Genomic DNA, 72,089 nt, shown 5'->3' with positions numbered 1-72,089 from the left:
GAAAATGGCCATTTCCACAACGTTGGTGAAATCAATCGTGCGGCACCTCAAACTTCATGATTTGTTGAAACATGTTGAAAATAGTCCATCTAGGTCCTTATGGCCCCTTGAGATTTGTCTGGCCACACACGAACTATTCCGGAAGGCCGCAGGGAAGTGGTCATTTCTGAAATACTGTCAAAATCGGCCGCACGACACCTTAAATTTCATGATATATCAAAACATGAAGGAAAACAGTCCTTCTAGGACCCCATGATGTCCTGGATACACCCGAAATGTTTCGGATGTCCTCACTCCCACAACTTTGGTCAAATGAATCGTACTACACCTCAAACTTCAAGATTTTCCGAAACGTGAAGGAAAATAGTACTTCCAGGCTCCCATGGTTCTTCTGAACGGTCATACCTACCATGGCTGTCAGGGAGTTGACCAAATTCGCCATTTCAACAATGTTATCAAATTCAACCGTGTGATTTCTAACTTCATAATTCGATGAAGCGATGAAGTCATTCTGGTGAACATTTGAAACTTAACCTGAAATGTTTGAGATGCCATCTTTAGAGTGCTATAGTTTTTTCGAAAAATAAAATAGAATAAAGAAGATTGAGAGTAATGGGCATTCGGGATCAATCTGGTTGCATACCATATGCTTCAAAGAATTTACAAAAATGGTGATGGTTACAATGTTGAGAGCATCAATCGTGAAATTGAGATATAAGATTTTTGAGACATGAATAGAATGTTGTATTTGAACATACATGGTCTGAACTTTGGTTATATTCAGGATGCCGGGTAAATAATATAACTTCAAAAATAACGTTAATTGTTAAACTTTTAAATTTTCATATTTCAACCGTTTGCAACATTCATTTTTGTTCGTTAGCCCAGCATTTGCAACAAAATTTTTGCATAATTCCGCTTGTTCCATGTTCCCTACAAATTGCTTTGAGACATGAGGAACATTTATTATGAATTTTCACATCTTCGGATCGGCATCAGAAAAAAAAACCTTATTTTTTTCGATCGGATATGAATCTGAAATCAGGATTTAGTTCACCACTGGACTGCGCACTCAGTCTTCATAAGTGCGAAAACATATATTAAAATGTGCGATTGCATTAAATCAATTTGATGTCTTCGGCGCACTATTTCTACGATCTATGCTGAATAAGTGCTCTGAAGACACCGAGTTGATTTGTTACAATCGTGTACTTTTATTCACATATTCAGACTAGTGCGATAGTGCAGTGGTGAAATAAATGCGCTATATAACAATTGGACAAGTTATCGTTACTCGAACGGCTAAAATATAAACGACTCATAAGAAAGTGATCATTCGTCATAAATAATTCCAAAAGTCCCAGTGAAGAAACAGGGGTGTAAGCAGTAATAAATAACAAAAGTTCCATAAACAAATAGAAAAGTGCATTAATAAATCAAAAGTTTCCATAAATAATTGATTTTTGAGCAATTAAAAACGTCAAAAATGCAATGAATAATTCAACTGTTGCAATAAAAAAAGCCAATTTTCCCACCAAAAAACTTTGAATTTTCCATAAATAAATCCGATTTTTCCATAATAAATTGGGAAATTCACAATAAAAAAATATCTAAAAAGCAATAAATAATTCAAAAAGTGCAATAACAAAAAAATAAATTATCAATAAATGTCAAAAAACGAGCAATAAACGTAAATGCATTTTGAGCCAAAAATGACATAGACCATGCGGCGAAGCCGCATAGATGATTGAGGAACTGAGGCGGCAGAAGGCCGCCGAAGTTTCCGATATCCGATGCACCGCAACTGCATCGATTCGGTTCTAGGCAAACCACAGATTCAAGAATTTGCCCGGTATAATGCAAACATAGATGTTATCCCTTTTTTTAGGTCCGACGAGCGATAGCGAGTTCGGACAGCAAGCAATTGCTTGGTAAATTGCAATCATAGTTACGCAAGCTTTTCAGTCGATTCAATCATATAAGTGCGATTCGGCATTTCACTGTCTCATACTTTTCTGCATTTGTTTTTCATGGGTAATTTCGTCATTTTTTATTGCATTTTTTGAATTTTTTATTGCTTTTTCGATATTTTTTTATTGTGAATTTTCCAATTTATTATGGAAAAATCGGATTTATTTATGGAAAATTCGAAGTTATTTGGTGGGAAAATTGGCTTTTTTTATTGCAACAATTGATTTATTCATTGCATTTTTGACGTTTTTAATTGCTCAAAAATCAATTATTTATGGAAACTTTTGATTTATTTATGCATTTTTCTATTTGTTTATGGAACTTTTGTTATTTATTACTGCTTACACCCCTGTTTCTTCACTGGGACTTTTCGAATTATTTATGGGAAATTTTGTATTTATTATGGAACGTTTAATTGTCTGCCTTACTCGAACACATAAAACAAGTCTTTGTAAACGGAAGATAGTCACCATACATTTCCTCATAATTTTTCAGATATGTGAAAATTTTATCGATTACATTGCTTGACAAACCGAAAGGTGTTTATCGTTGTTTGGCGTGTTCAAGGGCCATTTGTAAGCCAGTTCAGAAATTTACTTTATCTGGTTTTATCGTTGCGGTAGTAATTAGGTTTGGCTGCTGTGAACAGAAAATATGCATTCGATTCTGCGTTTACATGCGACACCACCTTTCAACTTATTTCAAACCAGAACCACATTCGGCTTTGGCGTCGATAGTCTAAGCGTCAAATAGTCTAAGGTCTTCAGGATGATTATTCTCGTAGCATCATACACTTTGAAATGTCGCAAGATTGATTTCGACACGATGTGGTAAGGCGCTCTCCATAAACTACGTAGACTCAATTTTGGCAATCTCAGATCCCCCATCCCCATCGTAGACTTTTGCCCATACAAAATTTTCGAAATTTGTATGGACCGTAGACTTTGGCCAGACCCCCCACGTCCACCCTCCAAGTCTACGTATTTTATGGGCAGGCCCTAATAATGTTGTCCTCGACCATTTCCTCACGGGGCATACAGGACATTTCTAACAATGAAGGGATCAAGACTCACTATGTTCTTTTATGTTTTGACAAATCGTGAAGTTCGAGGTATCACACCATTGGTTTCCACACCCTCCCGGGGGACATCTGGGACAAATCCGGTGTGGCGACCTCAATCATTAAGTTTGAGGTGTCGCACGATTGTTTTGATCAACGTTGTGGAAATGGCCATTTTGACCACTTTCCATGGGGCATTCGGAATATTTATGGTCTGGCCAAAATCACTCTAAGGGGTCATGGGAACCTAAACGGACTGTTATCCTTCATGTTTCTACAAATCATGAAGTTTGAGGTGCCACACGGCTGATTTTGACTATGTTTGAGAAATGACCACTTCCCTGAGGGTATCCGGATCATTCCGGGTATGGCCAGACCGGTCCCAAATGACCATTAGGGCCTAGAAGTGCTTTTTTTGCTTTAGGTTTCAACAAATCATGAAAATAGAGGTGTCGCACGGTTGATTTTGATAATATTGTGGAAATGGCCACTTTTGTCACATCCCAGGGGGCACCCGTAACATTCCGGATATGGCCAGGCCGTTCCCGAGGGGTCTCAGGAGCGTGGAAGGACTATTTTTCTTTATGTTTCGATAAATCATGAAGTTCGAGGTGCCGCACGATTGATTTGACCAACGTTGCGAATATGGTCAATTTGACCACTCTCCTGGGGACATCCGGAATATTTCTGGTGTGGCCAGAACCACTCTAAGGGGTCATGGGAGCCTAAAAGGACTATTATCCTTCATGTTTCGACAAATCATAAAGTTTGAGGTGTCACACGGCTGATTTTGACTATGTTTGAGATGTGACCACTTCCCTGAGGGCATCCGGAACATTCCGGGTATGGCCAGACCATTCCCGAGGGGTCTCAGAAGCGTGGAAGGACTATTTTCCTTCATGTTTCGACAAATCATGAAGTTCGAGGTGCCGCATGAATGATTCTGACAATGTTGCTAGAATGGCCACTTTGGCCACTTCCCTGGGGGCACCCGGGACATGTCCGGTTCATGAGACTGCTTGATTGTGTCATTTCAAGTCAATGGTTCCTTGCAGTTATATAGTTTCTGTATTCCTAGCGTATAATATGTGCAAATTCCCAAAATAACTATAGATTCAGAGTAAAATGCATTAATGTGTCATTTTCCGGCCGGTCATGACCCCAACGGAATCTGGAATAACTCAGGAACGGATGGGTGAACCGGTTCCGTATGGTAGTCCTTGACAGTTTGAACAAACCTGGAGCGAATGCAATTGACTTCAAAAAAATCGGTTGAGAAATGCCTTTTTCATAGCTGATTCAAGATTCGAAAATCATCCGAAATAGACGTTGGGTACGCGAAGGTTAACTATCCTCCTCAGCAGTGCTGAACTGGCATGGCACTACTGACTGGGCTGAAAGCAACAAGGCACAAAGCGCCAAATTGACGGTGAATTGCAATTTAAAAAAACAGGTTTCGCGTGACAATTTCGTCCCTCGGCTGCTGCGGCCGCCCAGAATCACGTTCTGGCTGCCGGCTTACACTTCATTCTCTGATCAGGCAGTGGTGGAGTAGGGTGGATAATTTGTTTAGGAAAACATAGTGTTTAATTAAAAACTGATAATTATAGATGAGTTTTAAGAATTTTAAAAAAATTCTTAAATTTATTTCTTAAAAAAAACGTAGGAATTGTAAACATAATATTTTTGTATTTTTTTCATCAGGGTTCCAAAAAACTTGAGATTTAGTTTGTTTAGGATTATTACATATCATTTGTTTATCAAGTATAAAAAAATAAAAAAAACAAAATATATTTTTTTTATATTAAAACAAAACGTTTCCGATCCGATAGTTTATTATAAAACTTCCAAAAACCAAAATGGTCCTATATTTTCAGAAGAAATAATTAGAGGAAAGCCTATCTGTATTGCTGAAATTCAAAATGTATTGTGTTTTTTCGATTTTTTTTTTAAATACTAGAATGTTTTTTGCACACCCTTATTCCAAATATGTTTACCTCAAAGAAACTGAGGACACCTCCTCTCCACAGTTCCTTCCGTTCGCGAATGCGAATCCGTTTAATCCGAAACTGGAATTTACCGTTTTCATTTCATGTGCTCCAGTGCCGGCCATGCATACTCTCTCATGGTGTCTTTAAGATTCTTTTGGATTGCACCGAGTCTCGTCGCGCGCAATCGATGAGCTCGAAGGCGAGCGGGTGCGGTTGCTTTCTTTTTCACAAAGAGATAAACGAAAGGGTGCTCAATATTCAAACTGCACGCTGGTTCAGGATCCAAGCCTTTTTCGGGGCATGCGGTGCGCGTAACCTTCAGCGAGCCAGGCTAAACGAGATACCGCTCCTTCCTCGGTTGGTAACGTGTGATAAGGCAACAACGAGGCGACTCGGCTTAAGCTTAAGCCGCTGCTCCGGACGACGATGCATTTTTTGCTGATTGTTTGCCATCTTTTGCAAGCATGGATTTCTTCCTGCCCCAGTCAGCAGTAGGTCGATTGGACGATTAATCTCCTGACCCACAAACCCGGAACGCTGAAACTTCGGGGGAATTGTGTGCCGAATTTGGGATGGGAATCGATTGTGAGGATGGGTGCATATTGATGAGCCCGCGTGCTCGGTTGGAAACAACTTTCACCGGGAGAGAGAATACCGGTTCGGTGGCAAGGAGTTGACCGTTCTAGGTTTTAAGAAATTTATTTTTATTTTTTTTTTTGTGTTTTTTAACTTTTTGTCCCATGAGAGTTTAACAGTTTGTGAAAGAGTCAAGCATGCTTATGATAAGTATCTTAATGAAATACTTTAATCATATATTCATATACTGTGATGATATTGTCTTGGTTTCATTAATTGCAAATTTTGGATATCCTGATTCCAAAATTTTAAAAATGTTATAAAATGTCTCATAAATCTCATATTTCAGCATAAGCCTCTCTGAGTATAAGTGTTTTGATTTTTGAGATTTTCAAACAAATCGATTTTTGAATAAACTACTTCTTGTCTTCACATAAGTTTTGCATTCTAATCCATACCTATTTTTGAATTATGACTTTCTTGTACTATCAATAAAATAAAGGTGAAACTATTTTTGATTTTTTTTTTATTCAACAACGGAGCAGTATTTTCAAAATCAAGTTATTTTCTGTTTTTAATGGAAAATATTTTTCAATTTTTCAAACACATTTTTTTTTCAAAATTTCGTTTAAAAATGGCGTTTGAAAATATGTAATATAATTTCCACGAGAAACAAATTGAGAAACAAAGATCTACGATAAACCTCTGACTTCTGGACAAAAGTGACGCAATCCCTCAGCGGTCAAGAGTGCCGGCCACCTCCTAACGATTGCTGATGGATGGGGAGGGATGGCTGGTTTTTTTTATTTTTTTTATTTTAATACTTCTAATTCAATAATGTTTCATTTAAGAAAAAATAAATCCGTTAAGAAGGATATTGCCAAACATATAATCTTTCTAGTTATTTTTATATGTCCAGATGTTTGATGTGTTCTTTCATATATTTAATTGTTTTCTGTTTCGAACTACTCAATTTTTTATGTTTCATTCCTCTATGCTGTGGTTGTCCAGTTGAGCAGCAATGTTATCTGAAATCTTCTATCAACATTGGACAGTTATGCACGAGCTCAGCTGTGCAAATCTCGGTTTCTACATTTTAACCGAGACTCAGCTAACAAGATGGTGTTGCTTAGCAACAGGGCGTGCTATACTGATGCTCGGCATTTATAAGCTGAGATATCATCAAAACATTTAGCATACTACTCGGCTGTGCAAATCTCGGCATTTGTAAACCGAGATTCGGCATTCTAAATTAAGTGTGTATGATAGTTGCTCATAGTTTCTCGATAACTGAAAGCGCCGAATGCAATGTCAGATATGCTGGGTATCAAATTTTCCTAATTTGTAAATTTTCAAAAATTTCTATTTTTTCCACTTCGGCATTTTTTATTTTTATTTATTAACAACTTGGATATGTCTGAATAATACATTCAAAATTAGTTTCCTTAGATAAATTGGTCGGCGTTAAGTTAGAGGGGACCAAGTAACAAAATTGACGAAAATTAGATTTTTAAGGCATTTGATTAAGAATGACTTAAGCTACTTGGAACATTCACCCAATTTTCTTAATGTTATAATTAACGAGAGTTATAGCACAATTTTCTTTTAATTGAACTGCAAAAATCGATAACAGTGTGCAGTCAGAGTGGACCATATGCTTGATGTCAAGAGAGTTGAAAAAATATGAATTATTTAAAATCCAATAAATAAAATAGTTTATCATCAAAATGTGATACGTTTCCAAATCGTATGATTCCCTCACGCATTTTCGGATGATTATTGATCAAGAAAGCACGTGAAATTCCATTTTATTATGGTCAATATCATATTTTACAGATTATCGTGTTGAAGCATATTATGGCATTTCGCGTGCAGACAGAGTGGACCATGTGTCTCTAAGAAAAATAGTTGAAATTATCTTATTCTTCGTAATCTTTTCCAAATCAAAACATGTTTGTTTAGTAGCTGTTAAGCATCATATTGAAATGTACCAATACCCGTTTCATGAAGAAATTGATTTTAACGATTAATTAAGAATTGTGTACTTGGTTCACTCTGTCTGAACGAATTTTTGAAAAATGCCAGTCCTCTGAATAAATTATTATGAACTGTGTTACTACAATATTTCAAAAACGTACCGAACTATGAAAATACATTCAAAAGTTGTTAGCTATTGAATGTTCAAGTAAAAAAAATCTTAAATAGCTCATTAACTGACTACCCTTTATGTGATACTGATGAGTTGTACTTGGTCCACTCTGACTGAACATAAAAATTGAAGATGGTAATCAACAGTGTAAAAACAGAAATATCAAATTTCAAACTTCCTGCTCACATTATACACCACTCCTATTAACTGTTGTCCTACTTGTGCAATATTTTTTCATCAAATATGTTAAAACATTAGTGTGAACTGTAGTTGGTTGAAGATTTTCCAAAAACCGTTCAGTCAGAGTGGACTAAGTACAATCAATCACTTAGCAATTTCTCGGTTTCAAGCTTTATTTTACGTATTTTCGCGATCAATCCAGAGCGATGCTGTGATGAATAGTTATTAAGATTTATGGCAAAAATTCAAGAGCATTTGTTGAACAACTAAAAACTTATAGAGTTGCAAACTTTAAAGTCGTTTTTCTAGAAAATAAGTAAAAGGCACATGGTCCTCTCTGACTTAACGCCGACCAATTATCAATGAAGCTTTTGTATAATTTTTATATTTTCTAAATTTGTAAGCTTTCAATAATTTCTGATTTTGCCACATCATTATTTTTTCTTTATTTATATACTTAGATATGTTTCAATAATACATTCCAAACTAATAAACATGTTTTTCTTCCAAGTTTCCATCTGATTTTTCTTAACTAGTCACCAATGAAGCTTTTGTATTATTTTATTATATTTTTGCAAATTTCATTTCTTGCTTTACTTTGTTGCTTTATAGTAAAATTCCTTCAGGAATTCCTTCTGGAATTCCTTCTGGAATTCCTTCTGGAATTCCTTCTGGAATTCCTTCTGGAATTCCTTCTGGAATTCCTTCTGGAATTCCTTCTGGAATTCCTTCTGGAATTCCTTCTGGAATTCCTTCTGGAATTCCTTCTGGAATTCCTTCTGGAATTCCTTCTGGAATTCCTCTGGAATTCCTTCTGGAATTCCTCTGGAATTCCTTTTGGAATTCCTCTGGAATTCCTTCTGGAATTCCTCTGAAATTCCTTCTGGAATTCCTCTGGAATTCCTTCTGGAATTCCTCTGGAATTCCTTCTGGAATTCCTCTGAAATTCCTTCTGGAATTCCTCTGGAATTCCTTCTGGAATTCCTCTGGAATTCCTTCTGGAATTCCTCTGGAATTCCTTCTGGAATTCCTCTGGAATTCCTTCTGGAATTCCTCTGGAATTCCTTCTGGAATTCCTCTGGAATTCCTTCTGGAATTCCTCTGGAATTCCTTCTGGAATTCCTCTGGAATTCCTTCTGGAATTCCTCTGGAATTCCTTCTGGAATTCCTCTGGAATTCCTTCTGGAATTCCTCTGGAATTCCTTCTGGAATTCCTCTGAAATTCCTTCTGGAATTCCTCTGGAATTCCTCTGGAATTCCTCTGGAATTCCTTCTGGAATTCCTCTGGAATTCCTCTGGAATTCCTTCTGGAATTCCTCTGGAATTCCTTCTGGAATTCCTCTGGAATTCCTTCTGGAATTCCTCTGGAATTCCTTCTGGTATTCCTGGAATTCTTCCTGGAATTCCTCTGGAATTCCTTCTGGAATGCCACTGGAATTCATTCTGGAATTCCACTGGAATTCCTTCTGGAATTTCACTGGAATTCCTTCTGGAATTCCTCTGGAATTCCTTCTGGAATTCCTTCTGGAATTCCTCTGGAATTCCTTCTGGAATTCCTCTGGAATTCCTTCTGGAATTCCTCTGGAATTCCTTCTGGAATTTTCTGGAATTCCTTCTGGAATTCCTCTGGAATTCCTTCTGGAATTCCTCTGGAATTCCTTCTGGAATTCCTCTGGAATTCCTTCTGGAATTCCTCTGGAATTCCTTCTGGAATTCCTCTGGAATTCCTTCTGGAATTCCTCTGGAATTCCTTCTGGAATTCCTCTGGAATTCCTTCTGGAATTCCTCTGGAATTCCTTCTGGAATTCCTCTGGAATTCCTTCTGGAATTCCTCTGGAATTCCTTCTGGAATTCCTCTGGAATTCCTTCTGGAATTCCTCTGGAATTCCTTCTGGAATTCCTCTGGAATTCCTTCTGGAATTCCTCTGGAATTCCTTCTGGAATTCCTTCTGGAATTCCTCTGGAATTCCTTCTGGAATTCCTCTGGAATTCCTTCTGGAATTCCTCTGAAATTCCTTCTGGAATTCCTCTGGAATTCTTTCTGGAATTCCTCTGGAATTCCTCTGGAATTCTTTCTGGAATTCCTCTGGAATTCCTTCAGGAATTCCTCTGGAATTCCTTCTGGAATTCCTCTGGAATTCCTTCTGGAATTCCTCTGGAATTCCTTCTGGAATTCCTCTGGAATTCCTTCTGGAATTCCTCTGGAATTCCTTCTGGAATTCCTCTGGAATTCCTTCTGGAATTCCTCTGGAATTCCTTCTGGAATTCCTCTGGAATTCCTTCTGGAATTCCTCTGGAATTCCTTCTGGAATTCCTCTGGAATTCCTTCTGGAATTCCTCTGGAATTCCTTCTGGAATTCCTCTGGAATTCCTTCTGGAATTCCTCTGGAATTGCTTCTGGAATTCCTCTGGAATTTCTCTGGAATTCCTCTGGAATTTCTCTGGAATTCCTCTGGAATTCCTATGGAATTCCTTCTGGAATTCCTCTGGAATTCCTTCTGGAATTCCTTCTGGAATTCCTCTGGAATTCCTTCTGGAATTCCTCTGGAATTCCTTCTGGAATTCCTCTGGAATTCCTTCTGGAATTCCTCTGGAATTCCTTCTGGAATTCCTCTGGAATTCCTTCTGGAATTCCTCTGGAATTCCTTCTGGAATTCCTCTGGAATTCCTTCTGGAATTCCTCTGGAATTCCTTCTGGAATTCCTCTGGAATTCCTTCTGGAATTCCTCTGGAATTCCTTCTGGAATTCCTCTGGAATTCCTTCTGGTATTCCTGGAATTCTTCCTGGAATTCCTCTGGAATTCCTTCTGGAATGCCACTGGAATTCCTTCTGGAATTCCACTGGAATTCCTTCTGGAATTTCACTGGAATGCCTTCTGGAATTCCACTGGAATTCCTTCTGGAATTCCACTGGAATTCCTTCTGGAATTCCACTGGAATTCCTTCTGGAATTCCACTGGAATTCCTTCTGGAATTCCACTGGAATTCCTTCTGGAATTCCACTGGAATTCCTTCTGGAATTCCACTGGAATTCCTTCTGGAATTCCACTGGAATTCCTTCTGGAATTCCACTGGAATTCCTTCTGGAATTCCACTGGAATTCCTTCTGGAATTCCACTGGAATTCCTTCTGGAATTCCACTGGAATTCCTTCTGGAATTCCACTGGAATTCCTTCTGGAATTCCACTGGAATTCCTTCTGGAATTCCTCTGGAATTCCTTCTGGAATTCCTCTGGAATTCCTTCTGGAATTCCTCTGGAATTCCTTCTGGAATTCCTCTGGAATTCCTTCTGGAATTCCTCTGGGATTCCTTCCGGAATTGCTCTGGATTTCCTTCCGGAATTCCTCTTTAATTCCATCCGGAATTACTCTGGAATTCCATCCGGAATTACTCTAGAATTCCATTCGGAATTCCTCTGGAATTTCTTCCGGAATTCCTCCAGGAATTCCTCCTGGAATTCCTCCAGGAATTCCTCCTGCAATTCCTCCAGGAATTCCTCCTGAAATTCCTCCAGGAAATTCTCCTGGAATTCCTCCAGGAATTCCTCCTGGAATTCCTCCAGGAATTCCTCCTGGAATTCCTCCAGGAATTCCTCCTGGAATTCCTCCAGGAATTGCTCCTGGAATTCCTCCAGGAATTCCTCCTGGAATTCTTCCAGGAATTCCTCCTGGAATTCCTCCAGGAATTCCTCCTGGAATTCCTCCAGGAATTCCTCCTGGAATTCCTCCAGGAATTCCTCCTGGAATTCCTCCAGGAATTCCTCCTGGAATTCCTCCAGGAATTCCTCCTGGAATTCCTCCAGGAATTCCTCCTGGAATTCCTCCAGGAATTCCTCCTGGAATTCCTCCAGGAATTCCTCCTGGAATTCCTCCAGGAATTCCTCCTGGAATTCCTCCAGGAATTCCTCCTGGAATTCCTCCAGGAATTCCTCCTGGAATTCCTCCAGGAATTCCTCCTGGAATTCCTCCAGGAATTCCTCCTGGAATTCCTCCAGGAATTCCTCCTGGAATTCCTCCAGGAATTCCTCCTGGAATTCCTCCAGGAATTCCTCCTGGAATTCCTCCAGGAATTCCTCCTGGAATTCCTCCAGGAATTCCTCCTGGAATTCCTCCAGGAATTCCTCCTGGAATTCCTCCAGGAATTCCTCCTGGAATTCCTCCAGGAATTCCTCCTGGAATTCCTCCAGGAATTCCTCCTGGAATTCCTCCAGGAATTCCTCCTGGAATTCCTCCAGGAATTCCTCCTGGAATTCCTCCAGGAATTCCTCCTGGAATTCCTCCAGGAATTCCTCCTGGAATTCCTCCAGGAATTCCTCCTGGAATTCCTCCAGGAATTCCTCCTGGAATTCCTCCAGGAATTCCTCCTGGAATTCCTCCAGGAATTCCTCCTGGAATTCCTCCAGGAATTCCTCCTGGAATTCCTCCAGGAATTCCTCCTGGAATTCTTCCAGGAATTCCTCCTGGAATTCTTCCAGGAATTCCTCCTGGAATTCCTCCAGGAATTCCTCCTGGAATTCCTCCAGGAATTCCTCCTGGAATTCCTCCTGGAATTCCTCCTGGAATTCCTCCTGGAATTCCTCCAGGAATTCCTCCTGGAATTCCTCCAGGAATTCCTCCTGGAATTCCTCCAGGAATTCCTCCTGGAATTCCTCCAGGAATTCCTCCTGGAATTCCTCCAGGAATCCCTCCTGGAATTCCTCCAGGAATTCCTCCTGGAATTCCTCCAGGAATTCCTCCTGGAATTCCTCCAGGAATTCCTCCTGGAATTCCTCCAGGAATTCCTCCTGGAATTCCTCCAGGAATTCCTCCTGGAATTCCTCCAGGAATTCCTCCTGGAATTCCTCCAGGAATTCCTCCTGGAATTCCTCCAGGAATTCCTCCTGGAATTCCTCCAGGAATTCCTCCTGGAATTCCTCCAGGAATTCCTCCTGGAATTCCTCCAGGAATTCCTCCAGGGATTCTCCTGGGAGGATTTCTCCTGAAGTTCCTCTTGAAAGTATTCCAGTAATTTCTCCTGGAATTCATACTGGAAATCCTCCTGCGATTTCTCCAGGAATCCCTCCACGAATTCCTCCAAGTCCTCCTGGAATTCCTCATGCAATTACTCCTGGAATTTCTCCTGGAATTCCTCCTGCAATTCCTCCTGGAATTCCTCCTGGAGTTCCTTCTAGCATTCCTCCTGAAATTCCTCCTGGAATTACTCTTGGAATTCCTCCTGGAATTCCTGCTGGAATTCCTACAGGAATTCCTCTGGAATTCCTCTGGAATTCCTCCTGGAATTCCTTCTGGAATTCCTCCTGGATTTCCTCCGGGAATTACTCCTGGAGTTAAGTTAAGAATTAACAAAAGGTCAAGGTTTTCGAGTGAAATAAAAAATGCATGAACTCACATCGTTTTAACTGCTTTTTAGTTGCAGGTTTTCCTCTAAATCGTCAGTGCTTTCTTTTTGTCCATTAGCTTACAATTTCGAATTTTAGTCATCAACAGAACCCATGTATCACATCACTGACCGCTAGGTAAATTTCCTTCACGCATCGCCAATCACAGACCAACCGAAGTGGAAAATGAAATTTCATCAACATGCAAAGTTTGCGACCGGGAATTAAAACCTCCCGATCCCGAAAAAAAAACAGTGAAAACACTCATCATCACCGATGGTTGGTTGATTCAGTGGTTGGTTGGTTGGCTGGTCAGTTAATGTTTGCCAAATTTTCCAAAAAAAAATTAAAAAAAAAATATACGAACCTTTCATCTCCAGCCAAATTTTCGGTTACGATTCGGAGGTTTGATGATGCTGGTATTTGAATTTTAAGCTTGTTGAAGCTTCTGATGATATTTATGCCTCTAGCTAGGTTTACCTGAAAGGAATTGCTGAGGCAAGCAAACATCGGGTGCATACATCGTCACGCGCACGTTGGAGTTTTAATGACATGGTGGTAATAAAATACAAACTGCTCAAAGCAAATATATTTGCGAGTCCCGATCCGGAGTCAATACTTCGATACCGAGAGAAGTTATTCTCAAGAATAAAAGGTAAAAAAAATAAAATAAAAAACATATAAAAATTAAAAAAAAAATACAAAAAATAAAATTCTTAATGGTAAGCAAGTAACAACTCTTGTTATTAGCATAACAAACAAGCAGCAAGTTTTCTACTGATTTGTTTCTGAAATTATCAGTTTGGTCATAGCTTTATTATCGATGCAAATAAGTGAAAAGTTTTTTTTTTTGTTTTGTTTATCCTTTTTATCTATTTTTGTTTATTCTACTCTTATGACAACCTCAACCATATAAACATAATTTGATATCAATGTCTTCTCTTCTTCCCATTGGGTTTGAATGCAGTTATGGCAAAACCTCTGAGAGATTCGAGAGGATCGAGAATGCAGGCCCACCAAAAAAAAAAACAAAAAATGAAAAATTGACCATCAATGTGTCAATACGGGAGAATTTGGTGGCCACCAGAATGCCGGAGGGTATATATTTGCGCTCAATTCGATTTTCCCCCGCTCCAACCCAGAATGCAGCCGCAATCGTCGACGTCGAATTTTGTTTGGTTCAACTGGACCGGACCGGTGAATTCGATGGGTGAGGGGTGTGTGTGCGTTGCGTTGGTGGCATCAAAAAACCAAAACTTTTTCTGAATGCTTCGTTAAGCTGCCGCGGCCAAGCCGCGTGTGCCGGTTGAATAATTTACGCAAAAGAGAGGTGAATATTCCACCAGGCAACAGATGAGTTTATTAATACTTTACTTTTCGATGGATGATGCAAAATGCGGCAGAACGCAGGAACAGGAGGAAAAAAAAGCTCAGTCAGAATGGTTGTTTTATCGAAACGGTTTCGCATTCCAGCCGAGCAGTTTGGGATGAAATTAAAGTTTACTGCCCAGTGCAGTGGATGGCCAACAACGCAACGCTACGGTTTGGCAGTATTTTTATGCGTTTGCGAACGAAGGATGGAGATTTATGATCAAATGGCCTGTAAACATGCATTGTCCCGTTTTGAATGTTTTGGTATGATTGATGAATAGCGTTGTTGATCAGAGCAGGAATTGCTTTTCAGGATGCACACTGAATAACAATGTGGCAATTTGCGCTCTTTGTTAGCGATAATTATATGGTGTTGTTGTACTGTTAAGTCCGTTTCGGGTGTATTTTGTTGAGCTGTTAATATTATAAGTTATAATTCGGGTAAGAATGTAAACATGTGCAGTGGGACGTTCTGGGAATCATAAAGAATCCCTTTGACTTATCCAGATACTTACTGAGGAAATCCTGGAGGAATTCATTGAACAATTCCTGTAGAAATTCCCAGAGCAATTGCTAGAGGACTTTCTACAGCAGATCGTAAGAGATTCCTAGAAAAAATCCTGGAGGAATTTCCAGCGCAATTCGTGAAGGGAATACCAGGGAATCACTGGAGATAATTAATCAAGATATTTTCAGATAAACTCCCGGAGTAATTCCTGGAGAAAATCCAGGACGAAATCCAGGAGAAATTCCAAAAGGTGTTCCAGAAGGAATTCCAGGAGGAATTCCATGAGGAATTCCATGAGGAATTCCATGAGGAATTCCATGAGGAATTCCATTAGGAATTCCATGAGGAATTCCATGAGGAATTCCATGAGGAATTCCATGAGGAATTCCAGGAGGAATTCCTAGAGGAATTGCAGAAGGAATTCCTTGGGGAATTCCTGGAGGAACTCATAGAGGAATTCCTAGAGGAATTTCTGGAGGAATTCCAGAAGGAATTTCTGGAGGAATTCCAGAAGGAATTTCTGGAGGAATTCCAGGAGGAATTCCTAGAGGTATTCCAGGAGGATTTCCTGGAGGAATTCCAGGAGGAATTCCTGGAGGAATTCCTGGAGGAATTCCAAGAGGAATTCCTGGAGGAATTCCAGGAGGAATTCCTGGAGGAATTCCAGGAAGAATTCCACGAGGAATTCTTGGAGGAATTCCAGGAGGAATTCCTGGAGGAATTCCAGGAGGAATTCCTGGAGGAATTCCAGGAGGAATTCCTGGAGGAATTACAGGAGGAATTCCTGGAGGAATTCCAGGAGGAATTCCTGGAGGAATTCCAGAAGGAATTCCTGGAGGAATTCCAGGAGGAATTCCTGGAGGAATTCCAGGAGGAATTCCTGGAGGAATTCCAGGAGGAATTCCTGGAGGAATTCCAGGAGGAATTCCTGGAGGAATTCCAGGAGGAATTCCTGGAGGAATTCCAGGAGGAATTCCTGGAGGAATTCCAGGAGGAATTCCTGGAGGAATTCCAGGAGGAATTCCTGGAGGAATTCCAGGAGGAATTCCTGGAGGAATTCCAGGAGGAATTCCTGGAGGAATTCCAGGAGGAATTCCTGGAGGAATTCCAGGAGGAATTCCTGGAGGAATTCCAGGAGGAATTCCTGGAGGAATTCCAGGAGGAATTCCTGGAGGAATTCCAGGAGGAATTCCTGGAGGAATTCCAGGAGGAATTCCTGGAGGAATTCCAGGAGGAATTCCTGGAGGAATTCCAGGAGGAATTCCTGGAGGAATTCCAGGAGGAATTCCTGGAGGAATTCCAGGAGGAATTCCTGGAGGAATTCCAGGAGGAATTCCTGCAGGAATTCCAGGAGGAATTCCTGCAGGAATTCCAGGAGGAATTCCTGCAGGAATTCCAGGAGGAATTCCTGCAGGAATTCCAGGAGGAATTCCTGGAGGAATTCCAGGAGGAATCCCTGGGGATTCCAGGAGGAATTCCTGGAGGAATTCCTGGAGGAATTCCTGGAGGATTTCCAGGAGGAATTCCTGGAGGAATTCCAGAAGGAATTCCAGGAGGAATTCCACGAGGAATTCCAGGAGGAATTCCACGAGGAATTCCTGGAGGAATTCCAGGAGGAATTCCTGGAGGAATTCCTGGAGGAATTCCAGGAGGAATTCCTGGAGGAATTCCTAGAGGAATTGCAGAAGGAATTCCTTGGGGAATTCCTGGAGAAATTCATAGAGGAATTCCTAGAGGAATTTCTGGAGGAATTCCAGAAGGAATTTCTGGAGGAATTCCAGAGGGAATTTCTGGAGGAATTCCAGGAGGAATTCCTAGAGGTATTCCAGGAGGAATTCCTGGAGGAATTCCAGGAGGAATTCCTGTAGGAATTCCAGGAGGAATTCCAGGAGGAATTCCTGGAGGAACTCCAGGAGGAATTCCTGGAGGAATTCCCGGAGGAATTCCTGGAGAAATTCCAGGAAGAATTCCTGGAGGAATTCCAGGAGGAATTCCAGGAGGAGTTCCTGGAGGAATTCCAGGAAGAATTCCTGAAGGAATTCTAGAAAAAAATCCACGAGAAATTCCAGGAGGAAATCCGGGAGGAATTCCAGAACGATTTCTAGGAGGAATTCCAGGAGGAATTCCAGGAGGAATTCCAGGAGGAATTCCAGGAGGAATTCCAGGAGGAATTCCAGGAGGAATTCCAGGAGGAATTCCAGGAGGAATTCCAGGAGGAATTCCAGGAGGAATTCCAGGAGGAATTTCAGGAGGAATTCCAGGAGGAATTCCAGGAGGAATTCCAGGAGGAATTCCAGGAGGAATTCCAGGAGGAATTCCTGGAGGAATTCCTGGAGGAATTCCAGGAGGAATTCCAGGAGAAATTTCTGGAGTAATTCCAGGAGGAATTCCAGGAGAGATTTCTGGAGGAATTCCAGGAGAAAATTCTAGAGGAATTCAAGGAGGAATTCTTGGAGGACTTCCAGAGGAATTCAAGAAGGAATTCCAAAAATAATTCCAGGACGAATTAAAAAAATAATAAGAGTTCTTAAAGAATACCTGGGGAAATTTCAGGAGTAAATCCTGGGGGAATTGAAGGAGGAATTCCTGGAAGAATTCCAGGAGGAATTCCAGGAGGAATTCCAGGAGGAATTTCAGGAGAAATTCCAGGAAGATTGCAAGGAGGAACTCCAGGAAGAATTCTAGGAGGTACTCCTGGAGGAATTCCAGGAGGAACTCCAAGAGGAATTCCTGGGGGAATTTCAGGACGAATTCGTAGGAGAATTCCAGGAGGAATTCCTGGAGGAATTCCTGGAGGGATTCCTGGAGGAATTCCTGCAGGAATTATTGGAAGAACTCCTGAAGTTATTCCTGGAGTAATTCCTGGAGTAATTCCTGGAGGAATTCCAGGAAGAATTCGTGGAGGAATTTCAGGAGGATGTCCTGGAGGAATACCAGAGGAATTCCAGGAGGAATTCCAAAAATAATTCCAAGAGGAATTTCAAAAATAATAGGAGTTCCAGAAGAATTCCTGGTAGAATTTCTGAAGATTTCCTGGGGAAATTCCTGGAGGAATTGCTGGGGGAATTCCAGGAGGAATTCCTGGGGGAATTCCAGGCGGAATTCCTGGGGGAATTCCTGGGGGAATTCCAGGAGGAATTCCTGGAGGAATTCCTGGAGGAATTCCAGGAGGAATTTCAGGAGGAATTCCAGGAGGAATTTTTAGAAAACCCTGCATGTACTTCTTCAGAACTTCTCCAGGTATTTTTTTTATTCAGAAAATCCGCGAGGGATTTCTTTAGACATTTCTTAAAATACTTATTTAGAAATTTTCCTAGTGAATCGTTTTGTAAACTTTCCAGAACTTCGTCCGGAAAATTTTCAGAAGTTCTTCCAAAAATTATTTTTGAAGTTTCTCCAGGGATTGCTCCAGAAACTCTAACAGGCATTTCTTCAAGAACTTTATTTGGAAATATTCTTCAGAAATATTCTCAGAAACTCGCCTACAGATTCTATTATAAATTCCACCAGCCATTTTTCCACACATTTTCAAAGAACTGTTTAAGGAAAACTTTAATGATTGATTACTTTGGAAATTTTTCGATGATTTTCTTCAGAAATTTCTTGAAGGATTCCCTCCCATACTAGATATATCCATATTGAATGGTTTAGAGCCTAAAACACCATTAAGCAGCTGCCATCTTGGATAATTTGGTTGCTATTATGAGACTCTGGCAATCCTTTCTATACCAAATATATCCATATTGAATGATTGGCTTAGAACACCATTGAAAAGTCTCCATCATGAGTTTTGGGACGCCATCATAGATTTTGGATCGCCATCTTGAATGTTATGGCCGCTATTATTGAACTCCGAAGCCCAGACATATTCTCCATACCATTTATACCTCTTTGCATGATTTTAGAGCATAAAACTCAATTAAACCATCTTGAATTTGGAGCCACCGTCTTGGATATTCCGGTCGCCATTTTGAACTTCGGACGTCTTCTACATATTAAAAAAACCCATATTACATGATATTAAAACCTAAATCTCCATTGAACTGCAGTTATATTGAATTTTGAGACGCCATCTTGGATATTCTGATTGTCATTTTTTTACTCCAGACAACTTCCTCATACCAAATATACCCAAATGAAATGAAATGAAATGAAATTTCTTTAGACATTTCTTAAAATACTTATTTAGAAATTTTCCTAGTGAATCGTTTTGTAAACTTTACAGAACTTCGTCCGGGAAATTTTGAGAAGTTCTTCCAAAAATTTATTTTGAAGTTTCTCCAGGGATTGCTCCAGGAACTCTAACAGGCATTTCTTCAAGAACTTTATTTGGAAGTATTCTTCAAAAATATTCTCAGAAACTCGCCTACAGATTCTCCACACATTTTTAAAGAACTGTTTAAGGAAATCTTTAATTATTGATAACTTTGGAAATTTTTCGATGATTCTCTTCAGAAATTTCTTGAAGGATTCCCTTTAAAAACCTTCCATAGATTTTTCGAAACAAAATCTCTAGGAATTGCTTTGGAAATTCTTCCGGAAATGGAAGTTTTACAGAAGGTTTATCTCAATGTATCTCAAGATTCTATAACATTTTTTCATTATTTTAAAGTATGCAATTAAAAAAACCGAATTGACCTAGCGATGATGGCGCCTTTCTCGTGCCTTCAAAAATCCATTTCAACAAATCTCAAGTGAAATTATATCATTTTTTGGTTGATGTTTGAGCCTCAAACTATCAAAGCTGCAATCTTGAAGTTTGAACCACCATTTTGGATTTTAGTCCGTCATCCTGTAAATTGTGGTCGCCATTTTTGAACTCCAGCCTTCTTCTCTATACCAGATATACCCATATAAAATGGTTTAGAGCCTAAAACACCATTAAGCAGCTGCCATCTTGGATATTTTGGTTGCTATTTTAAGACTGTGGAAATCCTTTCTATACCAAATATACCTATATTGAATGATTAGCTTAAACACCATTGAAAATCCACCATCATGAGTTTTGGGACGCCATCTTAGATTTTGGATTGCCATCTTGGATATTGTGGCCTAAAAACATTAAATAGCCGCAATCTTGAATTTGGAGCCGCCATCTTGGTATTTATACGGCCATCTTTAATTCCTGTTCACCATTTTTAAACTCCGGACATTTTCTCCACACCAAATATACCAATTTTGCATGGATTTAGAGCCTAAAAGCTCTCATAAAACCCGCCATCTGGAACTGGAAGTCGCCATCCTGGATTTTAGACCACTGTCTTGGATATTTTGGTCGCCAGTTTTGGAGCCCAGAAATCTATCCCATAAGGGCCCATATAGCCGAGGCGGTAAACGCACGGGTATTCAGCATGACCATGCTGAGGGTGACGGGTTCGATTCTCGGTCGGTCCAGGATCTTTTCGTAAAGTAAATTTCCTTGACTTCCTTGGGCATAGAGTATCGATATACACATGCAAAATGGTCATTGGCAGAGGAAGCTCTCAGTTAATAACTGTGGAAGTGCTCATAGAACACTAAGCTGAGAAGCAGGCTTTGTCTCAGTGAGGACGTTACGCCAAGAAGAGAGAGAGAAATCTATCCCATATCAAATATAACCATACTGCATGCTTTAAGAGCCTATAGGCTTCCATAAAACAGCCGTCATCTTGAATTTTTGACCGCAATCTTGTACTTTCTGGTCACCATTTTTCTACTCCGGACATCTTCCCCATACCAAATATACCCATACCGCATGTTTTAGAGCTTAAAACACCATTCAATAGCCGCCATCTTGAATCTTCTTCTTCTTCTTTATAGATCAACGTCCTCACTGGGACTTGGCCTGCCTCGTTTCAACTTAGTATTCTTTGAGCACTTCCACAGTGAATAACTGTGAATAACACTTCACATTTCTTTGCCTGCCATTGCATGAATTTGTACATTATGAGGCAAGTACAATGATACATTATGCCCAGGGAGTCGAGAAAATTTTCCCAACCGGAACGGGAATCAAACCTGCCGTCTCCGGATTGGCGATCCGCTTAACCACTTTACCAACTGGAGACCCCATCTTGGATATTTTGGTCGTATTTTTGGACTCCGGACATCTTCCCCATACCAAATATACCCATATTGCATGGTTTTAGAGCCTAAAACACCATTAAACAGTGTTGATTTCCGCACAAATTCGTCATCTGTCAGGTTTTTAAAAATAACCGCAGTTTGATGTGTCGCATGATGGGGCTAGTTTCAGTTTTATATAGGGCCAGTTCTACCGGTGCCGGTCCGGATCACTGAAATGGCCATAACTCCGGAACGCCTTGATCGATCTGGGCTATTTTTAATAGCAAACAATGTGGTAAAATTCCGGTTCGATTCGAGCTATAATCTAAAAAATCGGCCAATGAGAAGTGCCTTATAAGTGAGTGAACTTATTTTGCGCACTGACATACATACATACACACATACAGACATTATCTCAAATCGTCGAACTGAGTCGATTGGTATATGCGACTTGATCCTCCGAGCCTTTTTTTTCGAAAAATCGCTTTTTGAGTGAACATAAAGGCTTTCTTGTATACTTAGTGTATGAGAAAGGCAAGAATCTGAAGAGTTCGTAAGAGATTCTTACAGAGCATTTTTCAGGGATTCCTTCTGAAATTTCGTCAGTAAACTCTTCAAAATCTTTCATGAATTCTTTAAGAAATTCTTTCAACCGTTATTCTAGAAATTCCCCTTTAAATTCTTTTAGAAATTCTACCAGGAATTGTCTAATAAAATCTTACAAAAACTTCTTCATAAATTCTTTCAAAGTTTTCTTCAAAATTGCTCCCAAAGATTCCCTAAGAAACACCTTCAATGATTCTCTTCATAAAATCTCAAAGGAATTCCTATAGATTACTTCCGAGATTGCTACATGAATACCTCAGAAAAATCTTCTTGGGATTCCATTCAGAAATCTTTCATGGTTTATTCTATTATTGTAGCTGTAATTCTGTATGTAAATCTTGCGTGGATTGCTTCTGAAATTATTCCATAAAATCTTCGGAAATTTCTCTAAAGTTTCCTTCTGATATTTCTCAAAAACAAAGTTTCTTTATGGATTCTCTATAAAAATCCCAGCAGAGAGTTTCTCAGAAAACCTTCCACTGATTAGTTCTACAGAAAAGCTTCCATGACATCCTTCCAAAATTGCTTAATGGATAGATTTGCAAATTTCTTTAAAATATTCTTTCAGAAATTCCTGTTACGGTTCTTCAATTATCATTATTGTCTTAACCTTCCATTTTCTGTTTTTTTGAAACATGTGGACAAATTCATTCGAAAAAAATGGTAGCTGCAGTATTTTTTCCGCCCTTTGCTTTAAAAATATTTAGTGGTTTTTGAAGCAGAGTTTTGAAGAAAACCTGTAATATTCATTCTTTACGGAAGTGTGTTATGATTCTCTTCGACTTCTGCAATAAATTGACGTTCATCAAGTTTCTGAAGAATCAAAGGGTAAACAAAAAGGATAGCTCAAATTATTTCTGAATAAAACTCTCTGCAAGCTTATAGGTTTTATGAACTAGGTATAGGATTATATTTAAAAATACTTTTGTATAAATAAAAAAAATAAAAAAACAAAGAAAAAATCCAGAAGCTAAGTTTTTTATGGCTTTAATCTAAATAAAATCTCTCACAAATATGTGAGTGCACTATGGTATTTCTTTGCATTTATCCATCATATTTATGCAAAATCATGAAATAAAATTTTTAAAGGAATCAAATTGAAGTTAAAGATAAAATAATTGATCGTTCAGAAACATCAAAATAAATACATAGAAAAGCATAGACGATCGTGATTAATGAACATATTAACAAAGCACATAATCCCATTTAATGAATGCCAATGACACGAATCCAATAAATTCTTCCATTAGTCATCTAGCATGATCCCTCCTGTTTCAATTAAGTTAAGTTAGACAGAGTGAGTCACATACATTCAAGGAGGAATTCGAAACCCCCCAGGGGCAAAGCTCCTGCTCCAATCCCTTAGAATAGCAGCAGGTCCCAGCTCCCAGTCATTCATCGACCAGCACAGGTCAATGCGCTCCCTGATTAGTCATAAAGCTGGGGAAAATATTTCGAAACACAGAGCATCCCCTCACCCCCACTAGCACCGTCATCATCAGCATCGTCGTCGTCATCATCAGGTTTCATTGGCATCATTATCATCCCTCTCGTCAGCTTCTTCTCTGTTGCACAAATAATCTAGCATCCATAAGGCGCCGTAATTCAAGTCTTCGAAGTCACATTTGACCACCGCGAATCATAATGGGCTGCCACCCGCCGCCGCCGGCAAATTTGCATAAGTTCACAATCCATATGATGCGAGGAACAGAGCTTGTGAAGAAGGCTAATAAACTTAATCACGCAATCGTACGGGGAAGACCCCTGACCAAGAAGGCAGAATGATACCGTAGAACTTCTCAAGAGTGAGGTTGCGATGCAGCAGCAGCAGCAGCAGTCCTCCATGATTTGTGAACATAAGTAGATCTGTGATATAAGTTCGTGGGGTCCTCTTCCCGGCCATGCGTATGGGAGTTGAGCCAAGTTCATGACCTCCCACCGTTCAGTAAAGCATCCTACACACGCAACGGTAGTGAACAGTGGGAAGGAAGTGTCAAAGCCGGTCAAATTCCGTACTGCTTATGAAAAGGTGGAAGTCACTGGTGGAAATGATGGAAACAACGTTACTTTCAAATGCACTGAAGGCCAGACTCGCCATCTAGTCTCTAGTGGAACCAAACTGATAACTCCGAAATGAAGCATTTCCGATACGTACGTGGTATCTTTCGAAGGAAAACAAAGTTTCTAAAGAATATCTTCAGAAATTCATCAAAAACTCCACACAAAAAAAAATAAAAAAAAAAATAAAAATCAAAAAATTCTCTAGGTATTTCTTGAAAACCCCCTCCAGCGATTCCTCCAGAAAATCTTCCATAGAATTTTCAGAAAATTTCCTGCAATAACCCCAGAAATTAATTAGGGAGCTTTTTATAAAACTTTCCCTGGAAATATTGTGAAAATCTTCCAGCAATTGCTTTCATAAAGTCTACTACAGATTTTCTTTGATATTTCTTTAGAGCATCTTCCATGGATCAGTTTGGAATCTAGAAGTTAATTCTAAATTTTTGTTAGAGAGTCTCCCAGAAAATTCTTCAAATATTTCTCTAGATAGACTTCAGTGAAAAAAAATATGAAAATTCAACATATTTTTTTCAGGAATCCGTAGGAGTATTCTTTCATCCACGGATTTATTCAGAAAAATTGTCATTCTTTATGAAAATCAAAGGTTTCTCCAGAAATTTCTCCAGTAAACTTTATAAAACCTTTCACAGACTCCAGAAAATTTTAGAAAGATTCCTTCAGAGATTCTTCTAGCGATTCATTTTGAAATTTTTTATGAGATTTCCCCATAAATTTTCTCAGAGTAAACAAGTCCGAAGAAATTGAAGATTTCTTCCCAAATTCCAAATATTTCTTCATATATAACTCGTTGAATTTAGTCTTAGCATATACCAAGATTTCTTACAGAAAATCCTCTGTCGATTTTTTTTCACAAATTCTTTCAGGAACTCTTACGGAAATTTCTAAAGGGGCTGCTTGAGATATTCCCAGATAGAAATAGAATTCTATGTGTTCCTACTGAAATTCCAACAAATATAACTTTACTAATTCCCTAATAAATTCATTTAAAAATATTCTCCAATTTTTCTCCAGGGATGGATTTCTTCAAAAATTTCTGCGTAGATTCATTCAAATGTTCTGCCAGGGATTCTACTGAAGATTTTTTCAGTAATTTCTCAAGGGTTTTGTTCAGAAATTCCTGCAGAGACATCTTCAGAATTTTACAGATTGCTTCAGGCTGAAATGCCTGAAAATGTTTTTTTCGAAAGTTCTTCCATTGAGTTTTTTAGAAAATCTTCCAAAATAATCACAGAGAAATCATAGATAGAATTTCTCGAAGATTTTTTTGAGAAACCTCAGGAAAAAATTCCGACGTAAGTCGGAATAGTAAAAGATTCCCTGTAAGATTTCTTAAGAAATAGAAATCTTACAAAGATTGCGTCGGAAAGTTTTCCCAAGAATTCTCAAAAAATTCTTCGAGACATTCAATAAGTGACTTCTGCAGAAATTCCTACAAGTTTTTTTTTTATTTTCAAGAAAATGCTCCTGCAGTTACATCAAACAAATCTCCTAGGACGTCTTGGGAGAGGCCTACAGAAATTGTTCAGATATTCCTCTAGGGATTTTTAGGATGTTCTTCCAGAAATTGCACTGAAGTTACTGAAGAATTCTTCAATTAATCCCCGAAGGATTTTCTAATAAATCCCTAGAGGTTTTTTATTAAAATCCCCTGAAAACTCTTGAAGATACCTTCGGAAACTCATAGAAGAAATTCTTCGGCATTTTTTAGGGAATTGCTGGACAAAAAAATCCTGAAGCAATTTCCGAAGTAATCACTTGAGCAATTCATGGCTGAATGCCTAAGATAAAGCTTGATAGAATGCCTGAAAAAACACCTGATACCCCTTTAATTCTCAGAATAAAGATCTTAAGTGAACTATGGAGGCTGGTAATTCTGAGGGAAAAATGGAGGGATATTCGAGGAAAAATAAGTTAAGGAATTTTTAAGGAATCTATTTAAAAAAAATATAGAAATCGCAGTACTGGTGAAAATCTTGAGGAAATCCATTATATTTTTATTTTCAGAGACTTTTTTAGAATGTTATGGATGGCTTCAGGAATATTAGAAAGCGATTTTTCAAAAGCTCTTTCATAGAGTTTTTCGGGAAATCTTCCAAAAATTCCTTAACAAAACTTACATGGATTGCCTTGGAAATTTTTCTCTAGATTTCATAAATATTTTTTTCGTGAACTTCATTCAGTGATGTCTGCAGAAATTCCAACAAGTTTTTTTTTTACTTTCAAGAAATTGCTGTTTCTGTTCCGTCAGAAAATTGTCCTGGGACGTCTTGAGTGATGCCTACAGAAATTGTTCAGATATTACTCTAGAAATTTTTAAGATGTCTTTTTCCAGAAATTGAACATAAACCACTGAAGAATTCTTCAAAGAATTCCCGAAGTAATATCTAATAAATCCCTGGAGGATTTTTTTTTTATTAAAATCCTCTTAAAACTCCTAGAAAAACCTTTGGAAACTCGTAGAAGAAATTCTTAAACATTTTTTGGGGAATTACTGGTTGAAAATTCCTAAAGTAACCACTTCAACAATTCATGAATAAATGCCTTAGATAATCCCAGGGATCCTAAAAAAAACAAAATTTTCAGAATAAAAAACATGAGAGAATTGGGGGGGAACTATGAAAGCTCCAGGGAAAAAATGCTTGAGAAACTTCTGGAGGGATATTCTCTTAAAAAAAATCAGTAGATATCGCAGGCAAAGGTACTGGAGAAAGTCTTGAAGAAATCCATTTATTATTTCTGAGGGATCTCTGGAGGATTTTCTGAAAGAATCCTCGAAGGAGCTCCTGGTGACAAGGCCGTGCACTGAGGGAGCGGGTGGGGTTTAGGGGTCTTAACAATTTCAGAAGGAAATCCTGCAGAAAAAATAAACAATTCTAGAGGTATTTTTAAACAACCCCTGCAGTTTTTGAAAGGATCATCAAAATTATATCAGAGCTGGAGAACACACCCCCCCCCCCTCGGCAGGCAGTCATAGACAATCTTCTTGATAAATTCCTTGAAAATGCCACTATGGAGATGCTATGGAAAAATGATGTTCTACTGAAGATTTTTTCGGCTATATCTTCAGGATTTTGTTCATAAATTCCTGCTGGGATTGCTTCTGAAATTTCTTTAATACGATATGTTTTATTTCCAGAGACTTCTTGCAGATTTCCATAGGTATCAGCAGAAGTTTTAAGGGGATTTCATTCAGAATCCTTCAGGGATTTCTTAGAAACTCCTTCGGGGATTCCTGGAAGAATTATTCAGCAATTTTTGTGAAATTTCTGGAAGAACTTCCTAATAATCCCTACAGAAATAACTAAACAATTTCTGTAGGTACCTTCAAAAACGTCCCAGCAGATTTTTCTGGTGGAACAGCAAGAGCAATTTCTTAAAAATAAAAATCTTGTAGGAATTTCCACAGAAATCACTAAATGTATTTGTCGAACAATTTTTTGAGAAACTTAGGGAAAATTTAGGAATATTTTGGAAGATTGTCTGAAAAACTGAAAGGAAGAACCCCTAGAGGATCTTCCAGAAATAACTCTTAGAATTATAGAGGAATTTCCAAATAAACATCCAAAACAAAATTCCTCAACAAATAGAGCAATACCAGAAGAAACCTTTGAAAAAATCAAACGGCAATTTCTGATAAAGTTTTTTGGACAGGTTTCTGAACTCGTACAGGCATTTCCAGAGGAATCCGGCAATATTTCTGGAAGGATTTCTTCAGAAATGTACGAAAAAATACATGACGGACCACAAGCATGACCTTATTTAGCAATCCTTTAAGGAATCCCAAGAGGAATTTCGAAAGAAATTTCTGGGGAAACTGGTAGACCAGTTTCAAGATGATTGTTTTGAGAAACTTCTTAGGAAACTTCTGAAAGAGTGCCATGGCAAATTCCTGGAGGGATTCATTAAAGAATCTCTGGAGGAATCCTCGGAGGCATTTTCAAACCAATCCATGAACAGCAATGCATTTTGAAAGTTCACTAAGAGGAATCTCAAATACAATTCTTGCTAAAATAATTCTAAGACTTCTGCGAGGAACTTCTTTCTGTAAAAATTGCGTTAAATGTTTGATAAACCGTCTAAGAATTTCCGAAGGAATTTCTAACTGTGTCTACGGAGGTAATGCTGTAGAGGTTTCTAGAAATTTTAATAAGAATTCTTGTAAACCTGATCAAAGGAATTCCAGCAAAAATGTCACAGAAACATTTCGTTTAATAATACTGCATGGAGCGGTTCTCCCGGAATATTTTTTGTTGGATGTAATAGAGAAGTCCTTTTCTGGGGGCCGTGTTGGTAAAGGGGATGCTGTAATTTGCAATCCTTCAGCAACCAGCTCTGATTTTACCATGACAGCACTGAATGTATTCAAAAAATTTCTCCAGGAATTACTGCCCGAATTTTTCCAAGAATTCGTCCGGAAATTCTTCCAGATATTTCTCTTGGAATTCCTCAAGAATTACTTCAAAAATTTTCTCCAGGAGTTCCTCCAGGGATTCCTCCACGGATTTCTCCAGGTACTCCTCCAAAGATTCATTCAGAGATTCCTCCAGGAGTTATTCCGCAGGCTTCGCCAGATACTTCTTCAAGCATTTCTCCAAGGATTCCTTCAGGGGCTCCACTGCAGATTACTCGAGTGAATCCTCCATGGATCCATGGAGTTCCTCCAATGGTTCCTCCAGACATCTGGGATCTCTAGGGATTCTTTCATGCCTGCAAGGATTTCATCAGATATTCCTCCAGAAAGTCTTATAATGATTCTTCCAGATAATCCTCCAGAGGTTCCTCCAAGGATTTCTCCAGGGATTCCTCCAAAGATTCCTCCAGATATTCCTCTAGTGATTCCTCCAGGGATTCCTTCAAAGAATTCCCTCGGAGATTTTCCTAGGGATTTCACCAGGAGTTTCCCCAGAGATATCCTCAAACAGTTTCTCAGGGACATCCCCAGTGATTCCTCCAGGGGTTCATCGAGGGAATTCTCCTGTCTTTCCTCTCTAGAGTTTCATCCAAAAATTTCTCAACATTTGACTCCTTCGATTCTTCCTAGGGTTTCTTCTGAGATATTTCCCAGGATTTTTTTCTGAGAATTGTCCTGAGATTAATTTTAGTTTTTTTTCTTCTGAAGATTTCTTCCGAAATTGTTCTTGAGATTTTTCCTAGAATTTCTCGGTGTCTTTGGCATTTCAACCACTATGCGGTGGTCGGTGACTGGCGGCACACAAGTCGAATGCCGTCATAGCATTCATCGCGCACGGCAGGCATATCGAAGGTAGGAAAAGAGCACCCGTCGACCAATGCATGCATGCATGCGCAGTGCACATGCTTTCCGGTCGACGATGACGATATGATGATGATGATGACTGTTATTATTGCTATGATAATGGCACTTTTATTATCAGCAATAATCACATTCATTCAAACGATTGTTGGGGATGAGGACGTGGAAGCTGGCCGAGGAGACGAGGTGACTACTCCCTAGATAAGTTAGATGCTGGGTTTTAATTGAAATGGCGCTTGATGATGATCATTCGCTTTTTATGGATGAATATCAAGTTTTTCTTCGGGTTCTTAATTATGTTCAAGGGAACGTACTGTGGACGAACAGTAAAATCTAGATTCTTACCGTGGCTTAGGCCCATCAACATGCTGAATTAGCCTCTAGTCCGGTCCGCGTCAAATTCAATTGTACCGATTTTATCCCTTGGCAAGCGCAGATATACAACAACAGCAGTCCCCTGTTGACCCCTCGCAATGCAATGTTTGATGTGTTCACAGAGCGCATACATTTATGATACCGCTGCTCACTCGATTCTGATGATGCCTGTTGGTCGACTGCTCTGCTCAATGCAAATGCGATAGTACTAGGAATTTGGCTTCTAGCTGCCAACCGTCGCGTCACATCGCCGCTACATCGCCGGGGCATTAGTGCCGTGTGACGACAAATGCGCGCTCTTCGGTTATTAATTCATTATAAATCACCCGCGGGCATCAAATGGCTGAGCCTACCCCGGCGCCGCCGTCGCCGCCGATGACTGACTGATGAAAGAGGTGGATCACAGCATCATAGTAATTATCGCCTTCACTAGTTGGTGGCTGCCTGCTGACCAGAACCCATCCATAGTCATATGCACGTGCTGATGGCAAACGAGCGCGCGCGACGATGACAGTGATAATGCTGCGGAGTGTTATCTTGTTGGATGATGGAGATTTTGTAGGGGGTATGAAGCTACGAGCTTGTGACTAAATCCGATGAGGAGGGGGAGATAGAACATTCCTATAATGTGACCATCACTGAATGACTGGGAGCCTTCCGGAAGAAGCAAAGATGGTACCTTGGAATGTGAGATTTTCAATTTGTTAAGAATTCAAATAAATGGTATACATACAATACAAGAAGAGCTGGATTATTTCTCTGAGCTTTTTAATCTAGGAATCCACAATTTTAATTCTGAAAATTGGATAATAATGTCCATCTAAGTTGATATTTTTTTTTTCAATGGTGTGAGACTTCCATAGCAATATCTCAGAGTTGGGTAAACGTGCACATCATAAAAAAAAAATCTCTGAATGTGGAACAAGGACACATAATGACAAATTAGTATGAAACGAGCTCAATAATGAATGACCATGACTAATCGTATTTACTCATTTGCTATTGCATTATCAGCTATTCTTACTCAGCAATGCAGTAGAGACGCAGCAATGTCCCTATTCTTCCTCTTGGTACGACATCCAAACCGGGGCAAAGCCTGCTTCTCATTTTTCTTTTCTTTGAGCCCTTTAACTAATAGTCAATGATGTTCAGGCATGAAGATACTCCATGCCCAAGGAAGTCATAGGATTTTTTATTACAACAAGTTCCTGAACCGACTGAAAATCAAACCCGTTACCCACTGCATGATCTTATTAAATTCCCGAGCGTTTACCAGTTGTGCTAAATGGGCTCTAGAAACATTCCTTATGCAAAAGTTCAGACAACCGCTTTACATCAAAGCATTCTCGTAGTTCTCTGCAGTCTATCCGAAAGGTAAATACAATTGATATTTCATTATTTTTTTTTTTATTTATTTCAATCGGGACATCACTTTTTTACAGAAATCCATACAAGATTGTTTATTTATTTATTTGTTTATTTATTTATTTATTTATTTATTTATTTATTTATTTATATACTTTCATCGGACTATTGTCTACATGAAATAAAACTTAGACTAACACATTCCTACTCCTTATTCGCGATATAAACCGGTTAGATGATTCACCAAACTCGTGCAGTTGTCCGACGGATGAAAAAGTACGGATCGTCACAGCGATCGGTTCGTGAAAGCCAAAAGCAGTTCGGTGGAATCTGGGTTGTAGCAGATTACTATCGCGTAACATCCTAGGAGCGACCCGAATATTCAAAAGCTCCAGAAGCCTACAGCTGTCGACCTCTCCGCTCAAAAGCTTTGCTTGTTGTATTTTACGGCGGTAGTCGAGCGTATCCATTCCCAATAATCTGCAACGATCTGCGTATGGTGGCAAGTTCAGTGGGTATCGCCACGGCAGATTTCTTAGCGCCGTTCTGATGAACCTGCGTTGTACACTTTCCATCTTTAAACTCCACGTCAATTGGTGGGGTGTCCACACTAACGAGGCGCCTTCCAAAATTGGTCGTACGAGCGAACAGTAAAGGGCTTTCAGGCAATACGGGTCGGTGAATTCGCGGGAGATCTTAGAGATGAACCCCAATTGACGATTTGCTTTTGCAATGACATTTGTTCGGTGTAGGTTGAAGGTCAGCTTATGGTCCAGCAGCACGCCTAAATCGTTGAAACTGTCGGTTCTTTGTAGAACGATGCCATTGATGTCGTAGTCATTCAAGATCGGACTTTTGTTGCGAAAGTAGGACATCATCATGCATTTAGGCACACTCAAAGTCAGCTTATTTCGATGGCACCAGTCGACGCATTGGTCTAACAGCGATTGTAAATGCAAGCAATCGTCGATAGAGCATATTACAAAGTACAATATTAAGTCGTCGGCATAAGCAAGCCTACAGCCGGGTCTCAGGATAAGCATCACATCGTTGAAGAACAGAATAAATAGCATAGGGCCCAAATTGCTTCCTTGAGGAACACCTGATGAGCTCGTGAAGCACGAAGAGATACTAGAATCGAGCTTGACACGAAGCGTTCTTCCTTTCAAGTAGGAAGAAAACCAACTAGTTAACCGACTCGAAATACCAAGCCTGGAAAGTTTCGCCAGAAGAATGTCATGATCAATTGAATCAAACGCTGCCTTGAGATCAGTGTAGATGACGTCAACTTGAGCACCTTTCTCCAATTGTTCAAAACAAGTCGTGGTAAAATCAAGCAGATTCGTGGTTACAGAACGACCGGGCAAGAACCAGTGCTGGTCGGCAGAAATGCAGCATTTAACCTGGTCCAAGATAGCACCGCTGATGATCATCTCAAACAATTTGGAGGCGGCAGAAAGATTGGTTATTCCTCGATAGTTTTTGACATCACGTTTATCACCCTTTTTGTGAATGGACACCATAAACGATTGTTTCCAAATTGTAGGGAAATTGGCATCTTCGAATGATTGGTTGAAAATTTGACATAAAGGGGCTTCCAGAGCAGCAATGCAGCGACAGAAAACTGCTGTGGGGATACCGTCCGGGCCAGGCAAGAAAGAACATTTCAGTTTCTTGGCAGCATTCGAAACCATAATCGGTGTAACTCGGAATGTGTCTAAATCCAGAAGGCTACGTGGTACGTCCACGACAGCTGCATCCACTTCAGATGGAGTTACAGTATCCGTAGAAAATACCGAAGCAAAATGGGTTGCAAACAACTCACACATCTCCGCACGTTTATTTTTCCTATAAAAATACTTTTAATTTTTTTTCACAATCGTTCTAAAATGCCTCCAGTGAAATCATAATTCTCACTAGATCTTCAAAAACATGTTTCTCGAAATACTTGATTATAGTTTTTTATTTGGAAAATAACATTGAGCCTGTGCTTACGGGCACTAATTTTTTTTTTTAAGAAAACTTGAAAATTCAGCTCTTTTTATTTTTTAAGGAATGTGTCCACAGATTTTGGAATTATTAAACATGTTCCTACGACAATAAAAAAAAACGTTTCCTTAGGGGCTGTCCATTAATTACGTAAAGGTTTATGGGGGGAAGGGGGGTTTGAGAAATCTTACGTGCCATACAAACATTTTTGGGTTCTCATACAAAAAATCTTACAAGGGAGGGAGGGGGTGTCAGAAAAACGCGAAAATTCCCTTACGTAATTAATGGACAGCCCCTTATTGATTGCGTTCTTGATTTTAAGCAGATCAATGCAGGTGCAGTGCTGGAACTAGGTGAGATCTTTCTGATTACACTCTTTATATCCTATAGAAATACATAAAAATTGAAAATTCGACATTTTCAATGTCCGTTCATCTATTGGAAGCTGCTTCAGTTCTGGGCTCTTTCTAAGTTGATGATTGGACTAATGACTTATGCTTGCAAGGACTTGGCCAGGTGTGTGGAGCTGAGTGGATCTATAGCATTGTTGATAGTAGCGACAACAACAATGTCAATGGTTATATTCAGCTTTGCAACTCCACCCAAGATTTGTGCAAGTATTCATGCTATGCTATGGTCCTACGACAGTAAAATATTTTCTCTACGCACAATGAAGCTTAGGCATTGCTTTTACTTATAATTAAATTGAATTGTAGTTTTACACATGCTCTAGTATAAATTTTGCGACTTGTTTCAGCTATTGCAAAAAATGGTATTTGGAAACATCGATTTTTTTTATTTGAGTGGAAGTTTCAGCTCCAAAAAAAACTATATTTGAAACTAAAACCAATGATTGTCCGATAGATATGTGTGTTTACCGTCATGAATGTATTTTTTTTTCAATTTTTTCCTAGTGTGAGTTTTTACATAGTTTTTTCAAAAATAGTGCAATTTGTGCAAATCGTTTTTCCGGTACCTCTAAGCAATACTCTGCAACTTACAAACTAAAATCCAAGTGTAACTTTCGATGGCCGGTATTTTATGTTAATATATTAAAGCAGGATATGTGAGAAAATTAAGTTGGTTCCAAGATTGGTTCTTGCATTCATTTCTAAATGGCTGGGATGCAAAGTTGTGCTTATAAATTCTGAAACAGTCTATAATTTTTCAAGAAACTTCCTCGGATTTCTATTACAGTTATTTAGCTGATTTTTCTTGGAATGTTTTTATTTGCAATAATTTCTACATGCGTTTTCTGAATATTATTCCTATAACTGATCCGACAATTTGAGGATCTAGTCTGTATTTTTTGAATGGATTTAGGAGGCTTCAAAATGTGTTTCAAAAATGTTTCCATATTTTTCAAAAATCAAACTTGATTTGAGTGATTTCTCTTATATACTTGAATATTCAATAGAATTGATCCAAAATAACTTTTTGAATCCTCGCAGAGATTCCTTGTTTTGTTCTTCCAGGAGTGCCGTGATGAACTCGCTATAGAAACTATCTGAGAAATATTCCAGGATTTTTTGTAGCAGAATCGAGCATTTAAAAAAAATAAATACTATCCCAGAAGCTTCTGCAACAAATGATTCAAAATATGTCTCATAAAAAAAATATTGGAATTCTAAAAAAAATGCAATAGGATTCCAATTAGAATGCTTCTTTCGAAATTTTCTACAAAATTTACAAATTATAGTATTTCAGAAGAAGCTGCTTAACCTTCCTTTTGCATTACGCTGGCAACAGCTTGCTGATGAAGTGTACAGTTTGGGTCAAAAATTACCCTAGTGCCAAAGGAGGGTTAAAAGGTTCCCAGCCCCTTTTAGAAATTTTCCAGTAATTTCCTCGAATATTCAATAGACAATGTATTTCTATTTTCAAAATCATTGAACTATTGAAACATGAAATTCATTATTACCTGAAAATCTAAATCATCTCTTTTGGACATCAATACTAATTTTTTCCCATTGTTCCTTCAAAACTTTTTTACAGATTTGTTTTTTATTTTCAGATAAACAGACAGATAATTTTCACATAAATTTTCACACAAAAAAAAATTTTCACGAAGCCATCCCAGTCAGAAATTCCTCCAGATGATTTGAAAATAATCAATTAATCCTACTAGAGTTATCTTCGAAAACACACTCACGAATTACTGGTTGTGCCAGATCCTAAAGCTCATTTTTTTAATGTAATGTATTTAAATAGCTATAACTTCTTGAAAAATACATTTGAAAGTCATTGGCATGTTAGAAAAAAATCTATGGAATATTTTCTGAAGTTTTTTAGATAATTTTCAAAGATTTTCTTCAAAAAAACTTAAAGCATTATTTGAGATAATCGATCAATTCTTTCATATATGTATAGTTTTCACTTTTTTATCACTTTTAAAATTTCAGGAGCTCAATGAGAATCCTTGCAGAAAGGGTGTTATCTAGGTTGTAATGGTAATTGTTTTTTCAAACCTATAAAAAAATAATTATTAAAGTTGTGCAGAATATATCGAATTTTCTTTAAAAACATTGTTTTTCTTTCAACATTTTTCTGCAAAGCCAATCAAAATATAAAGTCGTCATTCTTTATAGATTCTTTTGTAATACATGTATGATCAATTTCATCAGCATTTTTATCGCAAATTCCTTTTGCTTATTTTTTTTCTTCGGGAAATCGGGAGTTTACCAAAAACTTTCTCAAAAAAAGAGAATCAAGAATGTTACAATCATTTATTTCTGGAATTTGTTTTTAAATATTCTTGCAAACTTTTGTAATAAATGGCCCATTAAAAAAATAATTTACTTACTTTACTATTTTGATCCTAAAAATTGGGCAGATATTTTGTTTTATTCGTGAATTTTAGCATAATTTTGGGCTGCAAAACGGTGAGTCGATAAGGAGAGCATCCAATATAGCTCTGGTCCTCACAAGTTCCTACCTCATGCTTCCACGGGTCAAGCGATGACAAAGACCGCCAGCTAAGAGTTGTGTGCTTAGCTGGTAGTGCAGCCTGGACACTGTTGTCCTTCTGACTTCAGCTAGATTGAGGAGGTACGACCCGAGCGTCTGTTCACCAAGGAGATGCGGCTCAAACAGCGTCTGTTCTGGCATCCAGCGGCTGAGTAAGAAACGCTGCACCACGCCCAGCTAGATCCAAGGTGGTAGCCCCATCAGCGTGGTCGTCCCAGTGTTGGTTGGGACGTTAAACAGAACTGGCACGATGGCCCTCCGGCGAGACAGGAGTGTTGGCGTAGGCCCAATAAGCCACCCGTAAAAATCCCCATTGCGAATAACATAGGAGAAAATACGACTCGATACAATCGGCAAAGACCCACGCGACGAAATAAGGACTACGATTGGAAACTTGGAACATGGAATTGCAAGTCACTAGGTTTCGCAGGATGTGACAGGATAATCTACGACGAACTACATCCCCGCAACTTCGACATCGTGGCGTTGTAGGAACTTTGTTGGACTGGACAGAAAATGTGGAAAAGCGGGCATCGAGCGGCTACCTTCTACCAAAGCTGTGGCACCACCAATGAACTGGGAACAGGATTTATAGTGTTGGGCAAGATGCGACAACGTGTGATCGGATGGCAGCCGATCAACGTAAGGATGTGCATGTTGAGAGTTAAGGGCCGTTTCTTCAACTACAGCATCTTCAACGTCCACTGCCCACACGAAGGGAGACCCGATGACGAGAAAGAAGCGTTCTACGCGCAGTTAGAGCAAACATACGATGCTTGCTCGCCGCGTGACGTGAAGATCGTTGTCGGCGACAAGAACGCGCAGGTAGGAAGGGAGGAAATGTACAGACCAGTAATCAGACGAAACAGCCTGCACGCCGTATCGAATGATAACGGCCAGCGATGCGTAAACTTTGCAGCCTCCCGTGGTATGGTAGTCCGAAGCACCTTCTTCCCCCGCAAAGATATCCACAAAGCCACCTGGAGATCACCCGACCAACAAACAGAAAATCAAATCGACCACGTTCTAAACGACGGTAAATTCTTCTCGGATATAACCAATGTCCGCACATACCGCAGTGCGAATATAGATTCGGATCACTACTTAGTCACTGTATGCATGCGCTCAAAACTTTCGACAGTTATCACCACGCGTCGAAGTCGAACGACGCGACTCAACATCGAGCAGCTGCGTAACGTAGAAGTGGCTCAAGACTTCGCGCAGCAGTTAGCAGTGGCCCTACCAACGGAAGAGCAGCTTGGCGCAGCTACACTTGAAGATGGCTGGAGGGACATCCGATCTGCCATAGGTAGTACCTCGGCTACAGCACTAGGCTTCGCGACTCCGAATCACAGAAACGACTGGTACGACGGCGAATGTGAACAGTTGAAAAACGAGAAGAATGCAGCATGGGCGAGAATGCTGCAACACCGTACGAGAGCGAATGAGGCACGTTACAAACAGGCGCGGAACAGGCAGAACTCAGTCTTCCGGATGAAGAAGCGCCAGCAGGAAGAACGAGATCGCGAAGCGATGGAAGAGCTGTACCGCGCTAAGGACACACGAAAGTTCTACGAGAAGCTGAACCGCTCGCGCAGAGGCTTTGTGCCACAAGCCGACATGTACCGAGATAATCACGGGAATATTCTCACGAGCGAGCGTGAGGTGGTCGAGAGGTGGCGGCAGCATTACGATGAGCACCTCAATGGCGACATTGCAAGTACCGGAGGTGGCGTGGTAACAGATCTAGGAGTATGTGCACAGGACGAAAGACTTCCGGCCCCTGACCTTCAAGAGATTGAGGAGAAGGTTGGCCGGTTGAAAAACAACAAAGCCGCTGGAGCAGATCAACTACCAAGCGAGCTTCTAAAATACGGTGGAGAACAGGGTTGTTAACGTTAATCAACGAATAACGCCGTTAACGTTAAATTTTGCCAAAATCAACGTCAACGGCGTTGCGTTGATTTTTATGGCAATTAACGTTAACGTCAACGAAATGCGTTAAATTAACGTCAACTATACCGTTAATTCTAGCGTTACTTTCTGTTACGTACTTTGGGTTCTGAAAAATATGACTCTTCTTAGCCACTTTTTCAGTTGATCATAGTAGCCAAGCACACCTATGTCAAAATTTTTCACTCATTTCAAGTTATCATTTTGGCAAAGTCCAATCAGTTTGATTTCTGAAACGTAACTTCGTGGCCGTGCGGCTAGTTTTACCAACTGCATCGAGCTGGGATTCGATTCCCGCCGCGCCGCATGTAAGTCCGGTGCCTGTAATGTCGTGCTTCTTTGAAGAGCAAACCTGGAATCAATGAACGTTTTGATGCTGCTTTACACAACTTTTCAAGTTTTCAATGTTGCTCGCATTATCTGGATATTAGAATGCAAGACAGAAAATTCCTTGCTGCTGCACTTCCAATCCCCGAACGCGAGAAATAATGTAAGTAGCAAGACTAAAGTCACCTTTAATTGAAATTATTTAAATGGTGGTTTAAATATTTTGAATCATTGCGTATAGGGCACTGCATGAAATTCTCTCCTTCTCTTTCACTCTTACAGAAATTTTGTAAACAACAAGGCCAAGAAACGTCAAAATCCCATACAAAATCAAAACAATGCAGTGCCCTATACTTCCTGAAAATTGAATTTGTTCTAGTTGTTTGTTTTGGACGTTTTTTCACTTATGTTTTATTCAAAATGACCATGGTCGCTGTAATTTCGTGAAACAACCCCATGAAAAGGCGCCCGTATTAGTGGACTAATAACTCTTCGCGCACTAGGCACAGTTCCAATATGTCGCTTAAAGAGTTGCCACATATAATATTGGGTTAGCTAATGGGTACGAAAGCGAACAATTGGTCAAAATGAATTTAAAGATTCGCATAACTACAAAACTAGTAATATACAAAAAAAAGAAAAACAATTAAATGATTCAAAATATTTTCCATTGATGATTTCTGCATTTTAAACTTATAGGAGATAAAGAATTGAGAAACTGGGAAGTAATGACCGAGAAAAAGTATTGATTTCAACATTTTTGCCACCCAAGAGGTCCATCCACAATAGAAGAAATACTAGAATTTTCCGTGTGGGATTTAATATGCATTCATACCAAAATGTAATCTGCACAATCTGAGTTATTTCACTTTCGTTCAACTGGTTGCAAATTCCCACAAATTACTTAAGTTGTTCAAGTCCTTTCATGTTGGATGAAATTCCCTGAAGATTTCAAGTACTAGCAAGTTTTTCTGCCACTGCTCCATTAAAAAATCAGCCTCACAAAAAATATTCCACAAATTTGATAACTTTTATCAACACTCCAATATGTATAATTTTAAACAAATAATAAAACTTGCTGCAATCACATTTATCAATCAGTATTTTTTTTTAAATATGACATATGATGCTTGGAATATCTAATAAAAAAATATATTTACGAACGCTCCCAATCCATCGAATTTAATTATTTTGGACGATTATAACATCAAAAATTATGACCCGCTCAAATGCTCAATCGATTTTCAATCAAATATAGTAATTGGGTTTTTAAATTAAGAAAAATGTATCGATTTTTTGATTTTATAAGAAAGAGCACCTTTTTCTGCGCCACCATGATTTTTTTTGCAGATTTTTAGAACGTTATTTTGGTACCTAATCAATTTCAAAGAGATTTTTCAAAATCACCTTTTGACAGCTGGGTCACTGCTTGACAGCTCCACCCAGTACATAATGCGACGAGGGGTGATTCGACAAATCGCTCTCATACAAACTTCATATTGATTTTTAAACAGGTTCCCGGGCATCAAAATTCATGAAAATTTGGATTTCGGCTCAGTTTGGCATGCAGATTCAGAATATGTAATTATCTCAATAGCGCTAAAGAAGCTAATTAACGTAAGATTAACGGAGTCGTTAACGTTAAATCAACGCTCAGCGTTAACGTTAACGTTGATCAACGATCCTGAAAAATCAACGGAAGAATCGTTGATCGTTACAATTAACGTTAACGAATCAACGAAACGGCGTTAATCGTTGATTAACGTTAACAACCCTGGTGGAGAAGCACTGGTGAGAGGACTACACTGGGTCATTACCAAGATTTGGGAGGAGGAAGTATTACCGGAGGAATGGATGGAAGGTATCGTGTGTCCCATCTACAAAAAGGGCGACAAGTTGGATTGCGGGAACTACCGCGCGATCACACTACTGAGCGCTGCCTACAAGATACTCTCTCAAATTTTATGCCGCCGTCTTTCACCGATTGCAAGAGAGTTCATGGGGCAATATCAGGCTGGATTTATGGGTGAACGCGCTACAACGGACCAGATGTTCGCCGTCCGCCAGGTGTGCAGAAATGCCGCGAATACAACGTGCCCACACATCACTTGTTCATCGATTTCAAATCGGCGTATGATACAATCGATCGAGAACAGCTTTGGCAGATTATGCACGAATACGGATTCCTGGATAAACTGATATGGTTGATCAAGGCGACGATGGATCGAGTGATGTGCGTAGTTCGAGTATCAGGGACACTCTCGAGTCCCTTCGAATCTCGCAGAGGGTTACGGCAAGGTGATGGTCATTGGCGTTACTAGAGGGGGGGCCAGGGGGGCCAGGCCCCCCCCCCCAGAATCCGCTAGGCCCCCCCCCAGAAATTTTTCATGACTTTATATATGGAAATTAGAAAAAATCTGAGAGCCACTGTCGTGGTGACAAACATAGATCTATATTCTCAATTTAGTTGAAAATCGGAGTTTTGGACTAGCGAAGTTGGATTTTTCTCCAAATCCGTGCGTCGGACCTAAATTCGGAAGTGGTGCGCTGTATAGCAAACAGCTATACAGCGCACCACTTCCGAAGTAAGGTCCGACGAACGGATTTGGAGAAAAACCCAACTTCGCTAGTCGAAAATTCCGGGTTTCAACTGCACGTACAGTAATAGAAATTTATTTGGCATAATATGTGTTTAAATTGACAGTTATTGGAGACAAGCAAAACTTTGTACATCTTCTTTTTTAAATCGCTGAGAAATTAAATCTAAATGATATTTTCTAGGAATTCCTGGATGGGTATCTTTAAGAATCTTTAAATTTTCTAGCAGCATTACTGCAAAATATGGTTAAGTGCTTCTTTATGGAAATCAAGTATCATGTGGGAAAAAACTCTGGTTGAATTTGCAATGGAATTCCAGCAAAAGTTTGTGAATTCCTAGTGAGAATAGATGTACGTAGCTGAAGCGTAAACGCGAGTGTATTCATTAAAACCATGCTGGAGGTGATTTCTAGTCGGACACTATTAATTTCTTTTATTTCGTGGGCCAGGGGTATTTTTGCGTCTATCAAACAACGCACAAATTCAAATGGTCATTGAGGGAGTTTTAATATATTTAAAAGCTGGTGCTGCAAGATGTAATCGTAAGTTTGAAGGTATTCGTGATTGGACTTGTAAAAGACTTGGTATTCATGAGATAATTGTGAAAGAATTCCTGGATGACTTCTTGGAGATTTTGTTGGAGATCCCTCTAAAATTATCTAAAAGAATTTCAATACAAATCGCTGGAGGAATTCCTCTAGAAATCCTTCAAATTATTCAAAAAATCTACAAGTAATCCTGAAAAAGCCCTGGGGTGAATCCCTGAAAAACATTATGAACGGAATACTGAAATTTTTTAACTAACCGCTGAATAACCTTCTGGAAAAATTCCATGCGGAATCTCTGGAAAAGTTCCTGGACTAATGCCTGGAGCATTAGGGGATTTTTTTTATTATCGTACAAATTGGTATGAAGTTTCTGAAGGTTAATGAAATAAGGTAGGGATCATATATATTTGAAAAACTAAATTGAAAAAAATCAGGGTTCCCTAATTTTCCGGAAAACTCCAGTGAAAATCAAACATTTTCCACAGACACCACCTACTTTGAAAAATTATAGAACGAAGCATCATAGGCACATTTTTTTGTGAAATCATAAGCAAATTTTCTCAGCAATTCCAAGATGGATTTCTGGAGGAAATCCTAGAAAATTTTTTGGACAAATTTCTGGCGGATTCCCTGGAAAAGTTAATGGATTGATTGATTGATTTGTCTTTTTTAAAGAGACTTTCAGCCATTGGCTCCAAAGTTAATGGATACATTTCTGAAGGAGCATCCCTGGAGAAGTTCCTGGAGTAATGCCTGGAGCATTAGAGAAATTTCTGATGAAATTCCAAGATAAACTTCTAGAAGAATTCCCAGAGGAATTTCTGGAGGAATTCCAGGAGGAATTCTTGGAGGAATCTCACGGAAGAATCCTTAGAGGAATCCCTGCAGGAATTTCTGGTATATTCTTGGAGGAATTCCTGGTGGAATTTCTAGAAGAACCCGTGAAATAACTCCTGGAGTTGAAATTCCTGGATTTATTCCTAGAGGAAACCTGAAAGAATTTCCGGAGGAATCCCTTGGAAAAATTCCTATAGAATTTCCTGAAGAATCTCCTGAAAGAATATCGGAAGCAATCTCTAAAGGTTATCTTGCAGAAATTCCTGGAGGAATGCTGTTGGAATTTCCGAAGAAATTCCTGGAGGGATTCCTGGATCAATTACTGAAGAAATTCCTGTAGGAATTTCTGAAGAAATACCTACGGTAAATCTTGGTGGAATTTCTTGAGGAGCCCCTGGAGACACTGCGGTAGTAATTTCTGAAGAATTCCCAGAGGAATTCCTGAAGGAATTCCTATATGAATTCCTGAAGGAATTCCTATATGAATTCCTGAAGGACTTTCTGAAGGAATTCCTGGAGTATTTCTGAAGAAACCTCATAAGGAATTCCCGCAAAATTTCTTAGAGAAATTTCTTCAAAAATTCTTGAAAGAATCCCTAGAGATATTCTTGGAAAGAACCCTGGAGAAATCTCTGAAACTCTGGAGGAACCTTAGGAGGGATTCCTGGAGGAACTTCCGGACAAGTTTCAGGTGGAATTTCAGGAGGAATTTCTGGACAAATCTTTATAGGAAATCTTGGGGAAATTCCATGGAACTATTCATGGATTAATTCCAGGAGGAATCCTTTAATCAATTCTTTGAGGAATCGTTCAATGAATTCCTGGAAGAATCTCTAGAGGAATTCTGGAAGGAATCTATGGAGAAATTTCTGAATATATTCATAGAGAAATTCCCAAAGAAATTCCTAGAGAAATTCCTAGAGGAATTCTGAGAGGAATTTCTAATGGAGTTCCAGGAGAAATTTCCAGAGGAATTTCTGGAGGACTTACAGGAGCAATTTCAGAAGGAATTTCTGGAAGAATTACTGGAGAAATCATCGGAGGAATTTCTGGAGGAATCCATGAAATAATTCGTGGAGGAATGTGTAGAGGAAACCTCGGGTTTCTGGAGTAATTCCCGGAACAATTCCTGAAGGAATTGCTGTACGAATTTCCGAAGAAATTCCTGGAGGAATTCCTGGATCCATTCCTGAATAAATTACCGAAAGTATTCCTGAAAAATTTCCTGGGGTAATTTTTGGTGAAATTCGTGGTAGAATTCCTAGAGGAGTCCCTGGAAAAATGCCTGGATGAAATCCTGGAAGAATCCCAGAAGGAATACCTGAAATAATTCTTGAATAAAATCCAGAAAGAATTTGTAGGGAATTTTTTAAAAGAATCCCTTGAGGATTTCCTGGAGGATTCCTGAAAAAATATTTGAAGGAATTCCTAGAGATATCTCAGGAGGAAATCATTCAGGAATCCCAGGAAGAACTATTGAAATATTTCTTGGATAAACTCCGAGAGGAATTCTTGGGGTAATTTCTAAATGAATCCCTGGAGGATTTTCTAGATAAATTCTTGGAGAAATTACGGTAATAATTTCTGAAGGAATCCTGGACTAATGCCTAGAGTAATCTCTGGATACATTTCTAGATGAGTACCTGGTGGAGTTTTCAAAAGAATTCTGGGAGCAATCTAGTGGAGTTTAGAGTTTTTAGAAGAACTCCCGAAGCAATCTCTAGATGAATTGCTGGAGAAATCCTGAGATGAGTCTTCTCCCTGGAGAAATTTCTAAAGAAACCTCTCGAAAAATTCCTAGAGGAATCCTTAGAGGAATTTCTAGAGAAATTCTTGGAAGAATCCCTGGGAAAATTCTTTGAAAAATCCCTGGAGGAATCCCTGAAGCAATTTCTGGAGAAACCTCAGGAGGAATGCCTGGAAAGTTCTGGACAAATTCCTGCAGGAAGTTCTGGATAAATTCCTTGCGGAATCCCAGGAAGAATTCCTGGATTAATCTGTAAAGGAATTTTTGTGGAAATTCCTTGGAACTATCCCTGGAAGAATTCTTGAATGAATTCCTGGAGGAATCTCGAGAGAAGTTCTGGAAGCAGTTAATGGAGGAATTTCTAAATAAATTCCAAGAGAAATTTCTGAAGAAACTCCAGGAGAAATTTCTGAAGAAAATCCAAGAGAAATTTCTAGAGGAATTCCCAGAGGAATTGCCAGAGGAATTTTTGGAGGAATTCCAGGAGGAATTCCTGAAGGATTTGCGGTAGTAATTTCTAAAGGAATTCCTATGGGAGTTCCTGGATCAATTCCTGGAGGACTTTCTGAAGGGATTCTTGGGGTAATACTTAAGTAACCTCTTGAGGAATTCCTGGAGGCATCCTTAGAGGAATTTCTAGAGAATTACTTGGAAGACTTCCTGGGGGAATTCTTGCAAAAAAAAAACTGGTGGAAACCCTGAAACAATTTCTGGGAGAACCTCAGGAGGAATTCCTGGACAAATCTCTATAGGAAATCTTGAGGAAAATCCGTGGAACTATTCATGGAAGATCTGCAGGAGGTATCCCTAAATGAATATCTTGAGAATCCCTGAATGAATTCCTGGAAGAATCTCTAGAGGAATTCTGGAAGGAATCCATGGAGAAATTTCTGAAGGAATTCAAGGAGAAATTTTTAGAGGAATTCAGAAAGAAATTTCTGGTGGAGTTCCAGGAGGATTTTCTGGAGGAATTACTGCAGGAATCATCGGTGGAATTCCTGGAGGGATCCATGAAATAAATCCTGGAGGAATGTGTAGAGGAAACCTTAGAGAAGAAATTCCTGGTAGAATTTTCGGAGGAATTCATGGAAGAATTCCTGGTTCCAAACTTGAATAAATTCCTGGAGTAATTCCTGAGGAAATACCTGGGGTAATATCTGGAGAAATTCTTGGTAGAACTCTTGCAGAAGTCTCTGGAGAAATGCCTGAATGAAATCCTAGAGGCATGGCAGGAGGAATACCTGGAATAATTCTTGAAAAAAATCTGGGAGGAATTTCCGAAGGAGTTCCTGGAGGAATCTCAAGATTCATTCCTGATGAAATACAAAGTTCGATTTCTGAGGGAATTCCAGGAGGATTTTCTGAAGAATTCTCAGGGGAAATACTGAAGAAACCGCTGAAATTCCTGAGGAAATCCTGAAATCCTAGATTAATTCCTGCGGGAGTTTCTGATGGAATCCCAATAAGAGTTCTTCTAGAAATGTTTAAAATAATCTCGGAATTCGTTTGTGTAAGAATAACAGAAGAAATTTCCGGTGAATCCCTGGAGGAACTCTTGAAGTAATTTCTGAAGAAATCCGATGAGGAATCCCGGAAGCAAGCCCCATTAGGAACTCTTTATGGAATCTCAGGAGAGCTTTCTTGGCGAATACCTGGAAGATTTTTTGTAGGAATAATCCTGGATAAAAAAATGAAGAAATCAATGTCTGCAGTAATTGTTGAAGGAATACTAGGATCCCTAGTGGAGCGGACCTGGTGGGATGGTTAGAACACTTGACTATCACGCCGAGGGATCAAATCCCACTCCCGACAAACTCGCAAAATGTGACTTCTTCCTTCGGAAGGGAAATAAAGCGTGGGTCCCGAGATGAACTAGCCTAGGGCTAAAAATCTCGTTAATACACATAAAAAAAACTAGGATCCCTAAAGGTTTTTTGTACAAATTTTTCAAGCAATTCTTGGAGTGTTTTTTTAAGAATCTCTAAGTAAAATTTTCTAAAAGAATTTCTGGAATACATTCCTACAGAAATACTTCGAATCATTTCAGATGTAATTATTGGAGCAATCTCTAGTGGAATTTTGGAAGGCATATATGGAGATATCCCTGCAGAAATCTCTGAATACCTGCAGAAATACCTTAAAGGATCTCTGGAGAAATTCCTGAAGGAAACTTCGAAAAAAGCACTGGAACAATTACTGGAGGAACCTCTATAAATATCCCAGGACAAATCCCCGAAAAAATGTCTAGTGGAATCCCTAGATGAATTCTTGATTGAATTTCTGGAAGAAGCCAAGATGGAATCACTGAATTAAGCTATGAAAAAAAAAATCTTGGAGGAATTGTTCGTACTCATATAGTTTACAAAACTATGAACAAATCTGAAACAGTCATTTTGATTACACAAAACTACAATACTGATTTGCATATTCACTTATCGGGCGCCCATCCCGCTTAAAATTCATCTCAAGTCAGGCCCCCCCTGGGCCCCCTCCAGGAAAAAATCCTAGTTACGCCAATGGTGATGGTCTTTCGTGCTTGCTGTTCAACATTGCTTTGGAGGGTGTAATAAGAAGAGCGGGGAAAAACACGAGTGGGACAATTTTCACGAAGTCCGTTCAGCTGCTTGGTTTCGCCGATGATATTGATATTATTGCTCGTAAATTTGAGACGATGGCGGAAACGTACATCCGACTAAAGAGTGAAGCCAGGCGAATCGGATTAGTCATTAATGTGTCGAAAACAAAGTACATGATGCCAAAGGGCTCCAGGGAGGAATCACCGCGCCCGCCACCCCGAATTCATATCGACGGTGATGAAATCGAGGCGGTTGAAGAATTCGTGTACTTGGGCTCACTGGTGACCGACGACAACGACACCAGCAGAGAAATTCAGAGGCGCATTGTGGCAGGAAATCGTGCTTACTTTGGACTCCGCAGAACTCTACGATCGAACAAAGTTCGCCGTAACACGAAGTTAACCATCTACAAAACGCTGATTAGACCGGTCGTCCTCTATGGGCACGAAACATGGACCCTACGTGCAGAGGACCAACGCGCCCTTGGAGTTTTCGAACGGAAGGTGTTGCGTACCATCTACGGCGGAGTGCAGATGGAAGACGGGACTTGGAGAAGGCGAATGAACCACGAGCTGCATCAGCTGCTAAGAGAACCAACCATCGTCCATACCGCGAAAATCGGGAGGCTACGGTGGGCGGGTCACGTCATCAGGATGTCGGATAGCAACCCGACTAAAATGGTTCTCGAGAGTCATCCGACCGGTACAAGAAGACGTGGAGCGCAGTGAGCTAGGTGGGTCGACCAAGTGGAGGACGATCTGCGGACCCTACGCAGAGTGCGGAACTGGAGACAAACAGCCATGGACAGAGTGGAATGGAGGCGGCTCCTATGTACAGCAGAGGCCACCCCGGCCTTAGCCTGACCGGTAAGGTAAGTAAGCATAATTTATAATTTTTCACACCGAGCGTACAAATTTCTGAAATCCTTCAAAAATGGTAAATTCCACAAATACTACCTCAGAGATCACCACAGAAAGTCAATGACAGATCTAAAATTTCTGATTCATTAAATCTTGATAGAATGTACTAACTTGATACTTGATGGGCTACAACTCGTAGCGGTGAGTCTACGCCGAATGATGTATCCGCTTCCACTGGCCGCGGTCCTGGGCCAATCGCTTCCAGTCGCCTTGAACGTTTAGAATCCTTAGGTCCTCCTCAACTGCAAAAAGCCAACGTGTGCGCGGCCTTCCACGAAGCCAACGACCCCTTCCTGGTTCTCTGCTGAATGTAAATTTAGCTTGTCGTGGATAGAATGTATTTTACTTTATTTGCTTGCTTTACAAATAATCAACTTACGGTAAGATTTTACGGTTGTTTTTTTTTTGTTCCATTCATCCGGAATGTTGCAAATCATCCGAAGATGCTTTTAGTAAGTCCTATGGTCATTTTTATACAGATTGCAAATGGAATTTTAAAGAAAATTTTGTCCGACAGTGCTTTGGTTATTCTTGGAATTGTACAACAGTTGCTGGAGCAATTTCTGTACAGAACCTTGAGAAAAGAAAGGCTTTTTCTTGGAAGTCTTTTATTAGTTCTTTTAAAAAAAATATTAAAATAATTCCAAGGATTTCTGAAAAATAAGATTCTTACTAAATCTTGCTAATTAACAAAATTCATTTAAATATTAATATTGATTTTATATATTTTTTGTAAAATCTATGACATTTTCGAAAATTTCCTCCTGAAACTCTATTTTGTTGTTATTATTGTAGAAACCACTTGTGGAAGTCATAGACACATTCTAACGTAACGTTACAACGTTTTGACGCCATTTTTGTCAGATTTTCCACTATAACTCATTAATACGACCGTAAACCTCAAATATTTTTCCATATTCATATTCTTTGTACAATTTGCGATAAGTATGAGTTGTTGAACATTTAGTTTTCATTAAAAAAAGTTTAATCGAAATACGAATGAGTAGCGTGACGTTACAACGTTGTAACGTCACGCTACTAATTCGTATTTTGAACAAGCTTTTCTAATGAAAACTTAAGGTTCAACAGCTCATGCATATCGCAAATTTCACAAGGAATTCGAATGTGCAAAAAAAAGTTGAGGTTTACGGTCGTATTAATGAGTTATAGTGGAAAATCTGACAAAAATAACGCCAAAACGATGTAACGTCAGGCTAGAACGTGTCCATACTGTTTTGTTTCTCTGTAAAAAAATCTTAAAATGAACAACACTCTCTCAGTTTCTGTACATGTATGTCAAGAATCTTCTCAGTTACTCCACATTTTTTTACTATTCCGAGAATTTCTCGCATTTTTACTTGTCACAAAATCAATGTGGAAACTTCTCAATTTTTCAGAATAGATTGCTATTTATAAAATTGTAAAGCCACCAATAACTTTTTCAAGGAGATTGTGCGATATTTGCCAGAAAACCATTCGCCAGAATGCCATTGGCCAGAAAGACATTTGCCAGAAAATACCATTTCCCAGAAAACCGTTTGCCAGAAAGTACCATTTCCCAGAAAACCATTTGCCAGAATGTACCATTCCCCAGAAAGTACCATTTCCCAGAAATTTACCAAAGTTCTCAATCCAGAATTTCCTATCTAATGATAATTTAAAACAATCTTTTTGAAAAGTAAATCGATTAGCCCACGATAGGGGAATTCAGTTATTTTGGACAGATCGTTACGCGTATATATTTTGGACATTTACGGCAAAATCAAATGGAAGTGTCCAAAATATATACGCGTAACGGTCTGTCCAAATTACCAGAATCACCCTAACGATTGTAAAAAATGGTAAATTTTGTTTATGTTCAGTTTCATATACGAAAGTTAAATAAATAATTGGAGCTGATGTAGGAGCAAACAAGAAATGGTTTTATAGTAACTTTTAAAGAAAAGGCTATAGTTTGAAGAAGGGCAAATCACTCTGAAACAAAAAAAAATATGTGAACTCAAACCTTTCAAACTTCACAATACATTTAAACTTTTATATTATTTAATTATTCTATTGCGCACAACAGCTTATTTCTTCAATTGAAACATTTCCACAAATTATCTTGTGGACAAGTTGATCATGGTGTGGATCCAATTGATCAAATATTATTTTGACGGAATTTGATTAATGCTCATCAAAGATTTCCCTTTCTTCAACACATAGGATGTTCTTCCCAGCTTTTACTGATATGGAATTTTTGGATTTACTTATATTTTTCAAAGATTCCCTTCTTTCAATTGAAATTAATTTTTTAAGCTTATTTTTGATAATAACAATGACCTGATCACTTTAAATTATAGTTTTTGTGCCGAACAGCTAAATTACCCGGAATTGATGATCACACACTTAAGTCAATCGAATATCATAAACAAAATCCTTTTCGAAGCAACGAGTAAAATACACAGAAATAATAACTTAAGCGACGGTTTTATACTATACGGTTTTAACTATACCACTGTGACTGTCACTGCCCGAAAACCACAAGCTTGAATGTACCATTAGGCCGAATATCACTTGATCAAATGCTATAAAAAGCTTGTTCTTGAGGAAATTTATTCTAATAATTCCAGCACAGTTTGTTCCTTCTTTCAATCATCTGCTGTTCTTTCTAGATGAATTTCTTACTTTATTTGCGCCAATTTTAACCAATATATTCCCTTATCACGGTGTAACATGTGAGCTTAACATCTTTGGGCTTATGGTATTATGGCTAATGGCGCTCCGGCTACTGTTATAGAATCTTAATATCAATGATGTAAGAGCATTCGGCTGAAGGCCGTTGGGTCGAATGTCATTTGATAGCAGTTCATTAGGTCAAAAAGTTATTTTGCCGAATGGCCATACTTTTTTCGTTTTCTCCTTTTATACTGTTAAAATAATTGTTGAAATTGGAGCTACTGTATTTTACCCATGAATCTTTCCTTCTTTTAAATATAGGAACAATGAACGGATTTAAGATCTGTTATTTTTTCAATAATTAAAGTATTAGTTCCACCATACCAATATTGCTTTATGATTCTAATATAATCAACTATTTATGCCGAAAACTAGTCTTACAATGAAACTAGAAAGAACAGCCTGTGTTTAGAAGAAGGTAAATCAACTAATAAATAATTTTGAACTAGAGAGAATAGTTTCATTGTAGAAAAATAATTTTTTGCACCGAAATCGTTGATGTTCAACTAGTGAATTTTGCCTTCTTTTAAACATAGGCTGTTCTTCTTAGTTAGGAAGACTAGATTTTGACATTGATTGTTGATTGCGGAAAAACAATAAGGCAATATTAGTATTGTAGAAGTATCAGCTAAATATTGGAAAACCGAACAAATTTAAGAAACCGTTCCGATTCCTGTTCCATAATCACTGAATTGCGATTCGTGATCATCATTTCCTACCCATTGGCCATTCGGCCTAATGGACTTCGGTCAGCAGTATTTTTGCCATACCAGATGTTTGTGGACCTATGCACTTCTAGCCTAATCACATCGAAGTCTCGCGCTTAGTATCATACAGGCGTATCTGCAATGATTCGATTTCTCTTCATAGATTTTCTCTTTGCTCAATAACTACCGGTGAATCATTTCCAGCTGTTTTCGTTGTTCTACCCCTAGTCGTCCTTTATCGAAACAAACCAAGAGATCATCCTAGCAGTAAACATATTAAATTAGTGTAAAATATTGAAACTGACGACATTTTTTATGTTAATGGACTGAAATGTATCCACCAAATTCTCACAATTACATCTTTAGTTGCAATTAATTCTTTTAAATGGAGAAAATTTCAATTTGCCCGAAAGTACCATTTGCCAGAATGTACCAATCCCCAGAATTTAATATTTAATATTAAATTCTGGGGATTGGTGCATTCTGGCAAATGGTACTTTCGGGCAAATAGTATTCTGGCAAATGGTGCATTCTGGCAAATGGTTTTCTGGCGTTTGTCATTCTGGCGAATGGTTTTCTGGCGAACGGTTTTCTGGCAAATATCGCACAATCTTTCAAGGAATGTCTTCTAGGAACTCTACCAAGAAGCTTTGTCCCAATATTTCCTTTAAGGCGAAACCGGATGCATTTCCTTATTTTTTTTTATTTTTGATTTTTTTATTAAATAACGGAGCAATATTTTCAAAAACGGGTTTTAAAGGCAGGTTCATGGTAACATCTGATTCTTTTTTCGAGTGAAACATGTTTTTCAGTTTTTCAGAATCCATTTTAAAACAAAAATTTGAAATAAAAAAATTTCTGGAAAGCTGATCAGTTAGAAAATCAGGAGATACCATGTTCCATAATCTAACTGTGCATGGTCACTGAATTTGAAAATATTGCTTTGTTATTTAATAAAAAAAATATAATAAAAATTAGGATATGCATCCCGTTATGCCTCAACGCAGAAAAGAACTGTAAATATATGAGTTCTTTTTTTTATTTTTTTGAAAACAAATCTTCGCAAAATTATTTTAATTGTTTTTCCAGAAATTCCAAAAAAATCTTTCTAACGACGTTTGAATTCTCCAGAGTTTTCTTCGCAAATACCTTCGAGAATTAACGAGTTCCTACCTTTTTTCATTAGATTGGATTGATAATTTTTTGAGTATTTCACATCTTATTGACGTTTTCTCAAAAATAATTGTAATAAAAGTTTCGTTTAGAACATTTTTGGAAACTTTTCTGAAAAAGCTGTTTCAATATTATTTCTGGAATATCCTTGGAATTCATTCCGTGGAACCTTTTAAATTTAATCAGTTATTATTTCTTTTTTATTATTTTAAGGTTTATTCACAAACCGGTGGATTTGATTCGTATTTTTTGTTGGAAGAGTTTCATAAGCTTAATTTTTCATGAATTATTTTCGAAAAATTCGGCTAGAAATATTTTGGAATGTTTTGTAGCATTATCACCCTTATATTATAACTATTTAGCTTTATTAATGGAATATGCAGTAATGTTTTGAACATCTCTTCTTTCATCTAATAATGAAGCTAGAAATTCCTCAAAAAAATCTTCCTAAACCTACTACAGAAATACTCTTAAAATATCGAGGTACTGATAACTTTTTTTAAATATATCTTAAATAATTCCCCATTGATTTCTGTCTGGATCTGTCAACGCCTACTTTTCTCCCAAAAGATTGATTAATCCACGGCAGACTACCTGTCAGAAATTTGCTGACAATAAGGGGCTGTCCATAAACCACGTGGTCATAGGGGGGGGGGGGGGGGGGGTTCGGCCAATGACCATTTTGTATGGACAAAAAAAATTTTGTATAGACTGAAGACCACGGGGGGGGGGGAGGGTGGGGTTTTGAAAAGTCCCAAAAAAATGACCACGTGGTTTATGGACAGCCCCTAAAGCTTGAGGTTACTTTAAGAAATGAAAGGTATATTCTAGTTTTTGTTTGTTTGATTTATCTATAATCCTAGGGTTTTGAAGTTTTTACGATGGTTTTTCCCTTTAAATCATTGTTTTCTTAAAACATTCCAAGAAACTCTCAGAAAGTTTCCGATTACCCCTATACAGGTTCATTTTACAAATTTAAAGATAATGTTTCCTGGTTTTATTCAGTAATTCTTTCTAGAATCGCCCAGCAATTTCTGCAGCAATTTCTTTGTAGATCACTAGACAAAGCAAGGAAGTTGTGTGAAAATTTTGCAACTGTTTTTAGCAGAAAAATTCCAGAACAATTATTTTAAATGTTTCTAAAATGTAATCCCACGATAACCCTGCCATATCTTCAAGAATTGCTTCTAACGCAAATTGCGCAAATTTCTTCCTGGAACATCATAAAGATTTATTTTTTTATAAGAGCTCCAAATTTGTTTCGTCATGCATGTACCTGAAAGGAACGGATCCCATATTCAGCATATCCAAAACAAAGCTAATAAATGTTACTTCATATTATGACTTTGTTTATGTATGTTTGTTAAGAGTGAGCATTAGGGCAGTTCAGATTTCAAACATGTTGAAAATTACATAACATAAATGCACTACAACGTGGAGAACCTTTTTTTGAAAATTCTCCATAGTAATTCCCATATAAACCTATTTTGCTTTTGGGCCACCATTAAATCACCACCGAAATGGCTGAATATTTGACAGGACTCTAGTTTTGCACCAAGGATTGCAATGAACATATGGGAGATTTGAATTTTTAACATATTTGAAGTCTAAGCTGCCCTAGTGGGCATGCGTGATAACAAAAAACGGAAACAATTGGGGCCTAAATCGTCTGTTTTTGGAACAGGATGAACCTGGAGACATAGACTGAAAAAGGGTGAACATACCCTATGTATTTCGGATATGTTTGTTCGAACTTCTTACATATGAACTTCATGACATATTGTCATGAAACCAACGTGAAAACTTCTCAATTTTTTTTCTCAGAAATTTTTTATGATAGTATATGTATTTGTACATTTTCCGATTACTGCCTTATGGACAGAAATACTGCAAAGAAACTTTCGAACAATACTTTCGTAATAACTCGATAATTGTACTGAGCAGGGTGCAAAATGTTCATAGTCATTGACTGAAAACAGCACGATTTTGAATGATTCTGCACTGAATATTCAAAACATTCAAATTCATTTTCGCTCTCCCTCTTCACACAGTCAGTCAAATCGTAGTCATTGAATATGAAGCCGATCGAGAAACATCTTCACAATTACCTACATTTACGGATACGATTCCTTCCAAAAACACTCCACAACTATCAAATGGGAAAAGATCTGTGTAAGGCACCGTTAAATGTAATCGAAACGTTAATATTTCATCAGCAATTTAACACTTTGTAAGATGTTTACAAATATTCATTGACTTTCATTCAGTTGACAAACGAGTATCGAGCAGCTGAATATGAATATGCAGACAAGTGAATGAAAATTGCTGCACGGTGAAGTTCAACTCGTCTGCTCGAAAATTTTGCGCCCTGGTACTGAGTATTATTTCTGTAAATCTTGTTGGGTTTGCGAAAATAGCAAAAAGACAACTCATCCGTGGTCTGAACTGCCATTTTTTTACCCAAAAAGGCTTTGCAAAATTATGTCTGGCCTTATATACACTGGAACCTCTTTTTATGCACATGGCTGGGACTGCATAAATTAAAAATAGCATAGCATAGCATGAATACTTGCACAAATCTTGGATGGAGTTGCAAAGTTGAATATATCCATTGACATTGCTGATGTCGCTACTATCTACAATGTCATAGATCCACTCTGCTCCACACACCTGGCCAAGTCCTTGCAAGCATTTATAAATCCTTTCATCAACTTAGAAAGAGCCCAGAACTGAAGCAGCTTCCAATAGATGAAAGGATGTTGAAAATAGCGAATTTTCAACTTATCTGTAGTTATATAACAAACGTACATTTACTGAAGTAGAAATATTCATAAATAAATAATATTCGAAAGATCTCACCAATTGTTGTGTGGTTTTTGTGGTCCAATGCCGATCATCTAATTGTCTTGATTAATATTCTTCACAAGCGGTTGAAGTATACTTCCGTCCGCGGCAATGCACATGGCTGGGACTGCATAAATTAAAAATGTGCATAAATTAAAAAAGGCATAAAAAGAGGGAAATTTATGCATAAATTAAGTTTGGGCTTTAATTAAGAAATACACGGGCACGTTCAATGCTTCCAGTGAGCTTTTCGCTCTTTGAAGCAAGCACGACACTAGACAACGGACTAGCATGCAACGCCAAGTGGCACAGCTGAAAACTTTTCCTGACAGCTGCGGCGGGAATCGAACCCGCGCTCCTCAGCACGATGCGACTAAGAGCTTGGTGACCCTAGCCGCACGACCACGGAGCCGCAGAGAATCTAATTCGCGAGAACAGGTCTTGCTCCTGGGCAGTTAAGGTGGGGCTAAGAGGGTTTCCAGAAAGTTCCCAAAGAGCCCAAAAAGGGGGTTCCAAGGGGCGTTTTAAGGGGTTGTTTCGGGGGATTTGAGGAGCCTTTAAGCGTGTTCTGTCAAGATTTTTTGGTGTTTTCTTGGAATTCTGGGGTACAATTTCAATAGTATTAAGTGGGTTTCAGGGGCGTGCCAACGGGCTTTAGGGAAAATTCAAGGGATCTCAGGAGGCTTTAAAGGGCTTTGCAAGATGTTTGAGGGGCGTTTTAAGATATTTCAGAGTCAGCTCTAAAACTTCCTAAAATGCCTCAAAAATCCCCCTTAACCCTTTGACGCCGAATTGTTTCGCCGCTGCTGTCGCAACCTCGCTGGTCTCGAACATGGTTGTTATATTCGGTTTCATCGCCGGGGTCATATATGACCCCTCCGGCTTCAAAGGGCGAAACTGGAAGGATTTTTTCATTTTTTTGGTTTTTGATTTTTTATTAAATAACAAAGCAATATTTTCAAAATCGGTTTTCGTGCACATGTAGAGTATGGATCAAGGTATCGTCTGAATTTTTTTTTTGTGGTGGAAAAAGTTTTTCATTTTTGCAGAAACCCTTTTTTTGTGTTATTTTGTTCAAAAATGGATTCTGCAAAAACGAAAAACATTTTCCATTAGGAAAAAATTTCAGGAGATACCCTGATCCATACTCTACATGTGCACGAAAACCGATTTTGAAAATATTGCTTCGTTATTAAATAAAAAATCAAAAACCAAAAAGTGAGGAAATGGATCCAGTTTCGCCTTGAACCACCCGGGGACCCCATTTAATGCACCTGAGTTCCGTAACGCTACCGTAATGCCACTGAATCCCACCAAAGAGGCTCTGCAACGTCCTGAAATGCCTTCAAAATCCCCCTAAACTCCCTCGGACCCTATGTATCGCACCTGAGGGGCTCCGAACCCCACGAAAACTCCTCGTAACGCCTCTGAATCACGCCGAAAATAGTCTGAAAGATCCTGAAATGCCTCAAAAAATCCTCCTACACTAAAACCTCTAAAAACGTCTCCGTAACGCCTCTGAAACCAGCCTAAAATGCTCTGAGACTTCCTGAAATGACTCCGAAACCCCCTTAAGACCCACTCAGACCCAATGTAACGCACATGAGACCTTCGAAAACACCCAAAGCGAACCTGTAACCTTCCTTTTATCTTCTCTGTAAACACCCCTTGGCCGCCGTTGCAATAGTTCCCATCATTATTAAATATTCTTATGCACAATATTGTTTCTGAGTAGCTTTCCCTCTTTTTATGCAATGACTAAAAATGGTGCATAAATTAAAAGTGCATAAAAATAACATGCATAAAAAAAGGTTTAGGATTGGTCCTATATACTCTAAAGGATTTTTCAGAAAGGTCGCAAACCAATCTTCACAAACTTCTCCAAAATGTGTTTTAAAAACTAACACGAGAACTTTTCCGAAAATTTCCCTAGATTATTAGTGGAATCCTTCTCATGAAAATTGAGTAAATGCTGTGCGAGTATAACAAAGCAATTTTCGCAGTTGTTTGAAGAGATTTTTTGTGGGATATTTTCGAAACGTTTCCGTTTTATTCCGAATTAATTTTTTTTATTGTTACAAATTTAAGCTCCCACACCTGCATCCATCAGTGGTTGCTGCAGATACTCTAACAGGAAAGAACTCTTTAGCTACAGTTTGTTTTTAAGAAAAAGAAGAAAACTATGAGAATTTTCAGAGGAGCAGCTCAAGATAAAGTTCAAGCAGATATATTCCCTAAAAAACTGCTGAAAACATTCTGAAGTATTTTGCGGGTTGCGAAGTAGGAATTATTGAAAAAAATTTCAGTGAAGCTTAGTGTAACTTTCTCGAAGAATAAAGTCACGAGAATAATGTTTCAAAATGTGGAATTACTTTATGGAGTTTTCAACTAAACTAGCCAGTTGTTTCCGGTGAATTTGATCAAAACACTCATCCAGAAAATTTCAATTGGTAGCCTTGAATTCAGTTTTATAAATTTTATTATTTAGTTGAATTTATTTGGAATGGGATACTTGCAGAGATCCTTCCAGTAATTCTTTCAAAAATTCCCCAGAAATTATTCCAGGAAATCCTTCAAAAATTCTTCTAGGAATTCCTCCAGCAATTCTTCCAGAAACTTGTCCAGGAATTGTTCCAGGAATTCGTGGAGGAATTCCTCCAGATTTTTTTCCAGGAATTCCTCCACGAATTCTTAAAAAACAATCTCCCTGAATTCTTTCAGGAATGTTTTTGGGAATACTTGCAGGAATTCTTCCAGGAATTCCTGCTGGAATTTTCCGTGATTTTTTTCAGGAATTTTTCCATAAATTCATTCAAAATTCATCCATGAAATTCTTCAGGAAAATATTCAGAAATTGGAATGGATTGAGAATGATATTGAAATGGGATAAAACAAGAATAACGGGCAATTTCTTGTTTTCAACGAATCAAACTCCACCGCCACCTAGCAAATAAATTGTGTGACAACTCTTCCCCATCAGATCTGATGTACGCGTCCGTATACCGCCAGTAGCAACATCAAACCGACTCGCAGGAGGAGGATGTGACCTCCGCAAACTATATGTGTGCTCACAGAAGCAAACTTTTAATTGATTTATAATCTCTCATCTGTGGGCACTTTTGGTGCATCATTATATTATCGATTGATGCGTTCTGTGCCGTCTGTGTGTGACTGACTGCGATGCATTTCGTTGGCCATGGCTGGTGCTAGACTGGACATTGGACAACCCCAACGAACGACGAGCTTTCGTCGATCAAATTTCAACAAAATGATGCATTGCTGTTGAACTCTGATATTGCCAACGGGTATCAAACATGGTGATGATGGGGTGATGACAGAACTTTGTTTTCATGTGGTATCAAAGTTTCATCGAACCGGGCAAACGTGAGCGTTGAAGCGATAGGTGACATTGTGGTGACAAAGATGTCAGAGGATTTTGTAGATAAAAATTAAACCTCAGACTAGAAATTCCTTCAATCGACCTTTTCTTAATTTTGTGTTCAAAAATCTATACTTCATTCAGAATCAGGATGCCAGATGAATTTTCCAAAAACCAGTATTTGGATTAAGTTTAAAACATCTCAGCATATGGCACCACTGATCGGTTACGGTCGCCATGTTCCAAGCCCCTCCAGCTCCAAATCCAATTAGATGCTAATCATTTTAATTACTTAGCTAATTAGTAAGCGATAGAGAGCAGCTGCACCAGGTGACAGCTTTTCCCATCGCACCAGCCATTTTCACACCATCACATCTATAAACTTATTTTTTTCTGTTGAAAAAGCTTTGACATCCATGTGCACAACAGAACATGTGCTCGATGAACAAATTGAGATTTGAAATTATGAAAAGAAATCCACGTACTCCGGTGAGACTCGAACTCACGACTCCCAATTCGCTAGACGGGCGCTTCTATTCCTTCAAGCTACGGAGTCACTCGACTATCTCCGTCGCCAGCAGGCCTAGAACTGAACTCGATTCCACAATCGCACATGGTTATCTTCTTTTCACAATCCAAACCCCCTTCGGATGGGATTAGATGAACATCTAACACATTGTCTGTTGTGCACATGTATGTCAAAGCGGGAGAGGAAGTTATTTTTAATTGTCGAGAGCTTCGGGCACTGCCTTCCAATCACTTATTGGTATGGCAATTAGTGTGCAGTCGGACTCTCGACGGGTCGGTCCTCGGCCGACCGAATACGGTAAGGGTGACCGTAGCACCTTACAAATGTCAATTTCTTGATTTTGCTTTGGCTGACCAAGCCATGTGGGAAATTACACTGTTGAAAAAGCTTTGACATCCATGTGCACAACAGAACATGTGCTCGATGAACAAATTGAGATTTGAAATTATGAAAAGAAATCCACGTACTCCGGTGAGACTCGAACTCACGACTCCCAATTCGCTAGACGGGCGCTTCTATTCCTTCAAGCTACGGAGTCACTCGACTATCTCCGTCGCCAGCAGGCCTAGAACTGAACTCGATTCCACAATCGCACATGGTTATCTTCTTTTCACAATCCAAACCCCCTTCGGATGGGATTAGATGAACATCTAACACATTGTCTGTTGTGCACATGTATGTCAAAGCGGGAGAGGAAGTTATTTTTAATTGTCGAGAGCTTCGGGCACTGCCTTCCAATCACTTATTGGTATGGCAATTAGTGTGCAGTCGGACTCTCGACGGGTCGGTCCTCGGCCGACCGAATACGGTAAGGGTGACCGTAGCACCTTACAAATGTCAATTTCTTGATTTTGCTTTGGCTGACCAAGCCATGTGGGAAATTACACTGTTGAAAAAGCTTTGACATCCATGTGCACAACAGAACATGTGCTCGATGAACAAATTGAGATTTGAAATTATGAAAAGAAATCCACGTACTCCGGTGAGACTCGAACTCACGACTCCCAATTCGCTAGACGGGCGCTTCTATTCCTTCAAGCTACGGAGTCACTCGACTATCTCCGTCGCCAGCAGGCCTAGAACTGAACTCGATTCCACAATCGCACATGGTTATCTTCTTTTCACAATCCAAACCCCCTTCGGATGGGATTAGATGAACATCTAACACATTGTCTGTTGTGCACATGTATGTCAAAGCGGGAGAGGAAGTTATTTTTAATTGTCGAGAGCTTCGGGCACTGCCTTCCAATCACTTATTGGTATGGCAATTAGTGTGCAGTCGGACTCTCGACGGGTCGGTCCTCGGCCGACCGAATACGGTAAGGGTGACCGTAGCACCTTACAAATGTCAATTTCTTGATTTTGCTTTGGCTGACCAAGCCATGTGGGAAATTACACTGTTGAAAAAGCTTTGACATCCATGTGCACAACAGAACATGTGCTCGATGAACAAATTGAGATTTGAAATTATGAAAAGAAATCCACGTACTCCGGTGAGACTCGAACTCACGACTCCCAATTCGCTAGACGGGCGCTTCTATTCCTTCAAGCTACGGAGTCACTCGACTATCTCCGTCGCCAGCAGGCCTAGAACTGAACTCGATTCCACAATCGCACATGGTTATCTTCTTTTCACAATCCAAACCCCCTTCGGATGGGATTAGATGAACATCTAACACATTGTCTGTTGTGCACATGACAATTAAAAATAACTTCCTCTCCCGCTTTGACATACATGTGCACAACAGACAATGTGTTAGATGTTCATCTAATCCCATCCGAAGGGGGTTTGGATTGTGAAAAGAAGATAACCATGTGCGATTGTGGAATCGAGTTCAGTTCTAGGCCTGCTGGCGACGGAGATAGTCGAGTGACTCCGTAGCTTGAAGGAATAGAAGCGCCCGTCTAGCGAATTGGGAGTCGTGAGTTCGAGTCTCACCGGAGTACGTGGATTTCTTTTCATAATTTCAAATCTCAATTTGTTCATCGAGCACATGTTCTGTTGTGCACATGGATGTCAAAGCTTTTTCAACAGTGTAATTTCCCACATGGCTTGGTCAGCCAAAGCAAAATCAAGAAATTGACATTTGTAAGGTGCTACGGTCACCCTTACCGTATTCGGTCGGCCGAGGACCGACCCGTCGAGAGTCCGACTGCACACTAATTGCCATACCAATAAGTGATTGGAAGGCAGTGCCCGAAGCTCTCGACAATTAAAAATAACTTCCTCTCCCGCTTTGACATACATGTGCACAACAGACAATGTGTTAGATGTTCATCTAATCCCATCCGAAGGGGGTTTGGATTGTGAAAAGAAGATAACCATGTGCGATTGTGGAATCGAGTTCAGTTCTAGGCCTGCTGGCGACGGAGATAGTCGAGTGACTCCGTAGCTTGAAGGAATAGAAGCGCCCGTCTAGCGAATTGGGAGTCGTGAGTTCGAGTCTCACCGGAGTACGTGGATTTCTTTTCATAATTTCAAATCTCAATTTGTTCATCGAGCACATGTTCTGTTGTGCACATGGATGTCAAAGCTTTTTCAACAGTGTAATTTCCCACATGGCTTGGTCAGCCAAAGCAAAATCAAGAAATTGACATTTGTAAGGTGCTACGGTCACCCTTACCGTATTCGGTCGGCCGAGGACCGACCCGTCGAGAGTCCGACTGCACACTAATTGCCATACCAATAAGTGATTGGAAGGCAGTGCCCGAAGCTCTCGACAATTAAAAATAACTTCCTCTCCCGCTTTGACATACATGTGCACAACAGACAATGTGTTAGATGTTCATCTAATCCCATCCGAAGGGGGTTTGGATTGTGAAAAGAAGATAACCATGTGCGATTGTGGAATCGAGTTCAGTTCTAGGCCTGCTGGCGACGGAGATAGTCGAGTGACTCCGTAGCTTGAAGGAATAGAAGCGCCCGTCTAGCGAATTGGGAGTCGTGAGTTCGAGTCTCACCGGAGTACGTGGATTTCTTTTCATAATTTCAAATCTCAATTTGTTCATCGAGCACATGTTCTGTTGTGCACATGGATGTCAAAGCTTTTTCAACAGTGTAATTTCCCACATGGCTTGGTCAGCCAAAGCAAAATCAAGAAATTGACATTTATTTTTTTCTGTTTTTGTGTCTTTGCAGGTATGCGCCCCCGGGTCTCTTCCTAATCTTCGGTTCTGTGAGATGGCATTGCCATTGGCTACGATACCCACATGGCGACCGTCGTGTTGTAAGTAATTTGATAGGCGACGTTTTTTCTTTTGGATGATTACACTGCTGGTTCGTAAACAAGCGGAAAAGCTTCTAACTGCTTTTTATCCCTGAGGCTAATGGATTGGAATCAAATTAGTGTGTCCCTCTGGCAATAAGTTGGCAATGATCCTCTCTTAGAGTAAACACCGAAATTTTCTTGAATTTGAGTACTGCAATTTGTAACTTCGGATAACTAGCAGGCCCTTAGGTATTCCCGTGAAAATAAAATAGATTAATTGTCTGATAATGGAACAATGGAAATTAGCCTTGAAATACAAATTGAAATTTATTTTCCAACCGAATCGATGGCCATTCAATAACTTCTGGCGATTCGGAAGAAAAAAACGCATCGAAAACCAATTGCGCTAATTGCTTCCTCGGAATGGGACACATTGCAATGGGAATGGGAAATGATGTCGAATGGAAATGCGTCATAGATCCGATGGTATCCATTACCATATTGGATAATGAAAAAAAAAAAACATTGAAGAATAAACAAGATGAAAGTTCCTTACTTATGAGATCAATACACTTACTGGTGGCTGTTTCCTTTAACAATATAGTTCGTCAAATACTTTTTTCCTGGAAATTAAGGAATTCATCTAGGAACACGAATTCATCCATGGATTCTTCCATTATTTTCTTAAATATGGGTTAATTCTACAAATTTCTTCAATAATTCTCTAACGAGATTCTTCAAGATTTCTCTAAGGATTCCTCCATGAGATTTCCAGAAATCCCATCATAAATATACTGACAACAATAAATAAATAAACTCCTTCAGGATTTTTTTCTGAAATTCTTCCAGGAATCTCTCCAAAGATTCGTCTAGGAATTCGTCAAGGAATTCCTATATGGATTCCTTTAGGAATTCCTCTAGGAATTCTTGAAAAAATCCTCTATAACTTCCTTATGGAAGTCCTCCAGATATAACTCCAAAAATTCTTTCAAGAATGCTTTCAGGTATTTCTTCTGGAATTGTTTTAGAAATTTTTCCAGGAATTACTCAAGGAATTCCTAACAGAAATCTTCCAGAAATTCTTTAAGGAATTCTTCCGATATTCCTCCAGAAATTATTATAGGAGTTACACTTGGAGTTCCTCACGAGCTTCATTCATAAATTTTAACATGCATGCTTCCAAGAATTCCTCCAGAAATTACTCATGAAATTTCTCCAGGCATTATACCAAGAATTCCTACCAGAATTCTTCCAGGAATTCCTCCTGGAAGTCCAGCGGGAATTCCTCCTTAATTTCCTGAGTTTTTGTTTAGGAATTTCTCCAAAAATTCATCCAGGACTTCCACCTGGGATTCATCCAGGAAATCCTTCAGGGATTCCACCTGGAAATCCAGCGGGAATTCCTCTTGAATTTCCAAAGGGAATTCCTCCTGAAATTCCAACAGGAATGGAATTTCTCCTGGAATACCTCCTGGAATTCCTCCAGGAATTGTTCCAGGAATTCCTCTTGGAATTCCTCCTGGAATTTCTCAATGAATTCTCCAGGAATTTCTCCTGGAACTTCTCTAGAAACTCTTCCTGGAATTCCTCCAGAAAGTCTTTCTGGATTTCCTCCTGGAATTACTCATGAAATTCTTCCTGGAATTTCTTTTGTCATTCTTCCTGGAATTCCTCATGGAATTTCTCCTTGAATTCGTCCTCGATTTTCTCGTCGAATTCCTCCTGGAATTCACCCTGGAATTCCACCTGGAATTTCTCCTGGAGTTCCTCCTGGGATTCCTTCTGGAATTCCCTCTGAAATTACTCATCGAATTCTTTCTGGAATTCCTCCTGGAATTCCTTCAGTAATTTTTCCTGCAATTTCTCCTGGAATTTCTCCTGGAATTTCTTCTGGAATTCCTCCCGAAATTCCTCATGGAGTTCCTCCTGGAATTTCTTCTAGAACTCCTTCTGAAATTCCTCCTGGAATTTCTCCCAGAAATTCTTCTGGAATTCCTCCTGAAATTCCTCCTGGAATTTCACCTAGAACTTCTCCTGAAATTCCTTCTGGAATTTCTCCCGAAATCCTGGAATTCCTCCTGGAATTTCTTCTGGAATTCCTCCTGGAATTTCTTCTTGGACTCCTCCTGGATTTCTTTTTGGAATTCCTCCTGGAATTCCTCCTCGAATTCCTACTAGAATTCCTTCTGGAATTCATCCCGGATTTCCTCCTGGAATTCCCACTTAAATTCCTCCTGGAATTCCCACTTAAATTCCTCCTGGAATTCCTCCTGAAATTCCTCCTGGAATTTCCCCTGGAATTCCTCCTGGAATTCCTCCTGGACATCCTCCTGGAATACCAGCTAGAATGTCTCCTGGAATTCTTCCTTGAATTCCTCCTGGAATTTTTCCTGAAATTCTTCTGAACTTCTCCTGAAATTCCATCTGGAATTTCTCCTGGAATCTTTCCTAGAATTCCTTCTGGAATATCTCCTGGAATTCCACCTAAAATTCATCCTGGAATTCCTCCTGGAATTTCCCCTGAAATTCCTCCTGGAATTTCCCCTTAAATTCCTCCTGGAATTTCCCCTGAAATTCCTCCTGGAATTTCCCCAGAACTTCCTCCTGGAACTTGTCCTGAAATCCCCTCTGGATTTCCTCCTGGAATCCTTCCTGGGATTCCTCCTGGAACTCCTGGAATTCCTCCTGGAATTCCTCCTAGAATTCCTCCTGGAATTCCTCCCGGAATTCCTCCTGGAATTCTTCCAGGAATTTCTCCTGGGATTTCTCCTGGAATTCTTTCTGGAATTCCTTCTGTGATTCCTCCTTTAATTCCTTCTGGAGTTCGTCCTGGAATTCCTCCTGGAATTCGTCCTGGAATTCCTCCAGGCATTCCTCTTGGAATTTCCTCTGGAATTCCTCCTGAAATTGCTCGTGGACATCCTCGTGGAATTCTCCTGGAATACGACCCAACATGCCTCCTGGAATTCTTACTGGAATTCCTCCTGAAATTCCTCCTGGAATTCTTCCTGAACTTCTCCTGAAATTCGTTCTGGAATTCCTCCTGGAATTCGTCCTGGAATTCCTCCTGGCATTACTCCTGGAATTTCTCCTGGAATTTCTCCTGGAGTTCGTCCTGGAATTCTTCCTAGCATTCCTCCCGGAATTCCTCCTGGAATTTCTCCTGGAATTCTTTCTGAAGTCCCTCCTGAAATTCATCTTGGAATTCCTCCTAGAATTCCTCCTGAAATTCCTTCCGGAATTCCTCCTAGCATTCCTCCTAGAATGCCTTCTGGAGTTCTTTCTGGAATTCCTCCTGGAATTTCTCCCTGAATTCCTCCTGGAATTTTCCCTGGAATTCCTCCTGGATTTCCTCCTGGAATTTCTCCTGGAATTCGTTCTGGATTTTCTTCTAGGATTCCTCCTTTAATTCCTTCTGGAGTTCGTGCTAGGAAACCTCCTGGCATTTCTCCTGGAATTCCTCCTGAAATTCCTCCTGAAATTCCTCCTGGAATTCCTCCAGGAATTCTTCCTGAACTTCTCCTAAAATTCGTTCTGGAATTCCTCCAGGAATTCGTCCTGGAATTCCTCCTGGCATTCTTCCTGGAATTTCTTCTGGAATTCCTCCTGGAATTTCTCTTGGAATTCTTCCTGGAATTCTTTCTGGAATTCTTCCTGGAATTCTTTCTGGAATTCTTTCTGGAATTTCTCCTGGCATTCCTCCCGGAATTCTTTCTGGAATTCCTCCTGGAATTCCTCCTGGAATTCCCCCTGGAATTCCTGTTGGAATTCTTCCTGGAATTTCCTCACGAATTCCTCCTGGCATTCCTCCCGGAATTCTTTCTGTGTGAAAATTCTAGTCGGAACTGTAAGAGTTTCCATTCGGAGTTCTTTGAGTATTCATTTTGGAATTCTTCTGAAGTTCTTTTCGAAGTTCTGAGAACTCTTTCCAGCATTTCCTTTTTTTAATTTTGTTCAGAATTCTTGAAATGCTCCAATTGGGATTCTGTGAGAGTCCTCTTGGATTTTTTTTTTTTTAATTTTCTCGGAGGAATTCTTGGAGGAAATCTGTATGGAATTCCAATTTTTTTTTTTGAAATCATTAAGAATTGCTTCCAGAATTCGTTGATATTTCCATACGGAAATGTTTGAGAACTCCTCTTTGCACTCTTTGAGAATTTGTCTCGTAATTATTAGAGAATTTATTCTCAAATTATTGGATAAGTCCTCATAGAATGTCCTCATGAAACTTCCTCAAAAATCCACCAACACCAAATGCCACTAAATGGCGAAAGCATCATTATGCTTCGGCTTAAACTGCACTGCACATAATTGTCAAACACAAACGCGAAAACACCAAAGCTGAACAAGTTGATACAATATTACCAACAATTGTATAACACCGGATGAATACTTCCTCTAAAAAATCGCTGAAATAATTAATCCAACAGTATTATATTTTCAGAAACTCCTCCTGGAAGTCCTTCAAAAGATACTCTAGGAAATCCATCTATCCATCCATCTTTTAGTAAAACTTTCAAGAATTTATCTTTGAATGATCCCAGTATCTGCTCAAGTAAAATCCTACAATTGGCCTCTTTAGCAGTGGTGAGAAAATTCCATATTCTGAATCTGCATGCCAAACTGAGCCGAAATCCAAATTTTTATGAACTTTGGTGCCCGGGAAGTTACTCAAAAATTGGTTTGAAGTTTTTATGGGAGCGATTTGTCGATTCACCCCTCGTCGCATGTTGTACTGGGCGGAGCTGTCAACCAGTTGCCCAGCTATCAAAAGGTGATTTGAAAAAAAAAATATCTTTGAATTGATTTTAGGCAAAAAAATAAAGTAAAAAAAAAATCTGAAATAAATCATAGGTTCGCTTTCGTATAAAAAGTTAATACATTTAAAAAAAATAAATTCAGAAACCCAATTAATGAAAAAAAATAACCATCAATTCCTCTAACGATGTTGTCAGGAATCATGCAGTATTATACCAAAAATTATTTGCATCCAGCGGGAATTCCTCCTGAATTTCCAACAGGAATTCCTCCTGAAATTCCAACACGAAATCTTCCTGGAATTCCAACAGGAGTCCCAACAGGAATTCCTCCTGGCATTCCTCATGGAATTTTTCCTGGATTTTTTCCTGGAATTCCTCATGGAATTCCTCCTGGAGTATCTCCTGGAATTCCTTCAGGAATTGCTCCAGAAATTCCTCTTCGAATGCCTCCTGGAATTCCTCATCGAATTCTCCTGGAACTTCTCCAGAAACTCTTCCAGGAATTCCTCCAGAAAGTCTTTCTGGAATTCCTCCTGGAATTTCTCATCGAATTCTTCCTGAATTTTTTTTTTGTAATTCTTCCTGAAATTCCTTTTGGAATTCCTTCAGAAATTCCTCCTGGACTTTCTCCAGGAATTTCAAATAGAATTTCTTCTTAAATTCCTAAAGAAAATTCTCCTGGAATTCCTCATGGAGTTGCTCCTGGAATTCGTCCTGGAATTCCTCCTGAAATACCTCCTGGAATTCCTCCTGAAATTCTTCCTGGGATTCCGTCTGGGATTTCTCCTGAAATTTCTCATCGAATTCTTCCTGGAATTCCTCCTGGAGTTCTTTCAGGAATTTCTTCTGGAATTTCTCCTAGAATTTCTCCAGAAATTCCTCCTGGAGTTCTTCCTGGAGTTCCTCCTGGAATTTCTTCTGGGGAACTCCTTCTGAAATTCCTCCTGGAATTTCTCCTGGAATTTCTCCTGGAATTTCTCCTGGAATTTCTCCTGGAATTTCTCCTGGAACTTCTCCTAAAGTTCCTTCTGGAATACCTCCTGGAATTCCTCCTGGTATTCCTCCTGAAATTTTTCATGGATTTTTTCCTGGAATTCCTCCTGAAACTTCTCATGGAATTCCACCTGGAATTTCTTATGAAATTCCTCCAGCAATTCCTCCTGAAAATCCTCCATAAATATTTCATGGAATTCCTCCTGGAATTTCTCATGAAACTATTCCTGGAACTCCTGCTAGAATTTGCATTAAGGAATTCCTACACAAACTCTTTTAGAAATAAGACTAGATATTTCTACAAGAATTCCTCGAGAAGGAATGATTTCCAGTAATAGGCTCCTCCAAGGAACCATTCTAGAGATCCTCCAGGTATTCCCTATTTAATTTTTACATGAATTTCATTACGGTTTCACGGAAACCCTTTTGAGGTTCCTTCAAGAATGTTCTTTAAAATTTAAACACACACATTTGAAATGCATGTGACATATAGATGTAATGTTTCAGATCAGCTGATAAAACATCACTATTGCAGGCTTTAGGAGGAAAGATGATTAGTATTTCTGCCTTGTTTAGTAAGGCATACAGATTCTGTTCACATGATAAAAAAACTCACATCATCTTGTTTCTGGTTTTACTACTGTTGCAAAAGAATTAAATATTTCTCCGCCTTATTCCAATCCAATTGATCCAATAAATAAAAAATAATCCACAAACAATTAGAACAGCCATCAGTTCGTTCGTCTGCGGAGCGTACGACACGAATCGAACCGCAACAGTCAGACAGTATCTATACCCTACCCATTTTGCCTGTCACCATTAGTCCGCATAATCCCTTCATCCGATTACGAGCAGATCATCTCTCGAAAGCACTTGTCGGAGCAAATCGAAACACTTGGCTTGGAATGTCCAGTAGCTAAATACCCTTCGGTCGGCATCCGAGCACACAGAGCCAATAATGGCGAAGCATCAACGAGCCACCCTGAAGCACACCACCACGGCGGCGTGGCGGCTCGCTCCATCAAACCCGATCAACCGTCGTCCGTCTGGCAGCTCAGTAGTTAAAGCCAAACAGAATTATCCACAGCATCCATTATCGGAGGCTCCTCCACCCGGCTTCTTCATCATCCATCTTCACCGCCGCCAGTCAGTGGCTGCTCCCTTCAAGCTATTGGCCGTGTCATGTCCCGTCTACAATAGAAATTAGATGATCAAATAGCGAAAACAGCGACAGCTATCACAATCCGTTCGGCGTGGATTGTCTGCTCCGCAGTACGGTGGCTGTCGCTGCTCCTAACACACAAGTCATCTTCCCCGGCCTGCCTCCGACGACGAAGCGATGGTCTTCGTCATCAACACCAACCAATCTGCCACTAGGCCACCGGCCAAGTGCTTCTTCTGCCACGTGAACCGTGCAATGAGCTCGACTCCCCTCTTCAGAACCTCTTTCAAGCTTCGGGGTTATTCTTTGCGCGTCAAGTTGAAATCATCATTCCGTTTCGCTCAAAAACCTACCCATCTAGACTAGATCAGACCAATAGACCATAGCTGAAGACGACGACGACGACGAAAGCGTGAAAGAATCCACATGGCGCAAAAAGACCCTCGGTAGATGATTGATTGCGAATTATTTGATGAATCATGCAGCGCACACGCCTTCTCTGAAAAAAAAAACTCTCAGCTGGCTGAAGGAACCGACGCTGCTGTGGTACTGGTGGCAGCTTGAAAGCAAAACGGCTCATCTCGTCGACAACAGGCACCACCTCGCAATGCTGGCTCCTCCGCGCTTCAGACGATTCTTTGAATAGAAAAAGATGTGTACACATAGCGAACGTATGTTATTCCGCCACCATTAGCCATATTATAGCCATTGAACCTTATCACTCGCTCATGCTCGGTTCGACAACAAAGAGCCGTCGCGATCTGCGATGATGGCGATGATGGCAACGAGGATAACCCTGCCGGGTGGTAGGGATAGAGCTAATCTCGGTAGGAAGCATCAACAACGTGACAATTCCACAGTATTGGGGTGAGGTGTCTATTTGTTACTGGTGTTACCTTAAAATAGGGGTCAAATAGATTAACTGGGCAAACTCAGAGGCTATTCGTAAACCACGTTGTAATTTTTCTGGAAGTATTCTTGGAGGTATTCCAGGAAGAGTTGCTGGAGAAATTTATGTAGGAATTCCTGGAATTCCTGGAGGAATTCCTGGAAGAATTCCTGGAGGAATTCCTGGAAGAATTTCTGGAGGAATTCCTGAAGAATTCGTGTAGGAATTTCTGAGGAATTCCTGGAAGAATTTCTGGAGGAATTCCTTGAAGAATTTCTGGAGGAATTCCTGGAATAGTTCCTGTAGGAATTCCTGGAATAATTCCAGGAGGAATTCCTGGAATAACTCCAGGAGGAATTCCTGGAACAATTCCTGAAGGAATTCCTGAAGAATTCGTGGAGGAATTCCTGAAGAATTCCTGGAGGTATTAGTGGAAGAATTTCTGGAGGAATTCCTGCACGAATTACTTGGGAAATTCCTAGAAGTATTCCTAGAGAAATTACTGTAAGAATCCTGGTAGATTTCCTGACAGAATTCCTGTAAGAAATACAGAAGAGATTCCTGGAAGAATTTCTAGAGGAATTCCTGGTAAAATTTCAGGAAGAATTCCTGGAAGAATTCTTGAAGGATATCTCGAAAGAATTCCCGGAAGCAATCCTGGAAGAATTCTTGGAAGATGTCTTAGAGGAATCCCTGGATGAATTCAAGGAGAAATTTCTTGAGGAATTATTGGTGGAATTCTTGGGGGGAATTCCTGAAGATATAATAAGATGAATTCCTGAAGAACTTCCTGGCGGAATTCCAGGAAGAATTTATCAAGGAATTCCTGACAGAGTTCCTTGAGTAATCCCTGAAGGAGTTCCTTGACTAATTTTAGGAGGAATTTTGCCGCAATTCTTGAAGAACTTCTGGAGGAATTTTCGAGGATATCTATGAAGGAATTCTCGTACGAATTCTTAGAGTAATCTCAGGAGTATTTTCTTCTAGAGGAGGAACTCTTGGAATTTCCAAAAAAAAAATCCATGGAGAAATTTCTGGAGGATTTCCTGAAGTAATTTCTGTTGGAATTCCTTGAAAAATTTCTTCACCAATTCCTGGTGGAATTTCTGGAGAAATGCCTGAAAGTAATCTCGGATGAATCTCTGGAGTTATTTTTAAAGAATTTCTGGACGACTACCTGCGGATTACTGGAGAAATTCTTTGAAGAATTCCTGGAGAAACTCTTGGAGGAATTTCTGGAGCAATGTTTGGAGAATATTTTGGCCGAAGTCTGTAAGAAATTCCTGGAGAAATTGTTGAAAGAATACTTAGAGGGATTCTTTGAGGAATTCTTGGCAGCATTTTTAAAGAGAAATTCGGAGAAATTCTTGAAGGAATTCCTGGTGGAATTCTTGATTACTTGAGGGAATCTTGTGGGAATTGCTGGTAGAATACTTGGAGAAGACCTAGGAAGATTATTTGAGGAATTCTTGGCGAAAGTTTCGGAAGAATTCCCGAATGATTTTTTGGAGATGCTAGACCGATAAAGTAAAGAGATTCAGTAGAGCTTGTGGAGCTTGAAGGTCTTTATTCCAGAATAATTTGGATGACTTATATCACCAATGTTGCTAAGTCATCAGAATTGCACTCCGAGGTTCTAAGAGTAGTGAAGATCATATTCGGCGTACATTCGCTACAATAAAAAATATCATAAGATTTACAAATATTGCGACCCATACTTCAAAATACATTGGGTTTATTTCAATACCAGTGGACACCCAAATAGCAACACATAAAGATACTCGCAAAAAATAAGATGCAATAGACACAATCGAGAAAGAATTATGCCGATAGAGTGAACAGCAACAAGAGTAAAGCCTGTAGAACTTGAAGGTCCTTATTCCAAAATAGTTTGGAAAGCCTGGAATACCCAATGAATGTACCAAAAGCATTATAGTTGTGCACTGAGGTTCCATCAGCAGTATAGAATACATCCCACGAATATTTTTTACAATTATAGCATGATACAGTATGTAGATATCGTAACTAAAACTTCAAAGTATTTTGGAGGCAATTTGTATTTCACGGAATGTCCAACTACCACATTATCGAGTTGCTCGTAGCATTTCGGGGTCTAATGGACATCAACGTGACTAAATTTCATGAACAGAGTGAACACAAATGATGATAGATGTTGTAGATCTTAAGAAAATGAATTCCATAGTAATTTGGATGACCTATGTAACCCAATTCATGTACCATGAGTATTCTAGGAGTGCTTTGAGGCTTTCTGAGTACCGTAGACTATGTTCTGTGAGGATTCATCGTGTATAAAATTTGGTATAGGATGTTGGAT

At 39.3% G+C, this 72,089-nt stretch overlaps 1 protein-coding gene across 1 annotated transcript; it reads left to right on the top strand.

Annotated features, from left to right (window-relative positions):
• Window positions 1–36,605: 36,605 nt before the first annotated feature.
• LOC134285637 (uncharacterized) lies at window positions 36,606–62,727 on the top strand. The gene is made up of 2 exons (XM_062846817.1): window positions 36,606–38,328; window positions 61,881–62,727. Exon 1 carries the CDS (start codon window positions 36,726–36,728, stop codon window positions 37,779–37,781), a length of 1,056 nt encoding a protein of 351 aa, XP_062702801.1. The 5' UTR covers window positions 36,606–36,725; the 3' UTR covers window positions 37,782–38,328; window positions 61,881–62,727.
• Window positions 62,728–72,089: the final 9,362 nt, after the last annotated feature.

This window comes from Aedes albopictus, chromosome 1 (assembly GCF_035046485.1).
Source record: "Aedes albopictus strain Foshan chromosome 1, AalbF5, whole genome shotgun sequence".
NCBI classification, from domain to species: Eukaryota; Metazoa; Arthropoda; class Insecta; order Diptera; family Culicidae; genus Aedes; species Aedes albopictus.
This window is presented reverse-complemented; position numbering and strand designations above follow the sequence as displayed.

What these genes read in the sequence shown, in the direction of transcription:
- LOC134285637 (XM_062846817.1), top strand. Translation starts at nt 36,726, where the DNA reads ATGTACAGACCAGTAATCAGACGAAACAGCCTGCACGCCGTATCGAAT.